The sequence below is a fragment of the Zea mays genome, chromosome 10, assembly GCF_902167145.1.
Source record: "Zea mays cultivar B73 chromosome 10, Zm-B73-REFERENCE-NAM-5.0, whole genome shotgun sequence".
Taxonomy (NCBI): Eukaryota; Viridiplantae; Streptophyta; class Magnoliopsida; order Poales; family Poaceae; genus Zea; species Zea mays.
This window is the reverse complement of record NC_050105.1, coordinates 140,751,826-140,823,336: the sequence shown is the minus strand read 5'-3', so window position 1 is coordinate 140,823,336 and position 71,511 is coordinate 140,751,826. Positions and strand designations below refer to the sequence as shown.

The 71,511-nt window shown below is 46.5% G+C and overlaps 3 protein-coding genes across 3 annotated transcripts; 1 reads left to right on the top strand and 2 right to left on the bottom strand.

The window, feature by feature from the left end:
* The first annotated feature begins 23,601 nt into the window (after positions 1-23,601).
* Positions 23,602-27,692, top strand: LOC103641987 (mechanosensitive ion channel protein 5). Its single transcript, XM_008665291.4, has 5 exons — positions 23,602-26,060; positions 26,178-26,301; positions 26,422-26,715; positions 26,825-27,027; positions 27,105-27,692. The coding sequence occupies exons 1-5, from the start codon at positions 24,142-24,144 to the stop codon at positions 27,388-27,390; spliced, it is 2,826 nt and encodes a 941-aa protein (XP_008663513.1). The 5' UTR covers positions 23,602-24,141; the 3' UTR covers positions 27,391-27,692.
* Positions 27,693-29,909: 2,217 nt separating this feature from the next.
* On the bottom strand, positions 29,910-31,766 carry LOC103641986 (GDSL esterase/lipase At4g16230). Its single transcript, XM_008665290.1, has 5 exons — positions 31,499-31,766; positions 31,264-31,409; positions 30,890-31,150; positions 30,527-30,800; positions 29,910-30,368 (listed from the first exon to the last, which is right to left on the bottom strand). Exons 1-5 carry the CDS (start codon positions 31,764-31,766, stop codon positions 30,142-30,144), a joined length of 1,176 nt encoding a protein of 391 aa, XP_008663512.1. The 3' UTR covers positions 29,910-30,141.
* A 15,411-nt stretch (positions 31,767-47,177) lies between these two features.
* On the bottom strand, positions 47,178-50,753 carry LOC103642893 (GDSL esterase/lipase At5g55050). Its single transcript, XM_020545519.1, has 6 exons — positions 50,492-50,753; positions 50,310-50,411; positions 48,471-48,511; positions 48,061-48,291; positions 47,660-47,942; positions 47,178-47,544 (listed from the first exon to the last, which is right to left on the bottom strand). The coding sequence occupies exons 1-6, from the start codon at positions 50,751-50,753 to the stop codon at positions 47,294-47,296; spliced, it is 1,170 nt and encodes a 389-aa protein (XP_020401108.1). The 3' UTR covers positions 47,178-47,293.
* Between the last annotated feature and the right edge of the window lie 20,758 nt (positions 50,754-71,511).

Below are 71,511 nucleotides of genomic sequence, written 5' to 3'. Positions count from 1 at the left end.
GAGCCCAAGCAACATTCCAAGTCATCTAGTTGACATACTCAAGCCCTCCCAACCACATATATTCATTGATCCATCCTATACACAAGAGTAAGACCACTACAACCAACACAAGTGCCACAAAAGAGAGAGCAAGCAAAAGAGAGCTACTCATTTGAGTTTAGCACTAGTGCCTTGTGAGATTCATTGAGAGATAGTGTGTGCTACATCTTTGTGTTCATTTGAGCATGGAGTTTTGACTCCCATTGAACTCCCTCCAAAGTTTTGGAGGCTTGTAAAAGCTAGCAAGAGACACCAAAGAGTGTGGTGGTCCTTGTGGGATCGAGAGTGATCTTTGATAAGAAGAAGAGCTCGCCGATCCTTGGGTGATCGGTGGAGAGAGGGAAAGGGTTGAAAAAGACCCGTCCTTAAGTGGACTCCTCAACGGGGACTAGGCCTTCGAGGGCCGAACCTCGGTAAAACAAATCACCTGTGTCCATTGTTTTCATTGCTTGTGATTTGTTTGTATTCTCTTGCTTTAAGTTTTCTTGCACCATTCTTTGTTTATATCATTTGGTGTTGCTTTAAGTTAAATTCTCATTTAGTGAAGCAACTCTTCGCAAGAAAGAACTTGACTTAGTGCTCTTCTCATCTAAGGCTACTTGCTTTGTTATTCTATAACTTATTAGTAGTATTGATTTATCAATCCCGCATTATTTGAAAACAATACTCTTTAAGCAAAGACTTAGTTTTTATACTCTGATATTTGTATATCTTGTTCTAACCACTAATCAAGGGATCTAGTTGGGGGATAAAGTTTTAATTTTCAGGTTTCGCCTATTCACCCCCCCCTCTAGGCGACTTTCAGTAGTATCCGCCACCACAAAAGAGATAGAGACCAAAGGCCGTTGAGGAAAAACCATCAGCCACAAAAATAGAAAATAAAACAACACTTGGGCAGCACCCTGCAGGTATGGCAGACAGCCTGGCTAACAAAGTCGGACCATCTGCATAAGGTGCGGACCGTCTGACCCCTGAGTTCAGACTATCCGCACCACACCAGGACGCCTCCGACGACATACCAACATCAATGGAGGAGGACGACCTACTAGGAGAGGACCTGGTCGACTACGAAGCTTCTCCAGAACGCCCAGTTATGGATGTAAATGTTATTACATTTTCTGCCAATTGTACTATTGTCAGCGACAATGAACCTGTTGTTGTCCAGTTTGATTTTGGTCCTAAAGAAGCCGCCTTTACTAAACCAAAAGAATCGGTAAATCATTTAAAGCCGCTCTTCGTGCGCGGTCACATTGATAGGATACCGATTGCTAAAATATTGGTAGATGGAGGGGTGGCTGTAAATCTAATGCCTTATTCATTGTACAGAAAATTAGGTAAACAAGATGATGAACTTGTCAAAACCAACATAAACCTCAGTGGTGTTGGAACTAATAGTATCAAAGCCAGGGGAGTCACGTCCGTTGAATTAACCATCGGGACTAAGACCCTTGCTGCTGCATTCTTCGTCGCTGATGTAGAAGAAAATTACAGTCTAATCCTAGGCAGAGATTGGATTCATGCCAACCAATGTATACCTTCTACATTACATCAAATGTTAATACAATGGGTAGGCGATGACGTAGAACAAGTACATGCTGATGTATCGGCCTGTATCGCTGTGGCCGATGCCCCTGTACTCTGGACTTATGAGATTGCTACATGTCTTACAGGAGTAGATTTTTCTGATTACCAGTTCATAAGTATAGATAAGAAGGGTTTCATTCCTATAATGCTAGAGCCGATGGAGAATCGGCTAAATCCTAAATAAAGTTTAAATGATGAGTACACACAAAATTCATGTGTCCTTGGTCACGGACAGTTCGGCTTCTAAGGCCGGATGGTCTGGTCTTTCACAAAACAGTTCGGACTTTAAGACCGAACATCTACCACAACATAAAGACAGTATTACAGTTGATCCAGCCTCCAAGACCGGAGAGTCCACCATCACACATAGATCATCTGATTCCTCTGTAGGAGGCATGATAGAGGAATTCAGAGATCTCGATAAACTAGGGCAGGGGTTTACATCGGCCGATCCTTTGGAGGAGATCGACATAGGAGACGGTAAAACTCTGAGGCCGACTTTTGTAAACAAGACCCTAGAGACCGATCCTAGAAATGAAATGATCTGTCTATTGAAGGAATATTCAGATTGCTTTGCTTGGAATTACACCGAGATGCCGGGATTAAGCCGAGAGATCGTAGAGCATCGGCTACCCATTAAGTCCGGTTTCAGACCTTTCAAGCAGAAAGCTAGAACGTTTCGTTCCGATCTTCTCCCACGAATCAAGGACGAAATCCACCGGCTGCTAGAAGCTAATTTTATTAGACCTTGCAGATATGCAGAGTGGGTCTCCAGTATTGTGCCGGTGGAGAAGGAGTCAAGTAAGCTTAGAGTATGCATTGATTTTCGCAATTTAAATAGAGCAACTCCTAAAGTTGAGTATCCCATGCCCATAGCCGACACATTAATCAATAATGCATCAGGAAATAGAATTATTAGCTTTCTTGATGGTAATGCGGGATACAATCAGATTTTCATGGCCGAAGAAGATGCGTCTAAAATGGCTTTTATATGTCCAGGCTTCATTGGTTTATTTGAGTGGGTTGTCATGACATTTGGTCTAAAAAATGCCAGTGTTACTTATCAAAGGGCTATGAATTTGATCTTTCACGAGCTATTGGGAAACATTGTGGAAGTCTATATTGATGATATTGTAGTAAAATCGGCTGAGTTTAGTTCTCATTTAGCTGATTTACGCAAAGCCTTTGATAAGATGCATCGATATGGTTTGAAAATGAACCCACGAAAATGTGCTTTTGGAGTGTCAGCTGGTAAGTTTTTAGGATTTGTCATCCATGAACATGATATAGAGATAGACCCTGACCAAATCAAGTCTATTCGGAATGTGGGACCTCTGACCTGTAAGGTCGAAGTGCAGAAGTTTCTCGGCAAGGTGAATTATTTACGAAGGTTTATTTCTAACCTAGCCAAGAAGATTGATGCCTTCACCCCTATCCTTCGGCTTAAGAATGATGCCGAATTCACTTGGGGGGCAGAGCAGCAGGAAGCATTTGATCTCATTAGAAAATACTTGTTTTCGGCTCCCGTATTAAAAGCACCACGAGCAGGAGTACCATTCCGATTATACATTACAGCTGAAGATAAGGTCATTGGGGCTATTCTGACACAAGAAACCGAAGGAAAGGAGCATGTGGTGGCATATCTAAGTAGGAGGTTGGTGAATGCTGAAACAAGCTACACTTTTATTGAGAAATTATGCTTATGCTTGTTTTATGCATGCACCAAGTGTAGATGTTATTTACTGTCTAGTCATTGCACTGTTTCTGGTCAAGCCGATGTGATCAAATACATGTTGCATAACCAATTATGAATGGTAGAGTTGGTAAGTGGGCTTATGCACTCATAGAATATGACTTGGCCTATGAACCATTGAATTCTATGAGAGGCCAGGTCGTAGCGGATTTTATTGTAGAACATCAGATTAATGATACTCATAAACTAGACATGTCATACCTCACTATTACTCCTTGGACTTTATATTTTGATGGATCGGTTTGCAATGAAGGGCAAGGAATTGACATCGTACTTGTTTCACCAAGTAATGTCTCCTTCGACTTCTCTAGCCGATTGAAAACTTATTGCACTAATAATCAAGCCGAATATGAGGCCCTTTTATTCGGCTTGGAACTTTTAAATTGTATGAGAGTAAAACATGTGAAGGCATTTGGTGATTCTCAGCTGGTCGTCCAATAGGTGTTAGAAGAATATCAATGTTTTGATGGTACTCTAAATAGTTACCTTGAAAAATGTTGGAGCATAATCCATTCTTTTGACGGATTCAGTATTCGGCATATCTCTAGAGTTGAGAATCATAGAGCTAACAATTTGGCACAAGATGCATCAGGTTATCGGATAAAGTGAAGGAGATTTCACAACACTGAAAATCTGATAACCGGTGCAGGGCCAATTCCCTAGGTCGCGGACCGTCCGCGTGAAGACGCCGGACCGTCCGGGGTTACCAGGAAAGTTCTCCTAATTGATTCGGCTGATAATGAAGCCGATGCAAGTGATTGGAGGACGCCCATAACTAATTATTTACCAAATCCCAATATTAGGACAGATAAAAACATTTGGCGTACAACTTTCAAGTATGTTTTGATAAGTGATGAACTCTACTGCCGAACAATCAATGACGTCCTGCTTAAGTGCTTGGGCCCAGATGATGCTATATTAGCCATGGTCGAAGTACATGAAGGAATTTGTGGTACCCATCAATCGGCTCCAAGGATGAAGTGGTTGTTGCGAAGGTCTGGTTTTTATTGGCCTAACATGATAGCTGATTGTTTCAAGTACTACAAAGGATACCAAGTGTGTCGAGAATTCGGCGACCTACAGTTGGTCCCTGCAGCCAAAGTACATCCCATCATCAAGCCTTGGCCTTTCAGAGGATGGAGATTAGACTTTATTGGAGAAATTCATCCTTCACCATCAAAGGGGCATCAGTTGGTGATAGTTGCCACTGACTACTTTACCAAATGTACTGAAGCCGTTGCTTTGAAGAACATGACACACAAGGAGGTAATTGAGTTCATAACTGAGCATATTATTCATAGATTCGGCATTCCCCAGACCTTGACTACAGATCAAGGAACTTCTTTTATGCCAAAGGAGGTACGTGAATTTGCTGAATTATATAGAATTAAGTTGCTTAATTCATCTCCATATTATGCTCAGGCCAATGGGCATGCCAAGTCTAGTAATAGGACATTGATTAACTTGATAAAAAAGAAGATATCTGATAATCCTAAGCATTGGCATAAGATTTTGTCCGAAGCTTTATAGGCTCACAGAATATCTAAACATAGTTCTACTAAAGTATCTCCTTTTAAGATTGTCTATGGGCAGGAAGTAGTGTTGCCTGTGGAAATAAGTTTGAATGCTGTCAGGTTCGCTAGACAAAATAATCTAACCATCACTGATTATTATAATTCGATGATGGATAATATTGATGAGGTGACTGACAAGAGAGTGATAGCTTTGGGAGCAATAGAAAAGGACAAGATCATGGTAGCCAGGGCTTACAACAAGAAGGTCAAAGCAAAATCATTTCAAGTAGGGGACCTAGTGTGGAAGACCATCTTGCCTCTAAGGAATAAAGACCGGAAGTTTGGGAAATGGTCGTCAAGCTGGGAGGGTCCTTATAAAGTAAAACAGGTAATGTCTGGTAACGCCTATTTACTACAAACATTACAAGGGAAGGATTTTGATAGTCGCCTAGAGGGGGGGTGAATAGGGCGAAACTGAAATTTACAAATATAAACACAACTACAAGCCGGGGTTAGCGTTAGTAATAAGGAACGAGTCTGCAAGAGAGGGCGCAAAACAAATCCCAAGCGAATAAGCAAGTGAGACACGGAGATTTGTTTTACCGAGGTTCGGTTCTTGCAAACCTACTCCCCGTTGAGGAGGCCACAAAGGCCGGGTCTCTTTCAACCCTTCCCTCTCTCAAACGATCCACGGATCGAGTGAGCTTCTCTTCTCAAATCAAAGCCGGGAACAAAACTTCCCCGCAAGGGCCACCACACAATTGGTGCCTCTTGCCTTGATTACAATGGAGTTTTGATCTCAAGAACAAGTGAGGAAGAAAAGAAGCAATCCAAGCGCAAGAGCTCAAATGAACACGGCAAATCACTCTCACTAGTCACTAGGGTTTTGTGTGGAATTGGAGAGGATTTGATCTCTTTGAATGTGTCTAGAATTGAATGCTAGAGCTCTTGTAGTAGTTGAGAAGTGGAAAACTTGGATGCAATGAATGGTGGGGTGGTTGGGGTATTTATAGCCCCAACCACCAAATGTGGCCGTTGGGAACCTGTCTGTTCGATGGCGCACCGGACAGTCCGGTGCACACCGGACAGTCCGGTGCCCGTGCCACGTCATCACTGCCGTTGGATTCTAGCCGTTGGAGCTTCTGACTTGTGGGCCCGCCTGGGTGTCCGGTGCACACCGGACAGGTACTGTTTGATGTCCGGTGCACCGGTATGGGCGTGCCTGACGTCTGCGCGCGCTGCGCGCGCATTAAATGCACCGCAGGGAGCCGTTGGCGCCGCAGGGAGCCGTTGCTCCGCTGGCACACCGGACAGTCCGGTGCACACCGGACAGTCCGGTGAATTTTAGCGGAGCGGCTGCCGCGCGAACCCGAGGCTGGCGAGTTCTGGAGACCGCGCTTCCTTGGAGCACCGGACATGTCCGGTGCACACCGGACAGTCCGGTGAATTATAGCGCGCCGGCTTCCGAGAATTCCCGAGGGCGAAGAGTTTGAGTTGGTGTCCTCTGGGCGCACCGGACACTGTCCGGTGCACACCGGACAGTCCGGTGCCTCCAGCCAGAGGTGCCCTCGGTTGCCTCATTGCTCCTTTGTTGAATCCAACACTTGGTCTTTTTATTGACTGAATGTGAACCTTTAACACCTGTATAATCTATACACTTGGGCAAACTAGTTAGTCCAAAGATTTGCGTTGGGCAATTCAACCACCAAAATTATTTGGGAACTAGGTGAAAGCCTAATTCCCTTTCAATCTCCCCCTTTTTGGTGATTGATGCCAACACAAACCAAAGCAAATATAGAAGTGCATAATTGAACTAGTTTGCATAATGTAAGTGTAAAGGTTGCTTGGAATTGAGCCAATAAAACTACTTACAAGATATGCATGGAATGTTTCTTTCTTATTTAGCATTTTGGACCACGTTTGCACCACATGTTTTGTTTTAGCAAATCCTTTTGTAAATCCATTTCAAAGATCTTTTGCAAATAGTCAAAGGTAAATGAATAAGAGTTTGCAAAAGCATTTTCAAGATTTGAAATTTTCTCCCCCTTGTTTTAAATGCTTTTCCTTTGACTTAACAAAACTCCCCCTAAATGAGATACTCCTCTTAGCGTTCAAGAGGGTTTTGATATACCATTTTGAAATACTACTTGCTCCCCCTTTTGAACACAATAGGATACCAATTGATAAATACTTCTTTGAAAACACTAAGTTTTTTTTTTGAAATTGGTGGTGGTGCGGTCCTTTTGCTTTGGGCTCATTTCTCCCCCTTTTTGGCATGAATCGCCAAAAATGGAATCATTAGAGCCTTCGAAGTAATTTCTTCCCTTTTGGTCATAAGTAAATGAGTTGAGATTATACCAAAGACGAAGTCCTTTTCTTTGATGCTCATTTCTCCCCCAAAGAATAGAGAGATGGTTGGAGTGATAACGAAGGATGAGTTACGGAGTGGAAGCCTTTGTCTTTGCCGAAAACTCCAATTCCCTTTCAATATACCTATGACTTGGTTTGAAATAGACTTGAAAACACATTAGTCATAGCATATAAAAGAGATATGATCAAAGGTATTCAAATGAGCTATGTGTGCAAGCTAGCAAAAGAAATTTCTAGAATCAAGAATATTGAGCTCATGCCTAAGTCTGGTAAAAGATTGTTCATCAAGTGGCTTGGTAAAGATATCGGGTAATTGATCTTTAGTATTAATGTAAGAAATCTCGATATCCCCCTTTTGTTGGTGATCCCTAAGAAAATGATACCGAATGGCTATGTGCTTAGTGCGGCTATGCTCGACGGGATTGTCGGCCATTTTGATTGCACTCTCATTATCACATAGCAAAGGGACTTTGGTTAATTTGTAACCATAGTCCCGCAGGGTTTGCCTCATCCAGAGCAATTGCGCGCAACAATGTCCTGCGGCAATGTACTCGGCTTCGGCGGTGGAAAGAGCGACCGAATTTTGCTTCTTTGAAGCCCAAGACACCAAGGATCTTCCCAAGAACTGGCAAGTCCCCGATGTGCTCTTCCTATTAATTTTGCACCCCGCCCAATCGGCATCCGAATAACCAATTAAATCAAACGTGGATCCCCGAGGGTACCAAAGCCCAAACTTAGGTGTGTAAGCCAAATATCTCAAGATTCGTTTTACGGCCGTAAGGTGGGATTCCTTAGGGTCGGATTGGAATCTTGCACACATGCATACGGAAAGCATAATGTCCGGTCGAGATGCACATAAATAAAGCAATGAACCAATCATCGACCGGTATACCTTTTGATCCACGGACTTACCTCCCGTGTCGAGGTCGAGATGCCCATTTGTTCCCATGGGTGTTTTGATGGGCTTGGCATCCTTCATTCCAAACTTGCTTAGGATGTCTTGAGTGTACTTTGTTTGGCTGATGAAGGTGCCCTCTTGGAGTTGCTTCACTTGAAATCCTAGAAAATACTTCAACTCCCCCATCATAGACATCTCGAATTTCTGTGTCATGATCCTACTAAACTCTTCACATGTAGACTCGTTAGTAGACCCAAATATAATATCATCAACATAAATTTGGCATACAAACAAGTCATTTTCAAGAGTTTTAGTAAAGAGTGTAGGATCGGCCTTGCCGACTTTGAAGCCATTAGCAATAAGGAAATCTCTTAGGCATTCATACCATGCTCTTGGGGCTTGCTTGAGCCCATAAAGCGCCTTAGAGAGCCTATAAACATGGTTAAGATACTCACTGTCTTCAAAGCCGGGAGGTTGCTCAACATAGACCTCTTCCTTGATTGGTCCGTTGAGGAAGGCACTTTTCACGTCCATTTGATAAAGCTTAAAGCCATGGTAAGTAGCATAGGCTAATAATATGCGAATTGACTCAAGCCTAGCTACGGGTGCATAGGTTTCACCGAAATCCAAACCTTCGACTTGGGAGTATCCCTTGGCCACAAGTCGTGCTTTGTTCCTTGTCACCACACCATGCTCATCTTGTTTGTTGCGGAAGACCCATTTGGTTCCTACAATATTTTGGTTAGGACGTGGAACCAAGTGCCATACCTCATTTCTAATGAAGTTGTTGAGCTCCTCTTGCATTGCCACCACCCAATTCGAATCTTGGAGAGCTTCCTCTACCCTGTTTGGCTCAATAGAGGAAACAAAAGAGTAATGCTCACAAAAATGTGCAACCCGAGATCGAGTAGTTACCCCCTTATGAATGTCGCCGAGGATGGTGTCGACGGGGTGATCTCGTTGGATTGCTTGGTGGACTCTTGGGTGTGGCGGCCTTTGCTCCTCATCCTCCTTGTCTTCCTCATTTGCATCTCCCCCTTGATCAATGCCATCATCTTGAGGTGGCTCATTTGCTTGTTCTTCTACTTCATCAACTTGAGCTTCATCCTCAATTTGAGTCGGTGGAGATGCTTGCATGGAGGAGGATGGTTGATCTTGTGCCTGTGGAGGCTCTTCGGATTCCTTAGGACACACATCCCCAATGGACATGTTCCTTAGCGCTATGCATGGAGCCTGTTCTTCACCTATCTCATCAAGATCAACTTGCTCTACTTGAGAGCCGTTAGTTTCATCAAACACAACGTCACATGAAACTTCAACTAGTCCAGTGGACTTGTTAAAGACTCTATATGCCCTTGTGTTTGAGTCATATCCTAGTAAAAAGCCTTCTACAGTTTTAGGTGCAAATTTAGATTTTCTACCTCTTTTAACAAGAATAAAGCATTTGCTACCAAAAACTCTAAAGTATGAAATGTTGGGCTTTTTACCGGTTAGGAGTTCATATGATGTCTTCTTGAGGATTCGGTGAAGATATAACCGGTTGATGGCGTAGCAGGCGGTGTTGACCGCTTCGGCCCAAAACCGGTCCGGTGTCTTGTACTCGTCAAGCATGGTTCTTGCCATGTCCAATAGAGTTCGATTCTTCCTCTCCACTACACCATTTTGTTGAGGTGTGTAGGGAGAAGAGAACTCATGCTTGATGCCCTCCTCCTCAAGGAAGCCTTCAATTTGAGAGTTCTTGAACTCCGTCCCGTTGTCGCTTCTTATTTTCTTGATCCTTAATCCGAACTCATTTTGAGCCCGTCTCAAGAATCCCTTTAAGGTCTCTTGGGTTTGAGATTTTTCCTGTAAAAAGAATACCCAAGTGAAGCGAGAATAATCATCCACTATTACAAGACAATACTTACTCCCGCCGATGCTTATGTAAGCAATCGGGCCGAATAGATCCATGTGGAGCAGCTCAAGCGGCCTGTCGGTCGTCATGATGTTCTTGTGTGGATGATGGACTCCAACTTGCTTCCCTGCCTGGCATGCGCTACAAATCCTGTCTTTCTCAAAATGAACATTTGTTAATCCTAAAATGTGCTCTCCTTTTAGAAGCTTGTGAAGATTCTTCATCCCAACATGGGCTAGTCGGCGGTGCCAGAGCCAACCCATGTTAGTCTTAGCAATTAAGCAAGTGTCGAGTTCAGCTCTATCAAAATCTACCAGGTATAGCTGACCCTCTAACACTCCCTTAAATGCTATTGAATCATCACTTCTTCTAAAGACAGTGACACCTACATCAGTAAAAAGACAGTTGTAGCCCATTTGACATAATTGAGAAACAGAAAGCAAGTTGTAATCTAAAGAATCTACAAGAAAAACATTGGAAATAGAATGGTCAGGAGATATAGCAATTTTACCCAATCCTTTGACCAAACCTTGATTTCCATCCCCGAATGTGATAGCTCGTTGGGGATCTTGGTTTTTCTCATATGAGGAGAACATTCTTTTCTCCCCTGTCATGTGGTTTGTGCACCCGCTGTCGAGTATCCAACTTGAGCCCCCGGATGCATAAACCTACAAAACAATTTTAGTTCTTGACTTTAGGTACCCAAACTGTTTTGGGTCCTTTGGCATTAGAAACAAGAACTTTGGGTACCCAAACACAAGTCTTGGAGCCCTTGTGTTTGCCCCCAACAAATTTGGCAACTACCTTGCCGGATTTGCTAGTAAGCACATAAGATGCATCAAAAGTTTTGAATGAAATGGCATGATCATTTGATGCATTAGGAATTTTCTTCTTAGGCAACTTAGCATGGGTTGGTTGCCTAGAACTAGATGTCTCACCCTTATACATAAAAGCATGATTAGGGCCAGAGTGAGACTTCCTAGAATGAATCTTCCTAATTTTGCTCTCAGGATAGCCGGCAGGGTATAAAATGTAACCCTCGTTATCCTGAGGCATGGGAGCTTTGCCCTTAACAAAGTTGGACAATCTCTTAGGAGGGGCACTAATTTTGACATTGTCTCCCCTTTGGAAGCCAATGCCATCCTTAATGCCCGGGCGTCTCCCATTATAAAGCATGCTACGAGCAAATTTAAATTTCTCATTTTCTAAGTTGTGCTCGGCAATTTTAGCATCTAGTTTTGCTATATGATCATTTTGTTGTTTAATTAAAGTCATATGATCATGAATAGCATTAATATCAACATCTCTACATCTAGTACAAATGGTGACATGCTCAATGGTAGATGTAGATGGTTTGCAAGAATTAAGTTCCACAATCTTAGCACGAAGTATATCATTCTTATCTCTAAGATCGGCAATTGTAACTTTGCAAACATCAAAATCTTTAGCCTTAGCAATCAAATTTTCATTCTCTAACCTAAGGCTAGCAAGAGAAATGTTCAATTCTTCAATCCTAGCAAGCAAATCATCATTATTATCTCTAGGAGTGGGAATTGAAACATTACAAACATGAGAATCAACCTTAGCATTTAAAATAGCATTTTCATTCCTAAGGTTGTCAATCATCTCACGGCAAGTGCTTAGCTCACTAGATAATTTTTCACATTTTTCTACTTCTAGAGCATAAGCCTTTTTAACCTTAACATGTTTTTTGTTTTCTTTAATTAGACAATCCTCTTGGGAATCCAAAAGGTCATCTTTTTCATGAATAGCACTAACCAATTCATTTAATTTTTCTTTTTGAGCTATGTTAAGGTTGGCAAAAAGGGAACGCAAGTTATCTTCCTCATCACTAGCATTGTCATCACTAGAGGATTCATATTTAGTGGAGGATTTAGATTTAACCTTCTTTTTGTCGTCCTTTGCCATGAGGCACTTGTGGCCAACGTTGGGGAAGAGGAGTCCCTTGGTGACGGCGATGTTGGCGGCGTCCTCGTCGTCGGAGGAGTCGCTTGAGCTCTCGTCGGAGTCCCACTCGCGACAAACATGGGCATCGCCGCCCTTCTTCTTGTAGTACTTCTTTTTCTCCTTTCGCCTCCCCTTCTTGTCGTCACCTCGGTCACTGTCACTAGATATAGGACATTTAGCAATAAAATGACCGGGCTTACCACACTTGTAGCAAACCTTCTTGGAGCGGGACTTGTAATCCTTCCCCCTCCTTTGCTTGAGGATTTGGCGGAAGCTCTTAATGACGAGCGCCATCTCCTCATTGTCAAGCTTGGAGGCGTCTATTGGCTGTCGACTTGGTGTAGACTCCTCCTTCTTCTCCTCCGTTGCCTTGAATGCAACGGGTTGGGCTTCGGATGAGTCGCCAAGCTCGTTGATTTTCCTCGAGCCTTCTATCATGCACTCAAAACTTACAAAATGCCCGATAACTTCCTCGGGGGTCATTTTAGTATATCTAGGATTACCATGAATCAATTGAACTTGAGTGGGATTAAGAAAAATGAGAGATCTTAAAATAACATTTACCACTTCGTGATCGTCCCACTTCTTGCTCCCGAGGTTGCGCACTTGGTTCACCAAAGTCTTGAGCCGGTTGTACATGTGTTGTGGCTCCTCTCCTTTGTGAAGCCGGAACCGACCGAGCTCCCCCTCGATCGTTTCCCGCTTGGTGATCTTGGTGAGCTCGTCTCCCTCGTGCGCGGTTTTGAGTACATCCCAAATCTCCTTGGCGCTCTTCAACCCTTGTACTTTGTTATACTCCTCTTTACTTAGAGAGGCGAGGAGTATTGTTGTTGCTTGAGAGTTGAAGTGCTCGATTTGGGCCACCTCATCCTCATCATAGTCCTCATCCCCTACGGATGGTACCTGCGCGCCAAACTCAACAACATCCCATATGCTTTTGTGGAGCGAGGTTAGATGAAATCGCATTAAATCGCTCCACCTAGCGTAATCTTCACCATCAAAAGTTGGTGGTTTGCCTAATGGGACGGAAAGTAAAGGTGTATGTTTGGAAATGCGAGGGTAGCGTAGGGGGATCTTACTATACTTCTTGCGCTCTTGGCGCTTAGAAGTGACGGAGGGCGCATCGGAGTCGGAGGTCGATGTTGATGAAGTGTCGGTCTCGTAGTAGACCACCTTCCTCATCCTCTTGTGCTTGTCGCCTTTCCGATGCGGCTTGTGGGAAGAAGATTTTTCCTTCTTCTCTTTGTGGTGAGAAGAAGATTTCTTCTCCTTCCCTTTGGAGGAGCTCTTCTTCTTCTCCCTCCTTTTGGTGTGGGACTCTTCCGATGAAGTGCTCCCGTGGCTTGTAGTGGGCTTTTCGCCGGTCTCCATCTCCTTCTTGGCGTGATCTCCCGACATCACTTCGAGCGGTTAGGCTCTAATGAAGCACCGGGCTTTGATACCAATTGATAGTCGCCTAGAGGGGGGGTGAATAGGGCGAAACTGAAATTTACAAATATAAACACAACTACAAGCCGGGGTTAGCGTTAGTAATAAGGAACGAGTCTGCAAGAGAGGGCGCAAAACAAATCCCAAGCGAATAAGCAAGTGAGACACGGAGATTTGTTTTACCGAGGTTCGGTTCTTGCAAACCTACTCCCCGTTGAGGAGGCCACAAAGGCCGGGTCTCTTTCAACCCTTCCCTCTCTCAAACGATCCACGGATCGAGTGAGCTTCTCTTCTCAAATCAAAGCCGGGAACAAAACTTCCCCGCAAGGGCCACCACACAATTGGTGCCTCTTGCCTTGATTACAATGGAGTTTTGATCTCAAGAACAAGTGAGGAAGAAAAGAAGCAATCCAAGCGCAAGAGCTCAAATGAACACGGCAAATCACTCTCACTAGTCACTAGGGTTTTGTGTGGAATTGGAGAGGATTTGATCTCTTTGAATGTGTCTAGAATTGAATGCTAGAGCTCTTGTAGTAGTTGAGAAGTGGAAAACTTGGATGCAATGAATGGTGGGGTGGTTGTAATGCCCAATTTGTAATTTGTTAGAAATAATACAAATAGAGAAAAAAAATTCTCCTTATGTGAGTTTGACCTTTATGCATCATCACATGTGAACACCATATTCAAAAGCAAATAATTAATGAACAGATATACTATTCAATTGTGCATCATGCTGGATTTTATTTTGTGTGCATTTTATGACAAAATAAAAAATCATGTTACAAGAATTGGAATAAAGTCCAAAGTAGAATTGGACAATCTAAAAGAAACCCTAGGAAAGGAAAGAAAGAAAATTTTATGTGAGTAAAAATAATATAAATAAATAAAATATTATTTCTATACTAGAGATTTAATGTGACACCTGACTCAAAGGTGGAGCTCATAAGCAGATTCAAATTCAAATTGGAATTCAAAATATTTATGAATAATAAGAACAGAAAATAAAAATTAAAAGAAAAGAGAAAGCTGTCGCAGTTGGGCCAACTACACGCCATTCGGCCCACTAGGTCTTTCCAGCGCGCGGCCCAACCCCCCCAATTCCCCACGCGCACGCTTGACGCCCACTGCCATACGGGCCCCTGGGGTCAGCCCCTCTCACGCGCTCATCTGTATGACTGATCGGTGGGCCCGGCCGTTCAGGGTTTGCCATCCACGGATGTCTCTCTGCCGGGCTGGCCTACGCGTCAGTCAGCTCCAAACCCTTCCAGTCGTCGTCTCCGCAGGATTTGCGGACCACGCCGAACACCTCGGCGCTGCCGTTGGGTCACCTTATTTCCCCGCGGCACGACTCCGTCTCACGCTGGCTACAAAGGCGGACGACTTCCCCACATCTCCGTAAGCCATTGCCTCGTTGATTTCTTCACGCTGCCACTGTCGTCTCCAGATTTTCCACCCGCCATTGTTGCCGTAAGAGGAACCTCGCTGGAATCGGTGTGCCGCCCGAATTGAGTAGGTCGGGGAGCTCCACTATGCCTCGGCGGGAGTGTCTGCAACCTCAGTATCGGGTTGGGTGCTCCGACGTCCTTCTAATCCCTCGCCGAAGACTGGTGGGTGCACAGATCCATCCTTCGCCGTGGTCGCTGAACCTTCGTCGTGTTCCTTGGTGAGTATGCCCTATCGACTTCGCGATGTCCTCCTCTTCCTGTACCCTAAGTCGTATTGGAGAATAGCTGGGGGATTGCCGGGATCGTGCACGCTGGCCATGGCGCCGTCGCTTGGCCTTGGGGCGCCGCCGCGCGCTGTTGCGTATCGGTGATGTGGGTGATGGGCGCTGGCCGTCGGATCTCCAGAGGGACGCGCTAGATTCAATTCTGCACTTTAAGATCTTGGTCGTTGATTTTTGATCGGTCGGCAGAATACAGTGCTGATCCCATTAAATCCTGTGCGCCGATCCCGGATCCAACGGTGTCGCATGCGTACCGGTTCGCTGGGGACCCAATCTAATCCTAGCCCTTGATCTTAGTTCGTGCGGCCAGAAAACATCCATACCCCTTCGCGGATACATTTTGTTAAAGAGCCCCTGTCCTTTACCTATATCAACCCGTCGTCCAGCGCACGATAGATCTGAGTCTGTGGAGTTTTTGCAGGTTTAACCCCTGGACTTTCTGAAAAATGAGGCCCAGTCCTGAGATGATTGAAAACAGAGAATTAATTATAGAAATTCGTTTTTAATACAAAAACAAATATAGAAACTTGTAAAATGCATAGAAAATCCATTTTTAGTCCAAATCACTCCATTCCAGTTCTTAAAATTTTGTAATTTTATTCTCCATCGTCTAGAGTCTCTTTTTCTACATGAAAACAGTAGGAAAATTAATTTGTCACTTAACTCTATTTTAATCACATTAAACCTTAGGAAATTCATAACTTAAATTCTATAACTCCAAATTTAGTGATTCCAGTTCCTATGATCTCATTTTAATGTGTAGAAATTTACTGTATATTTTATTTACATGTTTGGTGTGATGTTGATTTTGGCTATACTATGTATGTATTGTGTTGATGCGAATAGACGAGGCCACTGTGGAATCTGAGGTTCAGCAAGTAGGAGTAGCTGAGCAGGAGCTCATTGAAGGCAAGTTGTGCCCTTGATCACTTACTTTTCCCAGCCATGTTCTTATTAATTTTAATGATCTGCATAGGTTAATTTTGATGGGACCCAATAGGTTACCCCAGTTTTGATTACCTCTATACCTTGTTCACCCCTGAAATATTTTTGGGTAGTACTTGCTATTGCTTTATGTGGATTGGGTATGGAGATACAATATTCATGATTATTCTTTTATTATCTTGTTATTATTACTATTCATGTTAAGATCATTAAATTAATGGGAACATGGAGCGACCACCCGGGAAAACAGTGCTACCACAAGGGTATAATGGGACGCCCTTGGCTGATTAACTAGGAAAGCTAGTGGAGGTCTTCCTTACCCGAAAGGGGCAAGGGCAGTAGGGGAGTGGTCAGTGTAGGGAGGTCCTTGGGTTGATTTTGCTGCGATGGCGGTCAGGCAAGAACCCTGCACTGGAGCTTCCTATAAACTGTAGCGGGATTTCTGAAGCTAGTGGAACTTTGTAAAGGCCTCGTAGTGTTACCCTGCCTCGCCTCCTCGGTAGAGGTGTATGGGATTGGCCGTCTCTTGGCAGATGGGTAACATGACTTGTAGGTAAAGATGTGCAACCTCTGCAGAGTGTAAAACTGGTATACTAGCCGTGCTCACGGTCATGAGCGGCTCGGACCCTCACATGATTAATTATGGAACTTAAATTTAATTTGACATTTGCATTGCATTTGGGATTATTTTACTATTACTTTTCTTTATTATTATTAAGGTTTGGTATTTACTTACACCTAGTAATTGCTAATAAAATTTTGACCAACTTATAAAAGCAATGCTCAGCCTCAGCCTTTACTTCATTGATCAGCCTTACACTTCATGAACTCCCACCTTTGGTGAGTTCATGCCACATTATTCCCCACAACTTGTTGAGCTATGAACGTATGTGAGCTCACTCTTGCTGTCTCACACCCCCCCACAGGAGAAGAACAGGTGGTTCAGGTGGAGCCAAGTATCGAGGAGTTTGATCTGATCTAGGTGGCGTTTCTCAGTCGACATTGGCGCCAACGATCCTTAGTTCGTTTTATGTTTATTCTTTTTGTCTTCCGCTATGTAATAAATACTCTGATGTTTTATGACATTTATCTCTATACACTCTGTTATTATATATGTTGTCTTCTTGGCGCATGTATGAGATGCACCCGGCTTTGTTCCTTAAAACCGGGTGTTACAGTGGTTGGGGTATTTATAGCCCCAACCACCAAATGTGGCCGTTGGGAACCTGTCTGTTCGATGGCGCACCGGACAGTCCGGTGCACACCGGACAGTCCGGTGCCTGTGCCACGTCATCACTGCCGTTGGATTCTAGCCGTTGGAGCTTCTGACTTGTGGGCCCGCCTGGGTGTCCGGTGCACACCGGACAGGTACTGTTTGATGTCCGGTGCACCGGTATGGGCGTGCCTGACGTCTGCGCGCGCTGCGCGCGCATTAAATGCACCGCAGGGAGCCGTTGGCGCCGCAGGGAGCCGTTGCTCCGCTGGCACACCGGACAGTCCGGTGAATTTTAGCGGAGCGGCTGCCGCGCGAACCCGAGGCTGGCGAGTTCTGGAGACCGCGCTTCCTTGGAGCACCGGACATGTCCGGTGCACACCGGACAGTCCGGTGAATTATAGCGCGCCGGCTTCCGAGAATTCCCGAGGGCGAAGAGTTTGAGTTGGTGTCCTCTGGGCGCACCGGACACTGTCCGGTGCACACCGGACAGTCCGGTGCCTCCAGCCAGAGGTGCCCTCGGTTGCCTCATTGCTCCTTTGTTGAATCCAACAATTGGTCTTTTTATTGACTGAATGTGAACCTTTAACACCTGTATAATCTATACACTTGGGCAAACTAGTTAGTCCAAAGATTTGCGTTGGGCAATTCAACCACCAAAATTATTTGGGAACTAGGTGAAAGCCTAATTCCCTTTCAGATTTACCCAAGGCTTTGAATGGGCGTTTCCTGAAACAGTACCATCCTAGTATATGGCAAGATGCCTAAGAAAACCGATGCGATCACATGAGTTAGTTGCTTTTGGTTCGCTCAGCTCCACCAAAAGGCAGGGGCATATGTTGAGCTCCAAATTGAGCTGCGCACGGTCCGGCCCTGAGGCCGGACGGTCCGCGCCTGTGGGTCGGATGGTCCGCACGTGCGCAGAACAGAATAGGGTTCCAAGTTTTGTGCTACAGTTGTTAGCTAGATTCGCGGAATTAACTCGGAATTTAGTTTGTAAAGGGTCCAGCCCCCCTCCTCTATAAATAGAGAGGTATAGGGCCGATTTGAATGAATCAATCGAACCTTCAATCAATATAATTTATATTTTATCCTAGGAGTAGTTCTAGTCTAGTTTAGGTTTAGTCTTCCAATCCCCAAATCCTCCGCTTCTCTTCGGCTCTACGTCGATTAGAGGAGTCTAGGTCGGTCTACCCGAGCCTAGACACCACCTAGGATCTCTCCTCCCCAATGGGGTCCCTCCCGGGAGCGAGATCCAGGCGCCGCCGGTGATCTTCCGCCGCCCCTGCGCACGCGCGGACCGTTCGGCCCTAGGGCGCGGACCGTCCGGCCGTCAGGCAGGAACCCTAGCTCCTGTGCCAGGTCGCGGACCGTCCGGGCCTTGGTCGCGGACCGTCCACGCCTGACCAGAGAGCATCGCCGTCGGTTCTTATTGAGTGTTTGGCGCTCCAAAAAGGTGTCAACACAACCAAAACGATTTGCCGAGATTTCTCGGCGGTAAACTAGTATTTTTTTTCTTGTTTGCATTGTTTTTATACGGTTTTAATTGTTTGTAACCAAAAATATTGATTAATTTTTAAAAATAAAATAAATATAAATATGAGATACACCAGAATAAGATTTAGTCTTTTATCATATTTTTATTTTAATAATGAAATATTTTGTGTATTTGAACCGAAATTTAAAAAATCGGTGGGAAACCTTTCCGGGCACTACAAGAAACTAGGCAAAGAGTGTGGGACAAAAACCCATATTTTTACTGAAATAAGCCGACACTCTGAAATAGATGCTTTTACTCGTATTAAGAGTGTGAGGGCCGACACTCTTAAAGTGACTGACACTCCTTCAACGTTTTCGTGTAGTAGGGCCGACGGTTTCGAAAAAACGATAAACTTCTGGTTCCAGACAGTTTTTGTTTCCCTGGGTGAGATTCTAGTTATGCGGCGGTTGTGTTTCACCACGAGTCTGTTCACACCGAGTGTGTTGGAAATAAAGGTTTATGAGAAGCTCTATGAGAGTGGACCCAACATTTGTAGGGCTCGTTTGGTAGGGTTCTGGTTTACCTAAAAACAGTTTTAGCTCTGATTTTTTTCTAGAAAACAGTTTTTCTGGTAGAGCTGTAGCTATTTTACAAATCATTTGGAAGAAATGACTTATTATAGAGTCACAACCATTTCCCTGTATTAAAGCGCTAGAGCTAGAGCCAAAGCTGGTGAAGCTACTATTTGTAGTTTCTTCTGGATAGTATAAAAATGGCTCTGGATCTAGGTGCTTTTCGCATGGTCCTGCCTTTTTCTCATAGAAAAGCCAGAGCCAAAGCCCTGTGAAACTGGCTCTTAATGTCGAAGCTCTAGGAGCACACTTCCCATGCATTAGAGTTAGGACGTGTAAGTTGGGTCGCTGCACTTATCTTGGTTATCTGTTATTTACGTAATATTGATTTGTGAACCTGTATGCTACGTTGGTTTAGCGGTCCAGCCTAATGTAGACCTTGTAAGAAGTTCAGCATAAATGTGTTGGTTGCATAAAACTATTCTATCATGGTTCGAATAATACGTAAATCTTTTGTATATCCAAGAAAAAAAAGAAAGCTAATAAGCAGGAGGCAAGAGAGGTTGCTATCATATTTTTTTTAAAGGCAGGAGGTCTGCCAAGATATATTGATAAGAAGAATAACAAGAGGTTTAAGTCAAAACAGTGACCGAAGCACTAGGCAAAGGTCCAACCTTATCAGAAAATAAAAACAGGCCCCACTAAATAGTTGTTAAAGGGGTAGCTAGGTGCTTGGCCCCTGCCAAATTCCAGGCTGCCGCCTCACTCTTGATTTTGGCAATGATTTGTTGGCAGCTCGAGAATCTGCGATCAAAGATTCTCGTTTTTCTCGCCAAATCTCTCAGTTTACAAGGATCAATAATGAACTGATGCCTTTCCTATTGCATCTCGACAAAAAAAGTCAATTTCTCCCACCAATGCCACATTGAGGGGGAGTCGCTCCCAGCTAGACAGTTTCAGGCCCTCAACAGCTACCCAAACAGCAACTTCCTCCCAAATTCTTTTGGTGAAACGACATTCCACAAAAAGGTGAAGCCCCGATTCCAAGGCAACACGATACAAGACGCAAGTCGGTTCATGGGGCCAATTCCTGGTGGCTAAACGATCTGCTATCCAAATGCGATTTTGAATTGCTAACCAGCTGAAAAACTTGCATTTTGGAGGCACCCAATTCTTCCAGATGATGAGGTCATAGTTTGTGCAAACAGAGCCCAAAAGTTAGGCCTGATATGCCGATTTGACTGTGTAGCGGCGATCCGTAGTGAAATTCCAAGTGATGGCATCATCACGTTCTGGGTGAAACTGGATCTTTTGGACTTCAGACCAAAGAATGCAGAACTCATGAACGTGGTGGGAAATAATCGGTCTGTCGAACAGCGCAAGATCCATGATCCAGGCATTGTTTGTGACCGCCTTCGCCAAAGATTTCTTCTTATTTCTTGATATAGAAAAGAGACGGGGCGCCAAGTCCTTTGGCCTTTGCCCCCTCACCCAAGCGCTGCCCTAGAAGGAGATTTTAGAACCATCACCAATCTCAATATTCGTTGATGCCACAAAAAACAGTCTATCAGCATCAGAGCAAGGAATCTCTAAATTGTCCCATATATTCCGTGATGAGGTGCAATTATGCCAGAGCCATCGCGCGCGCAAGGCACGCGCAAAAGCGCCCAAATCAAGAACTCCCAAGCCCCCAAGGGCTTTTGGCCTCGCCACCCGTTTCCAATTGACTTTGCACTTTCCGCCCGCCAGTCGTTCAGAACCAGCCCAAAGGAATTGTCTTCTTTTGGAGTCTAGTAGACTAATCGTTGCCTTGGGAGCATTAAGGGCGGTTAATAACTAAATTGGTTGTGAGGTAAGCACTATTTTCACCAGAGTTAAGCGTCCTGCCACTGAGAAGTTTCTCCCACTCCAGCTACTCAGCTTGTTCAATACTTTGTCCACCAAAAATTGGAAGTGCCCCTTCCTGAGTCTAGTTGGGGTGAGAGGGAGGCCCAGGTACCGGATCGGGAAGGTTGCTCTTCTGGCTAGAAAGCAACTAAGAATGTCATCAAGGGGTAGCCCCTGGCAACGGATTGGGAGGATCATGGACTTATAAAAATTGGTCATCAGACCAGATGCCTCGCCAAATAAGGTGAGCAACCTGACAATTGTCTCAATATCCTCTTTTTCGGCTTAACAAACAAAGTTGCATCATCAGCATATAGCAAGAGCCTAATGCTGGGCGAACTATTCCCCAACTTGTTCAATGCTCCATTGTCCGCAGCGATCTTTAGAATTTTTTGCAATGGGTCGATCGCCAAGACGAACAGAAGAGGGGAGAGAGGATCGCCTTGCCTGAGACCTCTCTCATGATGAATAGGAGGGTTAGGGACCCCGTTAACGAGCACTTCTGATGTTGAGGTGGAGAGGATAGAAGCGATCCAGTCAGTCCACCTCACAGGGAATCCCAAATTGCGAAGTAAGGCAATCAAGTAATCCCAACAGACGGAGTCAAATGCTTTTTAAATGTCTAGCTTCAGGAATAGCGTGGGCGAATTGATACGCTAGAAGCGTCTAACAGTGCTTCTAACTGCAAGGAAGTTTTCATGAATGCTCCTTTTTTGAATGAAGGCACTTTGGCAAGGTGAAACTAACTCATTCATTCTCGGTGCCAGACGAAGAGCCAGGGTTTTGGTGATAATCTTAATGAAAGAATGGATGAGGCTTATAGGTCTGAAGTCCCCAGCTGCCTCCGCACCTTCTTTTTTGGGGATTAGAATGATGTTGGCTGAATTGATTAGTTGGAGGTTGAGGCATCGATTATTATAGAAAGCATTCACTGCAGCCATGAGATCATGCCTTATAATGGTCCAACAAGATTTAAGGAAGACACCAGTGAAGCCGTCCGGTCCCGGAGCCTTATCTCCTGGTAAAAGATCAATACTTCTCTTAATTTCCTCCTCGGAGAACGGCGCGTCAAGGCTTGATAGATCAAATTGCTGGTCAGAGATATTGTCCTAGTTAAGGTCGACAAATCTAGGGGTTGGCCAGTTTAAAGCATTATGGAAGAAATTTTGTAGCTCTTGTGCTTTTTCATTGTGAGAGAAGACCCACCCATTACCGGTCCGCAACCGTTGAATGAAATTTTTTCGCCTCCTAGAGCCAGCTTTCTGGTGGAAAAATTTAGTGTTGGCATCTCCGAATTTAAGCCAAAGCACGCGTGAGTTTTGCCTGTTCCGTGCCCTTTCAATCTATCATATGACACCCTTTAGAGGCAACTAGGGATGGCAATTTAATACGTGGATTCGGATATCCGTCGGATATCTAACCTGATGGATCCAGATATGGATATGTTTTTCGACTCGCGGGTAGCCCCGTATCCGGCCTGAGGTAAAGTGGGCATGGATTTGGATATTAAACCTCACCCGCGGGTTACCCGTTGGATATCCGAAATTAACCAATACTTCAATTTTTTTGCCCAGACAAGTAGACAGCCCAGCTGGGAGCCGGCCCAGCCCACACATGTACACACCGGCATCACTGCATCAGCAAACCCTAATCCATAACACTGGAAATTTATCTATTTTGTTGTTTGCCATGATGAATATGGTTCTACTATCATTGACTAAAAAATTCAACCTCAGCTACTATAGTGGTGGTTCCTGGTATGTTTTCCATATATAATTTCTTTATGATAAAACATTATAACTAGAAAACAAAAATGTTCTTTGATTTGCATGTCTCCTACTCTCCTGCTATTATGCACTAGAATATTGTCTTAGTCACATGTACAAGGTTTAGACGCTCAGCTAGTATAGTAGTATTCTTGTATTCCTGTACAAGGCTGTATCTTAACTGATAATTGGGAAGAAATTTGATTAATTATGTTATTGAATTGTTGAAAATAGTTCTTTGTCACATCTAATGGATATCCGACAGATATCCGAAACCCGATGAGCATGGGCATGGATATGAATTTCTACCCGCAGGTATAGTCACGAACGGATATTATCTGTGACCGTGGATATGACTGTGGGCGGATATTTACAGTATCCGATCCGAATCCGATCCGTTGCCATCCCTAGAGGCAACGGGTATCTCGAGGATTGCCGGAGCAAAGGCGACTAGGCGAGACCAGATGCAAACCCACGGTTGAATCAAACTTCAAACACACGTGAGGGACAAAGACGAGCATAAAAGCAGGCCAAAAATAACCACTGCTAGACGATAGCCCACCCGAGCTGAGCAGCGGGATCGCACAGCCCCAACTAAACTCCGCCGCCGGTGGTTTCGGAGGCCACCGCGTTCGCATGCTTGCCAACCACGGCCCCGGTGCATGCCCGCCGTTCCCCAGTATATAAGTACTCACGCGAGGCTCCCCCGCGCTCCCGTAAACGCGTGTCGCGCCCGTCGCCAAACAAACACCGGCTGGCACCACGACGCGCGCGCCGAGCTCACCGGCGAGCCAACAGCCACTGCCTTCTGCTCGCCCCCGATCGCGGACGGGACAGCGCGCTCGCCGCAGGTGCATGCGTGCGTCTGCGCCTTTGCGTCCTGCCCGGCTGCCCCCTGAGGCCTGGCCTGCAGCTAGCTCCAAAGCAGCAGGCGCGCTCCCGCCCGGTCCGCGACCCGGCGCGGCGAGCATGCATGAGCGTGCACACATGCCTGCCTGCCGCCCCGCGTTCCGAACCGACTCCCCCCTCTAACATCCAGCGAGCCGGCCTCGGTCTGTTCCCAAGCGGCTGATTCGTCTGGGTTGCCCACTGCTGCCCGCGGCCATGGATCAGCAGCGGAAGAGCAGCCTCAGGTCGTACGGGTCCAACGCCTCGTCCCAGTCAGGGTCCTTCGACTTCAACCACGACCAGGACACGGAACGCGCCGGCCAGCCCGGCGGCGACGACCGCCGGGAGGTCGTCGTCAAGATCGACGCCGAGCCGCACTCGCCGGTCTCCCTCCACGCGGCCGGCGGCGTGTCCGGGCACAGCTCCGCGGCCAGCACGCCGCGGGCCGGTGGCGCGGCGGTGCGCATTCTCGCGCCGTCTGCGTCCGGGTCGAGCGCGTCGACTTCCAGCGTCGGAGGCGACGCGTCCGGCTCCGGCGAATCGTTCAGCTTCAGGAAACGCCCGCCGCAGTCTCCGGCCGGCGGGGACTCCGGCGAGGATCCGCCGAGCCGCCTCATCGGCAGCTTCCTCCGGAAGCAGGCGGCGGCCGGCGGCGAGCTGTCCCTCGACCCCGACTTCGAGGTGGAGGAGATGAGAAGGCCGCCACGCGCGCCGACGTCTGTCAACGCCTCCAGGGAGCTGCGCGTCTCGTTCCAGGACCCCCGGAAACGGATGTCCCCGTCCACGTCGTCCGCGTCGTCCTCCTCCTACGGCGCCGGCGGCGACAGCCGGAACCAGAGCACCATCGACGTGGACGCTGCCGAGGTGCTGCGCTGCACGTCGACGTCCACCGGTTCCTCCCTGCTGGCGCGCAGCAGGACGCGATCTCGGCTGATGGATCCCCCGCCACCGTCGACGTCGTCGAGTGCCCCCGCCAACGAGGGGGATCCCCGAAAGTCATTTGTCTCGAAGGGGCTGCCGCCCAAGTCCGGTCAGCTCCGGTCGGGTCTTATCGGCAAGTCGGGGCTCATCGGCAAGTCGGGGCCCATCGGCAAGACAGGTGCGTTCGACGATGAGGACGACGACCCGTTCATGGACGAGGGCATGACCTCGGACTTCAAGCGCGACACGATGGATTGCCTTCTCATCATGGAGTGGGTCAGCCTGGTGGTCATCGTGGGCGCGCTCATCTGCAGCGTCACCATACCCAGCCTGTCGGTAAAGAAGCTCTCGGGGCTCCACCTCTGGAAGTGGGAGCTCCTCGTGTTCGTGCTCATCTGCGGCCGCCTCGTCTCTGGCTGGGTGATCCGCATCGCAGTCTTCTTCGTCGAGCGCAACTTCCTTCTGCGGAAGAAGGTGCTCTACTTCGTGTACGGCGTGCGCCGCGCCGTGCGCAACGTGCTCTGGCTGGGTGTGGCGCTCGTGTCCTGGCACCTCCTGTTCGACAAGGCCGCCAAGCGGGAGACGCACACGCTGGTGCTGCCCTACGTCACCAAGGTGCTGTGCTGCCTCCTCGTGGCCACCGTGATCCGCCTCGTGAAGACGCTGCTGCTAAAGGTGCTCGCCTCGTCCTTCCACGTCTCCTCCTACTTCGACAGGATCCAGGAAGCGCTCTTCAACCAGTACGTCATCGAGACCCTCTCCGGCCCGCCGCTAGTAGACGAGAGCCGGATGATGGCTGAGGTGCAGAGGCTCCAGAGCGCGGGAGCATCCATCCCCAGTGAGCTCGAAGCGACAGCGATGCCGGGCAAGTCCCGGCCACTGCCCAAGAGTGGGCGCCTCACGACGGTCGCGTCCAAGCGAGGAGGAGGAGGAGCAGCAGCAGCCAGCAAGCAGCTGCATAGGCAGAAAACCGAGCGCCATTTGGATGACGGCATCTCGATTGACCAGCTTCACAAGCTCAGCCAGAAGAACATCTCCGCGTGGAGCATGAAGAGGCTGATGAAGATCGTCAGGTACGGGGCGCTGACAACCATGGACGAGCAGCTCAAGCATGCAACAGGCGAGGACGAGCTGGCGACAGAGATACACAGCGAGTACGAGGCCAAGGTTGCGGCCAAGAGGATCTTCCAGAACGTCGCCAAGCCTGGATCCAAGTGAGAAAAGAATTTGACTACGTACCAGCATATCTCTTCCAAATTTAAACTCTCAGCGCACATTTGTGTATATATATATAAATCCAATAACCGTGCTGAATTCTGAACCTGTTGCAGGCACATATACCTGTCAGATTTGATGCGTTTCATGAGGCAGGAAGAAGCTCTGAAGGCGATGGATCTCTTCGAAGGAGCGCAGGAGCACAACAGGGTCAGCAAGAGGTCGCTCAAGAACTGGGTGGTAAATATCTCAGACGCGACTCCTCATCCAATCCATCGATCGGCGGAAAAAAAAAACAGAGAGGAACATCTTCGTGGCGCTTGCTCAAGATTTCCAACCGCTGCCGTCTGGATTCCGTAGGTAAACGCGTTCAGAGAGCGCAAGGCTCTTGCGCTGACGCTCAACGACACCAAGACCGCGGTGAACAAGCTGCACCAGATGGCCAACGTCGTGGTCGCGCTGATCGTGCTCGCGCTCTGGCTTCTCATCCTGGGCATCGCGACGTCCAAGTTCTTCGTCCTGCTCAGCTCGCAGCTCCTCGTGGCGGTGTTCATGTTCGGGAACACGCTCAGGACCATCTTCGAGGCGATCGTGTTCCTGTTCGTGATGCACCCTTTCGACGTCGGCGACCGGTGCGAGGTCGACGGGATGCAGGTTGTCAGTAATTCCCCGTTAACGCGCTGTCTTATCAACACTCAGGAATCGTCAACTGAGATTTCTGGCTGTAACACACTTCCCGATCCCGATCTGCATCGTCATGCAGGTGGTCGTGGAGGAGATGAACATCATGACGACGATCTTCCTCCGATACGACAACCTCAAGGTGTACTACCCGAACAGCCAGTTAGCCCAGCTACCGATCATGAATTACTACAGGAGCCCTGACATGGGAGATTCGGTGGACTTCTCCGTCCATGTCGCAACACCGGTGGAGAAACTGTCCCTCATGAAGGAGAGGCTATTGCAGTAAGTACAGATTACCCTCTAACCTTGTGTGGATTTGCAGAAATAATCATATATACCATCTACTTGCAAATTTGCAGTTACCTTGACAACAAGAAGGAGCACTGGTACCCTGGCTCCATGGTCGTCCTGCGCGACGTGGACGACACGAACAAGCTGAAGGTCTCCATCTGGTGCCGCCAGACGATCAACTTCCACGACATGGGGATGAGGTTCGAGCGGAGGGAGCTGCTGCTCCAGGAGATGATCAAGGTCTTGAGAGACCTCGAGATCGAGTACCGGATGCTGCCGCTCGACGTCAACGTCCGGAGCGCGCCGACCATCCAGTCCTCGAGGATGCCGGCGACATGGACGTTTAACTACTGAGATCTTGGCTGGATAGTGGATACCATCAGGCTTGTTGTGAGATTGTGCTGCTAGAGGTAGTAGTAGTAGTAGTTCCTGAGTGAGTGTTGAGCTGTGACAGCGTGCTGATGAGATGCAACAGGTTTTTGCTGTCGCTGCAGCCATCACTTGCTCTTCCCGCCCTGTAGTTGTTGTGTTGTTGGTCCATACTCCGTAGTTTGGTGCTTGTAATTAGGGAACTTCTTCTGCTACAGAATAACTTTGTTGGATTATCTAGCTTACTTCAAAGATTAAACTTCTGAAGTTATTACATCAAAATATGCCATGTCCGTTTCGAAACAAAAGAATTGTTTTCTTGTGAGCCGAATAAAAACTGACCTGACGACGGGACACAATGTTCAAGATCAACACAGCTAAAAAAACAGTCAAACACCAACCGTCAGATATATCGCGCCTTTTTTGTCACCTATTATTCCTCTCTTTTCCTCTAAATCCTTTCTCTTTTCTAGAGCGTCTCTCTTTTCACTAATTTTTTATGCTATAAACTATGAATTAAATACAGAATTATGTACCATTTTAGCCTATGCTAAATACATACGTTAAAAAAATCTAATTTAAAATATATTAGAAATATGCCCTTTTTATGTAAAGCGGATAACTGGAGAGGGATCGGCAGGTTGCCCTCTGCCACCCTCGAGAAGAAAGGGGAGGGGGCCCGGGCACCGTTGGAGGCAGCCTTAGACTTTACTCTCTCAGTCCAAAATTAGTATTCATTTTGACACTTAGTTTTTATGTCTATGTATGATGATGAATTTAGACACATATCAACATATGCAAAACACATACATCAACTATTGTATGAATCTATTAAAAATCTAAAACAAATTTTAATTTAGATCTGAGGGAGTATTTTTTTATGCATCACCTTGATATCAATTAAACAAATCAAACATCTGGAATATTTTTCAACCAATCTCGATATGCTGAAAAACAACCATATACCAAAAATGGATATACAGAGATGTTCTTTAGAAAATGGCAAGCTAGTCGGAACACTAACCTGTGTGCATAGATGCAGCAAGTAGTAGTTTGAGCTGCCTGTGACTTTATCAATCCTGACGGGAAAAATACTTATCAGATGATACCATGATGCAATATTTTGAAGAATGGACTATATATATAAAGCTGGGGTTCGAAGTACTCTTATTGGGGTCTTCTGTACAATCTCCTACAATGCAGGCATGGCGATGCTATAACATGACACAAGCTTTGTCGAACAAAGCAATTTCAAAACAACATCAGCCAACACCGTCGATTACATCACAGGTTTGTCATACCATATAAGGGCAGTATATTGTTTCTGCGCATGAAAGTAATATATATAAGCCTTAGTACTTAGCAATGAAATAGATTCAGCGATTCAGTTAAGAATACAGCATTAGAGGGGGAAAAGATCGAACGGAAGGTAGCAATAGATCTAACAGTGTCACAGGGAAAAAAATGATACCCTCAATTACATCAAGTACATGCATGTTTCTCTGCTTCTCCTTCACGCATCAAGGTCAATATTTCATTACCTACCAACTCAAGCAAATCATATGCAATGAAAGTGGTAATCCGAATTATTAAAACAAATTTAATATTTTAAAATAGCTATGTATAAAATTTAATGTTGATCTTTTATTATGTTAAGCATATTATTATAAATAAGAATAAAATTTTGTATAAATTGTTTTATGCAATATTTGATCGCTAAAAAATAGAAAATTTACCGAATTTGTATCTGAATCCATACCGGATTTTATATTCATCATCTGAAAAAAAAATATAATTACCTTTTATGAACCTTTATGAGTCCAATGCTAAAAACAAGAATATAAATATACATAATGGATTCTATACCCTAATTATTCGCAATCAAGGGAACTGACAAAAAAAAATTAGTTTCCGAATAATTGCTGTTTTCATCCCTATACAATTCAGATATTCAGTTGTGTTTAAGTTCGTGCGTACTCTACAATTTTGATTCAGTCAGCGTTCAGTCCTTACACATTTCTTTTCAGAGTCGTTAATTTTCTCTTCAGTCTGTTGAACTTCAATTTTCCAATTTCAGCTGAGGATCCTTTTTTTCCCGTCCCAATCCCAAGATATATAGAACTACCGTCCTGCGCGGATTCGATGGCAGTGGCACCCAACCGTTCTCAATGTCCTGTCATATCCAGTCCAGCCCAGCACACCGTGCCTTTGGCCTTAACTGTTACTGTTAGGGTCAATTTTGAACCACAAAGTCCGAATCTTGCCTGAGCGAGAATCCGTCAAAAGTTTGTGGACCGTATTCATTCACTCTTCGGTTTTTGCTACCTGACGAAAAGGACCAGTGCGGCGCGCAGAGTTTTTAAAACAGAAAGAACCAGCACAATATAATGCAGTCACTATCACTGGTTCGAGATGTGTGTGTGTATATACAGCGTTTTGTTGGGGAAGAACATGACAGGTATCAATGCATATAGGAATCGTCGTCGGTCACGAACACGCTGCCCTGAGAACCTTCTGCTGGACGCCCACAAGCTAGAATGCATCTATGTAGTGTAGTAGCCCTAATAAACCAATCTCCTAATAATTGTCACACACACCCACACTGACGCTTACTGTTATTATTGGTATTACAGCAGCAGTGATATCATATCGTACGACCATGCATATCATCGTCGGTGCACGAGCATTCACAAATCACAAGCAATGCAAATTAAAATTAGTGTTGGTCCGGTACGGTCATGGCCGCGACGACGCCACCAGCTGCTGCACGTTGATCGGGTGGACGAAGGTCCCGTTGTCGCAGAAGAGCTGTATCGAGGTGAGCGCGGACACCGCCTCGGTGGGATGGAACCTGTCCCAGAAGAAGAAGCTGCTCCGGTTCTGGCACAGCTCAACGTTGCTGCTGCACCCGGTCTCGCCGAAATCCCCTGACCCGCAGCACGGCCGGCCGATCGAACTGAATTCTGTGCGTATATATAGACATATATATAGTGCACGCACAGTCACACACAGAGAGAGAAAGAGAGAGACCATGAGCATCAGACGAAAGCATGTAGGAGTATGCAGCAGGAGAGACGACCGTCGTCCCTGTGCAGATGCAGAGATCATGTAGGAGTATTACTGTTGGGAGGCCTGCGAGCGTGGGCGAATATCCATCTTGCCATGCCGATGGCGTCTCCGAGGGAATACTTCATGCCGGGCAGCTCCTGGCTGAGGTTCCGCAGCATGGAGCCGATCATGAGGTATAGCTGGCCGGAGAGGTTGTTAGCCGCGCGGAGGCAGCCCAGCTCGTCCAGGTCGTGCGAGTCCCGCGCTACCTTCCTCTGCGACGGGCAGCACCCGACCAGCGACGGGCTCACGACGCTGAACTTGGTTGCCCCGGCGGCGTACAGGTCCTGAAGCGAGTACGTGATCCCAATAAGTTATAAGCTTCCATCTCGTTGCAGATCGATGGAGAGTATATATGCACCGTACCGTACCGTACCTTCACGTAGGCCGCGTAAAAAGCGACGAGTCCCTGCAGAAACGCGGCGTCGTTGCGGCTGGCGTTCCGGTTCCTAGGATCCGCGAAGAAGTCGCTGTACTCGAACAGGTCGTTGCTGCCGACGCTGATGAAGACGAGGGACCTGGAGACGAGGCGGGCCGCCTCTGCTGCCTGCCGTCTCCGCTTCTGCCTTTCCCACGTCCGGACGAGACGCGTGAAGTTGCCGACCTGCTCGGCCATGGAAACCACCTCGCCGCCGCACTGCACATGCGTCGTCAAACAGAACAACCACAGAAAGCCACGGTCGTCCATCGTCATCGACCAGTAATGTGCAATGCGATGCAACAAGCGATCGAAGCGCGTTGCATGCGTACCACAGAAGCGCCGCCGGTTGTAGGGAGGAGCCCCGACCCTCCCGACGCGAAGTTGATGCCGCACGTGCTCTTCAGCCGACCGAGCCTCGCCGCGTTCGTCAGGGAGAGCAAAGGTGGCGGGCTCTCCGCGAAGCCCAGCAGCTGAGCTGTTGGGCCGTCGTTTCCCGGGAACAAATCCATGGTCAGTGTCACTAGGCACTAGCTAATAGCGTACGTACGTGCATGCATAGCGTACCTAGCTGGTCCGCCATGTTGTAGCCGTTGCTGAAGCGGCCCGTCGGCGAGTGGCTGGGGTAGTCGACGCCGTAGGGCCGGTGGTTGGCTTTGCAGCTGTCGTTGCACTTGCGCAGGTGGTTGTTGTTGCCGACATCCACCAGGGAGTCCCCGAACACGAACATCGCCGGCACGAGGGGCTTCATCGTGGCGCCCGCCGCCTGCGGCGCGAGGAGCACGGGCAGCGAGCACAGGACGAGGAGCACGAACGCACCGCCGCGGCTGGCCATCCTCTGCGCGCGCGCGTCGGCGTCTCCGGCCGGGACCCGCTCGCTCACTGCGACGACGGCACGTACGACGATAGCTGGCTGGCCTTCGTGTGCATATATAGACGAAGACGACGGACGATGCATCTCGAGGAAGAAGACAGGGGGTTTGGCTACTGCTGCATGACAGAATGGATCGATCGATCGATCCGTATCTTGGGATCCCTCGTCCCGGTAAATAATCCAAAGGACATGCCCGTTTTGTCCTGTACTGCCGTAAAACATAGTGTTAATTAACCTCGCGGCCTCGTGTTCGTCGATCAGATTCAGCGCCGACGATTAAAAACGGGGCGTAGTAGAAATTCGATTTCGCAAGGGCAATTGAAAGCTCAGGATTGGGTTTTCAGACGGTTCAGCGGCTGCAAGCTGCCACCGGTGGGGAGAACCGCGACGCGACGTCGCACCAAGCTGGCAATCTGGCATTACGTACCAAGCATAGCATGGAATGCATCAGCACACAGGTCACAGCGCGGGGACCAGAAAGGATTGGCCCGGATCCTGTGGCGTTGGCTACAATCGCCGTCCACTTCCAACGGTGAGTTCGTTCCTTGGGCAAAATATGATATGTTCTGCGCATTGCCTGGAATCCTTTTCGCACGCTGCTGCTTTCAGGAGGAATTTTGGACGACAACTTTAAGAGGCTTAAACAGTAAGCGAGTGAATCTTTGGGCGTGTACAGTTAACGCTAAAGCTCAAGGAAAACGAGTATTTAGGCTATTTTCAATGCATTGTTTCATCGCGCTGTTTTTCAAGATGTTATATCAATATTTGTCTAGAAAATAGTGTATACTGAGTTTCATCCACATGAAACTCTTCATATCTCTCTTCATTAAATTGCATATTATGTCATCCTACTTACCTATGGGACATGTTATATGAGAATGAAACTCTTGAGAATGATCTTAGGCTGTCTCCAACAACTACCATATCTCATCCCTTATCTTAACCCTAATTTTAAACTTCGCTTTACAAGCAATGTCATCTATAATGCAATCTCCTATTTTACACGATCTGCTGCGGACAACATTAGGTCATTCTCAGTAGGAATTTCGTACGAGTTTCATTCTCATTAAATGGCATGCCACGTAAGCAAACAAGGTGACATGATATGTAATTTAATGAAGAGAGATATAGGAGAGTTTCATAGGAGATGAGAGAGTTTCATGAGGATGAAACTCTGCTTACATTGTTTTCTAGATAAATGTTAACATGACAATATTGAAAAAAGTACGATGAAACCATCCATTGAGAATGGCCTTAAAGCGTCTTGTACTGTTGTACAAGAGTATTTGAGCAACCCTATGCAGGGAACTATGTATTCATATCATGGCAACAAGGGGCCTTTGCATGCTTCTAGACGATCAGAAGCCTGAGAAATTGGGAGCCCAAGGACCAGATCATATAAACTTACCCGCCGAGAATCATTAAGAACTGCCAAACACCCCTGAAGATGTTGGACGTCAGTGTTAGCCACCTCCAAAGCCATGCCCAGATCCCTCTGTAGGTCATCCACCGAGCGCCCCATAGAGGGTGGCGAAGTGGGCGGTTGGAGCATAGAACCAAAACTCCTTTTGTGCTTTAGATGGGCAAACCGCCACCCTAAAAGAGAACCGGGAAATGATTGGGGAAGGTAAGAGGAGTAACGGAAACCCGAGGAAAGGACGGAACCATCATACCATATACCCGAACTACCTCCCCAAGGAGTTTCACCTTGATCCATGGGCGAACAACGGATAGAGGAAGGCGTTGGCTAATAGGGAAACCCACGAGGTGTGAAGGGAAGACGTGGTTGCCGAAGCTCCTTTCCTCCCTTCTTCAAAGGGGTGACACTCGATAAGGTTTACGAAAGAAGGACCCTAGATATTGTGACACGAACACAAAAAAGGGGGACAAAAAGAAATAATTATTTATTATTCCCTCTGGGAGGCAGTGTCGAGCCACGTTACACTACGGTCAACGAGCGCTGCGCACAACGTCGTCCGCAGAGAACCTCTACACAACACGACTACCCGCCTCCTTAAAACCCTCTAGCACGTCCTCTAGCCCTTCGTCTGAGAGGGATGAGGGGGATCGACGTCATCGTGAAGGCCACAGCCGGATAGGAGCTCCCCAATGAGCAGCGCCACCACGGCTCCCCGGTGAACACCAAAATCAACAATGTCTTGGATACGACACATGACATTGTCTAAGTGTTCCACCAAAGAGGAATCGTGTGCCCCGACGTAGTCCAGAACCTGACCCAAGCGGTGGCACAACCTCTCCAGCTCAGCCTGCAAGGCTTCTAGAAAAGACAGACAGGGTAAAAAAGGCCAATAAATCTAGAGGGCAACTGCCTTACAAATGATGCGACCATCGACCTCAACTTCGGTAGCCTCCTGCGCCGCGTGGAAGACATCGCAACTCTCTCAGGACTCCCAAGGAAGAGGGAGACGGGATAGAGGGTCCAGCCACAACGATCCAACAAAGGGTGGCGTAACCTCTTGGTCGATGGGGGCCGCCCTGCGGCAAAAGAAATGAGGGGAGGAAGTATCAGACTCATCCTAGGGAAAAGGATAAAGAACCTTACACAGACAGACTTATCTTGGCTCCCGACCAACACGGTGCGACATCCCACCGACCCGCTATCTACCGACCAACCCAACTGAAAAGACCATTCGAGAAAGGAACCAGAGAGAAATGGGCTCGAGAGTGACCAACAAGCGGACACCCACCCGAACTTATAAAGGGACAAATGTGCCTGACTCTGCTCGAGAGACAACGAGTCGCGTCAGTGGTTCGAGTCTCGAAAGCATAAGTACCATAGTCTCTCAAGGGGTGGAAGGGCAAACGTTATCCGACCCTTCATCAACCCCAAGTGGAGACACTCTCCCCTCGGGGGCTTAGGGGCTATTGTCAGGGAAAAGGTCCCGGTCCCTAGGGCCCACGGGTAAGCAAGGCCGCTGGGAAGAGGCCTCTGGCAACCAGGGCCCATCGGTCAGTAGGATGAGGAAGGAAACATCTGCCATGGAAGAGCCTGCCCTCGGACGAACCCCGAGGCACCGAGCCCGGGGTAGGGCGTGGCGGAGCAAGACGGGGGGGGCCAGGCGAACCGAAGGGAAATCACTCGAGTGGATCTGTCGCCTGGCCTGAGACTGACCCACCATAACTGACCGACCACGTTAACTATGCCTGGCGCCGAGCCACGGTAGAGGCACTAGTACAATTTGGCTCTATACAAGCGGTAGGATTTTTACATCACAGGCGGTTCGGTTAGAAAACCGCCTGTGATGTCCCAGGCGGTTTAGTACGCCTGTGATGTAATAGTATCACAAGCGGTTTTTGTTTAGGACCGCCTGTGATGCTCTATCCTTTTCACAAGCGGACCCTAAGACAAAACCGCCTGTGATTGTAAAATTATGAAAATACAATTTAAATATGAAAATAATTTTAATTTTTAACAGAAATATGCAAATACAATTTAAATGAATTAATATTTAATTTTTAACAATAATATGCAAATACAATTTAAATGAATTATAATAGCACACATAGATAACTAGAGAGATTTTAAATTAATTGGCAACCACAATTCATAGTCGATCATACATGATAACAAATACAATTTGATTCATACAATTTTTCATGAACTACCATTTTTCCGCATGTATGGCTTTAAGTTCTTATCAATTTTCTTTTCCACACGCTTGATTCTCTCTGGACCGTTAAAGACGAACATCTCTTCATACTTATTGTATTCCTCATCTTGGTCTCCCACATTCTCAACTCCAACAATTTTTTGCTTTCCAGAAATAACTACATGCATCTTCTCATCTGCTGGATCGAGTACATAGAACACTTGTGCAACACATTCGGCGAGAACCCACGGGTCATCTTTATATCCTACTTTCTTTAAGTCTACCAGTGTGAGTCCGTAGTTATCCACTATCACCCCCACGGGATGTTGTACCCATTGGCACTTAAACAAGGGTATTTTCATGCTTGGGCCATAATCAAGTTCCCATATTTCCTCTATGAATCCAAAATATGTGGTCTTCTGTCCATGTAGGTCAAAAGCATCGATACGAACACCGCTATTTTGTGCAACACTTTTCATGTCTTTTGATTTAGTGTAGAATGTGTACCCATTGATGTCATATGCTTGCCATGATGTCACAAAACACGATGGCCCAGAAGCCAAATTCTTCATTGTTTTCTCATCCGAAGAGTCTCCGAATGGGATGTTTTTGTCCATTAACCATTCGCTGAAACGATGTTTGTGCTCCCTCATGATCCAGTCCTCTGTGCGGTTCTGATTTTCTTTACGAAGCTCATTCAGGTGTTCCTCTATGTAAGGCTCGGCTATCGTGAGATGTTGTAGTACACTACCATGAGCACAATGTACTAGCTTGTAATCCTCAACGCGAAAAGTTTTCTTGCCCATTCTCCCTCTCCCACATAGTTTACCCTCATGTTTAGGTACAGGCACACCTATCATTGTTCCGTCACTGATGTAGTCTATACAGCTCTCAATCACTTCTTCTGTAGTGTATCCCTCCATGATTGAACCCTCTGGGTGAGCGTGATTTCGCACATAACCTTTTAATACTCCCAGGTATCGCTCCAACTGAAACATATGATGTAAATATAGTGGCCCTAATATTTTTATCTGATCCACGAGATGTATGATTAGGTGTACTTGCATATCAAAAAATGATGGAGGAAAACACATTTCAAGCTTGCACATAGTCTCGATGATGTATGCCTTTAGATAGTCCAAGTCTTCTAAAGCTATTACTTTTTGTGAAACCGCATTGAAAAAGTAACACAAGCGTGTGATGACAACTTTGACATGTTCTGTTTTGAGGGCTCTTACCGCAATTGGGAGGAACACCGTCATCATCACATGACAGTCATGAGAGTTGTAGCCAAATAGAGACAAGTCCTTCATCCTGACTAGTCTGCTGATATTGGATGAGAAACCTGTGGGCACTTTGACCCCACGCAAACATTTGCAAATCTTTGTTCTCTCCTCAACTGACAAGTTGTAGCTAGCTGGGGGGAGGTAAGGCTTCCCTTTGCCACTATCCACTGGATGAAGTTCCGGTCTGATTTGAAGATCTACTAGATCATTGCGTGATTTAAGTCCGTCTTTTGTCTTACTCGGCATGCCCAACAAGGTTCCAATGATGCTGTCAAAAACATTTTTTGTTACATGCATCAAATCAATGCTGTGGCAAATTTCCATATCCTTCCAGTATGGGAGGTACTTGAAAAATATTGATTGCTTCTTGAAAGTTGTGTAAGTTGAAGGGTCAGTTCTCTTTCTCTTTTCTCCTTTGTTTTTTCCCTTTCCGAATACAACATGAATGTTCTTTACAATTTCAAAAACAAGTTTCCCACTATAAGGCTTTGGTGCACCTTCACTTTCCAGTTGATTGTTAAATTCCTCTTTCATCTTTCGGTACTTATGCTGCTTCATCAAGAACCGTCTGTGTCCCATGAACACCAACTTCTTGGATGATTTAAGGTACATGGAAGCAGTTCCATCGACGCACACTACACAACCATTCTTTCCTTTAGTCTTTTGCCCTGATAGTGTGGCGCCACCGGGAGAATCATGGATGGTAACAAATATAATTGCTCTTAAGTTGAAATACTCACGGCAATACTCATCCCATATTCTAACTCCTTCATTCCAGAGCTTTGTCATATCTTCCATAAGAGGTTCTAGGAACACATCAATATCAACACCAGCTGATTTCGGACCTTGAATAAGAATAGTCAACATAATATACTTTCTTTTGTGACACAGCCATGATGGAAGGTTGTACATCGTTAAAGTCACGGGCCAGGTGCTATGTACACTTCTTTTTTCACCAAATGGATTCATTCCGTCTGTACCCAAAGCAAATCTTACATTTCTGGTTTCTTTGGCAAACTCAGGATACATAAGATCGAAATTTTTCCATTGTGATGCATCAGCAGGGTGTCGAATCTGTTTGTTATTCTGCTTGCGATTTTCAGCATGCCAACGCATAAGCTCAGCCTCCCTAGGGTTTGAGAACAAACGTTTTAAGCGATCAATTACTGGAAGATACCACATCACCAAAGCTGGGTTCTTTGACTTCTTTTTCCCATCCATGTCATCAAAAGTGTCATCGTCACTTTCAGGTCCAATAGTGGATTTCTTGTTTTTATTTTTCTTCGGGAATTTTTTTACACAGTCTTGATTGTAGCTCTTCTTGTATCGACTGACATTGCAAACTGGGCATCTTGATGCGTTCTCAAAATCGCCACGATACAGAATACAATGGTTCGGACATGCATGAATTTTTTGCACACCCAGAGCTATGGGAGATATAAGCTTCTTCGCTTTATAAGTGCTTGTTGGTAGTTTGTTGGGTTTTGGTAGTAATTGAGACAGAAAATTCAAAAGATCTGTGAAGCTAGTATCAGACCATCCGGCGCTAGCCTTCAACTTCAGAAGTTCTAGAACTGTACGCAGTGTAGTAAACTCTTTGTCACAACCATTTGATTCATCATATAAAGGTTCTTTTGAGGCACTTTCCAGTCCCTCCATTTTAGATAGCCCTTTCTGCGATCCCACAGAACTTAACATTTCTGGTTCCATATGGCGCAACATCTCTTCACAATCAAATTCTTCAAATTCTTGATTAGCATCCACATTATCCACTTCACCATCAACTTTAAGATCTAAAATTCCGACAACTCTCTCGTCATTACCAGGCACTTCACACGGATCCAACTCACCATGTTCTGACCATATCGTGTAATTGTTTTTAAACCCTCTTTTTAGCAGATGTGATTGGATTACTCCTATATCTCTCCAAGCTATCTTATTATCACAATCGATGCACGGACATAATATCTCCTTGCTCTTTCGCAAATTCGCGTGCTTGTTGGCCGCTTCAATAAAGCTTCTCAAATTTCGAATGTACGACGGATGTGGTCTTGGCACATTGTACATCCAACCTCGGTCCGCCATTACCTATCCCTATATTGATTAACGTCAATATCGAGATGTAACATGAAAAAATAAATGTTCATGAAAGTGAAACAAGATCATATCGAGATGTACCTAGTATATGAGACAAAAATTTTTAAAATATCCCTAATTAATTGAATTTAATCCCTAAATCATGAACGAATTAATGTGCATGAAAATGAAACAAGATTGCAGCAATATAGGTACCTTGAGGTGAGACAACTCTTCAAAAAAATCTTTAAATCAGATCAACTACAAGTCTAAATCTTGGAATTCCTGAGTTTTTCTTCAATTCCGGTCTATATTACAAAATTGAGGCAAAAAATCGTATCAAAATGAGAAATAAAACAAACGGAGATCATATATATGCATAAACTCTTGAAATCAAGCCCGAAAATCAAAAACAAAACCTTTTCCCCGTAGATCAAAAAAATCCGCCGCCGCTACAGTACTGTGCAGCCTAGCGGCGTCGGGCTCCGGAAGTTAGGGTTCCTGCGCTGGAACCGAGCCTTTTATACTACATACACATCACAGGCGGATTTTAAGAAAAACCGCTTGTGATGTATAACATCACAAGCGGTTTTCTATGTCGACCGCCTGTGATGTTTACATATCACAGGCGGTCGACATAGAAAACCGCTTGCGATGTTATACATCACAAGCGGTTGTTCTTAAAATCCGCCTGTGATGTGTTTACTATATAAAAGCGTCGGTACGGTGGCTTAGGGTTTAGTGTTTTCGCCAGGAGCTGATACTTCGCCGCCGTTCCCGTCCCCGTCTCCGAGCCGTGAGCGCCCTCCACGCCGTCGCCGAGCCCGAGCCCAACCACCACCGTCTCCGAGCTGGGCGCCCGTCCCCGTCCCCGAGCGCCACCGTCATCCGAGGCGCCCTCCACCCCGTCCCCGAGCCCGAGCGCCGCCGAGCCCATCTCCGAGTGCGCCACCGTCCCCTTCCCCGTCCCCGAGCCCGAGCGCCGCCGAGCCCATCTCCGAGTGCGCCACCGTCCCCTTCCCCGTACCCGAGCCCGAGCGCGCCGCCGTGCCCATCTCCGAGTGCGCCACCGTCCCCTTCCCCGTCCCCGAGCCCAAGTGCCACCGTCTCCGAGGCCAAGCGCCGCCGTCCCCATCCTCGAGCCCGAGCGCCGCCGAGCCCGAGCGCCGAGTGCGCCGCCGTGCCCATCTCCGAGCCCTCGGTGCACTCCTTGATCATGCCTTAATTACTTGTTAAAAATTCATGCCTTCATTACTTGTTTTTGCTAGTCCTGCCTTAATTATTGTTAATCTTATATTGTTAATGTTGGTCATTATAATTATATTGTTGGTGTTTTCACTTACATATTTTGTTAAGGTCATCATTTTTGCTTTAGTAGCTTGTATCCCTTGTGATTAAATGTTGGTAATTATGCTTATGAAGAATTTTGTCATGGATAGTTGATGCAACTACTAGGACCCCTTCTTGGTAGAAAATCTCCATAGTGATTGGGGAAACAAGTCTATTTTTAGTGTTTATGGCCACATACATCATGGAAGTACATAGCCATGGCAATGTTATTATCTCCCTATGTTATAAGACTTGTTCTTATCTCCCTTCTTAGTTTTTTGACTACCTATCTTTGCTTCCCAACCCTATGTTATAAGACTTGTTCTTATCTCCCATCTTTGACTTGTTCATAGCCATGACAATGTTATTTGGACCCCTCTTTTTGCCCTATAAGCCACATCCTTGTTTTCCCTCTGATCCCTGCCTTTGTTGCGATCTCAATGTTGATTGTGAGGCTTGGCCATTTTCAGTTTTAGAGATGGAAAAAGAGCCACTTGACATGGTTGAGAGCTCAGTTCGAGTCATCGAGACACATGTTGACATCATTCGCAGTCTAGTGACTGATGGGGTTGTGGATACTAGTGAACCGGAATCGGTGTACACACTTAAGACCACTTTGTTTCAAATTGGAGATGTATGCGACATGCTTGAGAAGTGTGCTCTGTCCATCAAAAAGTATGCTGACTCCAAGAGGGCTAAAATTATTCAAGATGAAGCCCTGCAATATGCTGAAGATGATGATGAAGCTGCAGATGATTTGGAGGAACTCCCATGCCCAGATCTCCTTACTCAAGCCGACATATTGGAAAAATATTTTGGAATTGAGTATGATAGCGACCAGTCAAGGGGTTGTTGATGTTTAGTCCTAAACAACACGATATGAGTATCGTAGGTTTCACTCTTAGAGATAATGTATTTTGTATGAACCTCTTAGAGAGTGTCAAGTCAATGAACTATCTTCGAGTACTATTGGGAAGTGTATCTCTTTGATGTATTTTTTTTCTAGTGATATCGATGGTGCCGAGTAGCACCAAATTTGGACTTGTGTCCATATCTATAGATGCTAGTAGTTGAGCACTAGCTCCTACAATCTTAAGTGTGTAGACCCCAAGAAGAGATTAAGTCCTGTAGTCTACCACCTCCCGTTATTTGTGGGCTTCACCGATGGCTGGAAACATTTGGTGATAGCAAACGACCTTCGGGTTGAAGACGTCTGCGAGCTTGTTAAGGGGCCAGACGATGGTGAGCCGGTGTACTATGACCGGATGTGTGGTCACAAAATTAAAAGCTGCCCCGGCTGCATGTGTGTGCTTCTCTTCTCTTAGGTGGGTCGCTAAGTGATCTTAGTAGCCGACATAAGAGAAGAGAAGCGCACAGATGAAGCCGGGGCGGCTTTAAATTTTGTGACCACACATCCGGACAGAGTACACCGGCTCACCATCGTCTGGCCCCTTAACAATCTCGCAGACGTCCCCAGCCTGAAGGTCGTTTGATGTCACCAAATGTTTCCCGCCCTCGGTGAAGCCCACAAATAACGGGAGGTGGTAGTCCACAGGGCTTAATATCTTCTTGGGGTCCTACAGGGCTTAATCTCTTCTTGGGGTCCTTCAGCATGGCTGTGATGTTATAATGCTGAAGTACCCCAAGAAGAGATTAAGCCCTGTAGTCTACCACCTCCCGTTATTTGTGGGCTTCACCGATGGCTGGAAACATTTGGTGATAGCAAACGACCTTCGGGTTGAAGACGTCTGCGAGCTTGTTAAGGGGCCAGACGATGGTGAGCCGGTGTACTATGACCGGATGTGTGGTCACAAAATTAAAAGCTGCCCCGGCTGCATGTGTGTGCTTCTCTTCTCTTAGGTGGGTCGCTAAGTGATCTTAGTAGCCGACATAAGAGAAGAGAAGCGCACAGATGAAGCCGGGGCGGCTTTAAATTTTGTGACCACACATCCGGACAGAGTACACCGGCTCACCATCGTCTGGCCCCTTAACAATCTCGCAGACGTCCCCAGCCTGAAGGTCGTTTGATGTCACCAAATGTTTCCCGCCCTCGGTGAAGCCCACAAATAACGAGAGGTGGTAGACTATAGGGCATAATCTCTTCTTGGGGTCCTTCAGCATTATAACATCACAGCCATGCCTTCTCTGTCTAACTGCATTGGAAAGTGCCTTTTCTCCAAGTTCCCTTATTGATGGAACCAGTATATCACACTAACAGTATATCCCTTTATCGATGGAACCAGCTTGAATGGCAGACAACGAGCAGCCTAGTATGGATGTGGTCTGCACCGGTGCGTCTAACAAAGTTGATGAAGACGCGACCAAACTTGAATGGCAGACAACGAGCAGCTCCAGTGAAGGGAGCGGGGAGGATAGTACTAGTGACGACAATCCTTGTACTCCTATACCTCCAAGGAAGAAAAAAACATCAGATGAGCTTGATGCCGACTATATTCCCAACGATGAAGAGGTAAATAGAAATATGTGGACTATATTGTAAAATAATGTTCATATATGAAAGGCCATTAATTTTTTCACTATATAGATTTCAAATGAAGAGAAGAAAGAGGATGCATCTTCTACACGAAACACAGAGGATGCTCCGATGCCTGAATCATCCGTTTCACATAAGCGGAAACGAGGGCGACGAGGTCCAAATCAGATGAAAGAAGGTGCAGTTATGTATGTAACAAAACTAAATGCAGAGGGGTTTCCTGAAGAACCACTTGACGTGGTTACAAAGTTTCGAAATTCCTGCGGGGCTACTGTTAGAGATATAGTGCCAATCACACTTCAAAAATGGAAGGATTTAGATGAAGACACCCGCAACAAGCTATGGGCTAAGTTGTCTGAGTCATTCAAGTTCCCAAAAGGCACAGAGGATGCAGTAAGGAAGTCGATGCTCTCTGCTATGGCCAAGATGTTTCGTGGGTGGAAGGCCGAGATGAATAGGGACTTTGTTAAGAAGAATAAGGTTCCTCCGCCCAAGAAAATGGGGAAAATCACTCAAGCTCAGTGGGAGGAATTTGTTCGTCAGAAGACCGAACTGAAGGCCAAAGAACTGGGCGAAACTAATTCTCAGAGAGCGAAGATGAACAAACACCCCCATCGCCTGGGGTCAAGCGGATATCACCATAAAGTTGTGCAGTGGAACAAGATTATCGAGGAAGCTATAACTAACGGCACTTTGGACCCAATATTAAAAGATATCGATGAGAGAGCTATTCGTTGGATCTTAGGTCGAGCAGGTTTGAGTGAGGACGGCAAACTTGTGCATCCAGAATTGGTAGGCGAAGTTTCGTCAAAAATTCAAGAATATGCAGATAAGAGAAAAAAAGGAGAATTTAAGCCTCGGAGGGAGAATGACATACTAACTGCAGCCCTAGGCAATCCTGAACACACTGGACGGGCTCGGGGAATCTCTTCTAAGATTTCCTGGAGAGAGGCGTTTCCAGAGTATGCGTCGTCATATAGGAAACACGAGAAGTCGAAAAGGACCCTAGAAGAGACTATTGATGAAAGGGTACAAAAGGCTATTAATGACGTGATGAACAAAATGAAAAAAACAGAATGCATATCATTTGAACTCAAGCCAAGCCACATGAGTCCACCTATAGTCCCTAGCAGCGTTGGATCTGTGCAAGACTTGACCAAGTACCCTGTAGACGATATTGTTGAGGACAAGCCTTGCTTTCTTCATATTCCAATCAATCGATCTGGGACAAAAACAAAGCAAGCTGCTACTGGTTTGGTAAAACCAGGACTTGTTAACTACAAGGACAATCCTGTCCCGCCACACTATGCTGTGGTCGAAGTTCTAGAAATCACAGACAATGGTTGTGAAGATTGGGAGATAGATTTTCCAGTTGAGGGGATCATAACTTTGCATGAGGCAATTAACGAGTTGGTCCTTTGGCATCGACGCGACATCAAGTTTGGTGATGAGCCGAATTCAACACCAATGCAACAAAAAGCTAGTTCGATCATTCCACACCCCATGGTGCAGGAAGATATGACACCGACCTCCAAAAAAATCGTTGAAACAATCATATCGCCTCTTGCGAAGGAACTCGACGAGGGGGGCGTAGACAAAATTGTTCCTCAGAATGTCGACGTCAACATAAAAAAGGAACCAAAGGTTGGCACCAATGTTGAAGGGCCAACTATTTCAAAGAAGATTCATAAGCGAATCGCCACAGACGATGTCAAGAAACCGTCAGAATCAGTGGCACACTACCTGCATAAATTGCAGAGAGTTATGACTAATCAATCAAAAGCAGTATCAGCATCTCATGGAGTAGGCACACGGCCGGCCCAAATAGACAATTTCGAAGTATGGGAAGAAGATGGAATGATTCATACTCGAGAATCATTACGTCTTAAAACCAATATCTCGGTATACAAGAAGGAGGATGTTCCTCCTAAATTTGTGAATGGGAGGCCGTTCTTAACGACGGTGCAACTTTCTAAGTTGTCGACTCCGGAGATTAGAATGCATGAGTGGTACATGGTGGCTAGCAACAAATACAAACTCGAGGAATTCACATTTGTTGTGCCAGAAGATGCATTTTGGAGCAATGATCATATAAATCCTGTGCGGCATTTATTCTTTGACGATCTCTGGTCGTTGTACCACCGACAAAGGATGGAAACGAACTACTTAACCCTCTTCTGCTTGTAAGTACCTCTAAACTTTCATATTTGTTAGTTTTGTACACGCACACATAAACGAGAGTCTAACGATTAACACTATTACACGTAGGATGCAATACATGGATGATAAGAAGAAACAACTTAAGACAGGGTTTCTTGACCCGTTGATGATATCCCAAGCTCGCTACAAAGTAGTTGCTCGGAGGCAAGGAGAAGAATACAAAGACTTGGACGATGCTGAATTTGAGAAAGCCGTCAAACAGAATCAGAGAAAGAAAATGAAGGTAATGGCGGCATACATTGGACGAGCCATGTACAATCATGTACAACATGGCAAGGACTTAATAATAGCTCCGCACCACTTTAAGTAAGTTATCGACATGGTTTAATTTTGAACTATAAATTATGGCAATCGTGATATTAACATGTGTTTTCGTCTATGTCTATATAGTGACCACTACATTTGTATCATGATCTGGCCAAAGGATGGTAAAGTCGTGGTCTTCGACTCACTGAGAATGGAAAAGGCTACGTATAATGACTTCTTGAAGATTTTAGAGAAGTATGATTATTATTGCACACTTGTACTTATTACATCTTAACAAATGTATTCTTAATCTGACAATGCTATTCTTATATGCAGTGCATACCGTTTTTATTGGAAAGATCTTGGCGGCGAACATCCAGAGGACAAGCCTAATTTGTCAATATCATTATTTCCATATGGTGACAAACAACCTCCGGGTACTGTCCTGTGCGGTTATTATGTATGCGAATGGTGTCGTGTCACCTTCCATTACATGGTCAATCGTGAGGATGTAAGTTCGCTATCATTGTCTATATTGCAATTTTTATGTTATATTGTTGCTCATCACATTACTCTTAGCACCGATTGCTTTTTGCTTTCATTGTAGGTTCCTAAATCTAAGATCAATGCTGAATGGTTAGAAAGAGATATGGTTTCCACCGGCGTGGCTAAGGTTGTAAGAGACTTGCTTTACTTTATGCGCCGTGAAGTTCTTCATCAACAAGGGCTATTCTACAATGTAAATGGAAATTTGCAAAAATTCCCAGAACTAAGTTTGTACACAATATCACATAGTGTTTAGGTCTTTAGTTAGGAACTTTAGATGTTTAGTTGTCTATGGAACTTTGAGATGTTGAGTTGTTATGCAACTTGATGTGGATGAATCTGTGTATGTATATGGGGATGTTTGAATTTTTGTATGATGAATCTGTTTATGGAACCTGCTGAATCTGTGTTTGAATCTGTGTTTGAATCACAGGCTGTTATTAATTCTGTTTCTGTATCTGTGTTTGAATCTGTGTTTGAATCTGGAAAATATATATGAATCTGCTTCTGTATATGAATCTGGGAAATACAGGCGGCTTATAATTAAAACCGCCTGTGATTTGTGTCTATCACAGGCGGTTCTTTTAAACCGGACCGCCTGTGATGTGTGACTATCACAGGCGGTTTTTGATTGACCGCCTGTGATGTTGTTTTACATCACAGGCGGTGCACCACAAGCGGTTCCTGGAACCGCCTGTGTAGAGGCTAACCGGACCGCCTGTATAGAGGATACCTGTAGTAGTGAGGCATTGGTCCGCCTCCCACTCATAACCTACGAACCCCTCTGATTGTTGTGCATTTATGGTCCACACCCACCTCGCATGCGGCGCACTCATGCCCTATTAGGGCTAGGCCTGAGTGCGCAGGTTGGCTGCAGGGCGCAACGAGACAAGTCGTGTTGAGACCTAGGCTACAAAGGGCAGGGGTCGGCGTAGCTCGATTGATGGCGCTCAGGCCCACGCTGTCTACGTCATCCGCCATAAAGAGTATGAGACAACCAGGCGACCTAGATGCTCACATACGAACACTACTTCATCGGGGTAAGGCGCTCAGTTTTACCATCGCTCGGTGACTCCTCAAGGAAGCCACCAGCAACTGACTGCCCCTTTTTGGCCTATAAAAGGAGGAGGTCGGCCACCGGACAAACGAACTAACCAACGAAAAGGAGCGAGGATACATCGACGAAGACGCAGAGGCCGGAGCCCCGACGTCAAGCTAAAACTTAGTTATGACTCCATCCTTGTAACCCTTAACTCTACCTCCTCCGCACAAGAGACTTGGAAGCTTCTACTCTCTCTCATCCGCTTGTAACCTATACTACGAGCATTGATCAACAATAATGTTGGTAGTGTGAGCCATCAAAAATTGGATGTAGTGATGTTCTGGTCGAACCAGTATAAATGTCGCGCTCACCGCGCATACCGTTCGGAGCCAAGAACACGCATACAAATTTACTTGTCGGAGTTAGATTCGAAACACGGACAACAACAGATCGCCAGCTAGTATTTTTAATCACAAGGTTCATAACCTAAACAAAATAAACTTGCTATATAGCGGGCAATAATCTGGCAACCCCGCAATTCAAATAAATTCCAAACCTGTATCATTGCTGATCACACATACATGAATCATGGCGCATATGAATATAGTTTTTTTCCCTCCTGCGGCTACAAAGAAAATTCATATAGTATTATCTACGGTGGCGGCAGCTCCACCGCCGACCAGCTGGTGCACGTTGATGGGGTGTACGAAGAGCCCGGTGGGGTCGCTGAATATCATGCTCGCAGCGATCCGCGACGCGGCCTCGGTGGTGTGGTAATCGTCCCAGAAGAGGTGGTTGCTGCGGTTCGGGCACAGGGGAGCCGAGGAGTTGCACCCGTCTGCTCCAAACTGCCCCCCGCCGCAGCACGCGATGTCGAGGACCGTGAAGTCTGTCGCAGATGAAAGAGACGGAGAACTGACGTGAGAATGAATTCCAGGGCTTGGGAACTTCTTTTTAATTACGGGATCGGGATCGGAGGAGCTGAGCCTGATGTCGATTATTACTGTAGGTTGGCGTGGCGGGGCTCTCGAAGACCCACTCGGCCATCTTGATCGAGTTCACCAAGGAGTAGTTCATGCCGGGCAGTTCCTGGCTGAGGCCCTGCAGCATGGCGTCGAACATGGGGTAGAGCTGGCCGGAGAGGTTGTTCAGCGCGGCGAAGCACCCGTACTTGTCGATGCCCTTGGGGTTGCTGGGGTCGTGAGCTATGGCCAGCTGCGACGGGCAGCAGCCCACCAGCGACGTGCTGACGACGCTGAATCTCTTTGCCCCGGCGCTGTACAGGTCCTGCCGCCGCCGGCCGGCCGTATCTCACTCTTAGAGAACCAAACTAGTAGAAGAATAGCAAAAGAAAGACGAGGACTTTTTTTCTCCGGCTGGAAGAAGGATGGATGGAGTAGAGTACCTTCAGATAGGCTGCGTAGGAGGCGACGAGACCTTGCAACAGCTCGGTGTCGTTGTTCTGGGGGCCTATGTCCGCGTACTCGAACAGGTCGTTGCTGCCGGTGCTGATGAAGAAGAGAGATTGGGATAAGAGATCGGCGGCCGATGACCTGTTGTCGTTACCACTTGCCCACAGTCGAGCAAGGTTCGTGAAGTTCCTGACCTGCTCAGCCATGGACACAACTTGCGTACACTGCGGAAACAAGTTATTAGTCAACATAACCGTGATCACTGAAATGCGTGCATGGAATGTACGGTACGTACACCGTGCACGACGCCACGACAGACAGGTAAACATATATATAGAAGAGAGCTGCTAGCTCATCAGAACAGCGCCCGCATGCATATGCATATATATGTACGTGGACGTACCACTGGCCCATTGCCGGTTTCAGGACGGATGCCCGATCCCCCTGACGCGAAGCCACGGTTTACAAAACCGGTAAAAACCGGCGGTAAACCGGTCGGTTTACCGAAACCGCTGGGGTGCGGTTTCGGTTAACCACCGGTTTTTTTTCAAAATTCGTTCTAAATTTGAAAAATTTGAAAAAATTCATAAAAACCGGAAACCGCCGGTAAACCATTTTTTGGGACCGGTAAACCGTTATTTTAGATCGGTAAACCGCCAATTTTTGCCGGAAACCCGAATTTAATGCCACGATTGAGTATTTAGTGGTCAATTTAGGTATACTAGTCTTGTTTAATGTTATATGTTATATGTGGAGATGTTATATGCTATATGTGAAGATGAAACCCGTAGCTCAAGTCAAGTTTAGACATTTAGTGGTCAATTTCGGTTACATTTCCTGTCCAAGATGGAATCCGTGGATCAAGTAGCTTCAGTTCTTCTAATAAGTATCCGTCTGGACAATACTCAATCTAGCTAGAACTCTTAGCTCCAGTTCTTCTGTATGTGTTCCTAAGATTTGCTTGAAGATGAAACCCGTAGCTCAAGTCAAGTTCAGAAATTTAGTGGTCAATTTCGGTTACATTTCCTGTCCAAGATGAAATCCGTGGATCAAGTAGCTTCAGTTCTAATAAGTATCCGTCTGGACAATACTCAATCTAGCTAGAACTCTTAGCTCCAATTCTTCTGTATGTGTTCCTAAGATTTGCTTGAAGATGAAACCAGTAGCTCAAGTCAAGTTTAGACATTTAGTGGTCAATTTCGGTTACATTTCCTGTTCAAGATGGAATCCGTGGATCAAGTAGTTTCAGTTCTTCTAATAAGTATCCGTCTGGACAATACTCAATCTAGCTAGAACTCTTAGCTCCAATTCTTCTGTATGTGTTCCTAAGATTTGCTTGAAGATGAAACCGGTAGCTCAAGTCAAGTTTAGACATTTAGTGGTCAATTTCGGTTACATTTCCTGTCCAAGATGGAATCTGTGGATCAAGTAGCTTCAGTTCTTCTAATAAGTTTCCATCTAGACAATACTCAATCTAGCTAGAACTCTTAGCTCCAGTTCTTCTGTATGTGTTCCTAAGATTTGCTGATCAGAAGAAAAGTTCAACACTTGGTGAGGTGCACGTGCAATACACAAACACCAAACATACATACTGGTATGTTGTTTTGCTTTGTGGATAAGTATTTATTTGTCGTTCTTATTTTCTCGCTAATGTATCTCGTATCTTTTGTATAGACCTATCACTATCACTATGATGGATTGAAACAATATCACGACCCTTCAACATGCTTAAGTACTATCACTATGACTCGAGGTGAACATGTGAGTATTGTGAAATAAGTCGACCTATGTGTTGTTGCCTCGTTGGAGAGGTGTAAAAGAACTTGTATTTGAGTATGCGAAGTTCGCTGGTTGTTTATTACATGAGAACTGGAGTTTGTGGTTGCATATATATATATATATATATATATATATATATATATATATATATTATATGTTTTTTGGTGAATGCATGTTGTGTAGATCAATTAATATTTACTGTACAATGTGAATTGAGCAAACTATAAATAAATTCTGACAAAATTTTCAATTTTTCTGCAAAAAACAATAAAAACCAGTTTGTTTCGCGGTTAACCGGCGGTTTCTACCGGTTTTTCACCGGTTTTCCGCTGGTAAACCGGTTTGAATTCAAAATGATTTGGTTTGGCCAAACCGGTCGGTTTTTACCGGTTTCCACCGGTTTATCGACGGTAAACCGTTACCGGTGGGGGGCGGTTTTTACATCTAAAACGGTTTTGTAAACCGTGCGCGAAGCTGATGCCCGTGCTCATCCGCGAGATGAGGCTCGTCGCGTTCGACAGCGACAGGAGAGGCGGCGGGCTCTCGGCGAAGCCAAGCAGCTGCGCTGTTGAATTCACGGCAACGAACTGGTCAGACAGACATGTGCAGTAAAATCCTCTCCTGCTGATCATCGCGCGTACGTACCTAGCTGATCCGCCAGGTTGTAGCCATTGCTGAACCTGCCGGTGGGTGCCTGGTCGATGTAGTCCACGCCGAAGTGCGGGTAGTTGGCTTTGCAGCTGACGTTGCACCTCTCGAGGAAGTTGTTGTTGCCGACGTCCACCGTGGAGTCCCCGAACACGAACATCGCCGGCACGAGCGTCTCCGCCGCCGCACCCTGCAGCGCGAGCGCGAGCAACGACAGGCTTACAGCAGCGAGCCAGGATGCCCCGCCATGGATGGCCATGTCTTGACTCTTGACCCAGCTATAGCTCCCTCCCTCGATACCTGATGAATAATCAATCCGATGCAGCTGGTTAATTTTAAGATGTCAATGTACGAGTATATATAGAGTTATAGACCCACACGTATCGATGAAAAGGAAACAAAAACAAGATTACCTGATGGATGGACTGATCAATGAACGGTATGAGAGACCATATTCATACTACGGCATGCACTATGGCTGCAGCTTCGAACACCTCGCCCCGCCCAAAAACCAAATGGGATGCTCTTTTTGTTCTGTAGTTAGTACTCCGTAAGCAGTTAAACTGTAAGCCTTGTATTCCTCGACAGCGCGACGGTAGTAATGACAGAAGATGCACACATGTTCAATTTTGTAACCGCGCGACTTTACAACTAATTGAGATGTGGGTCAAACAGGATCAGAAATGTGAGTCACCTGATTTCCATTCACCTTGTACTAAAGGTTTAGTGCCCAAATACTTATTTATTAATTTTTTTTGCCAAGTCCTCTCTGATGTCAAAAGTTTATAGATGGCCATTTACTTAGTAAGGCTGTGTTCTTAATTTTCAAACCTTGGATCCCAAGGCCTCCTTGATCTTTGGGACGGCACGGGATATTCCATCTAACAAGGCCATATTTTCGTTTATTCTCGTACCCTTGCCAATAGAAACGAGAGCGAAAATAGTCTAGTTTCTGTTGGTCACTCGTTCTTAAATACTATGAATCAAGAACAAGGCAACACGATTGTTAAAGATTAAGGATCTCCGTCTTCCGAAGTATTATTTCCACATGGGGATAATACTCGTTAGACGAAAATCAGGAAAGACTTGCCTTCATTATTTAATATACGAATAAGAATACGAAGGAATAAAGATGAAGACTAGATCTTATTAATTCATTTATATTTATATTTCATAAAACATAAATGAATATTCAATAGTATTAATATTACATACCTTTGGCTTGTTTGAAGGAATGAATGTGGGAGAGTGATTACAATCCAGCGTGAACAGTACGGTGTTACTGTTCATCTATTTATAGGCACGCAGCCCGGGTAAAATATATTTATGTCCCTTACACTCATCTATTATTATAATACAGAATATTAGGGGCTAAGTAGTATTTGTCCCTTTCCGATCATCATCGTGCTCGGCCTTCATCATTACATCAAAGCTGAAGCTCCTTGGTTACACCTTCGTCGTTTATTCTTATTACCTTCGGGCTTCATCTTCACCTTGCTATATAAAAGAAACCTTCATCCCAAAGCCAAAGCCCCCTGTAACAATCTATGTCATACTGAAAACATATGTTCAGTTACGTTTTTGAGAACCTTCGGAGGAAGAAGGCCCCCAACAGTTTCTTAAGAGCACCTTTGGAAATCGCAAAGAAGGACATCATATACATTGGAAGCCTGCTGAGCACACTGAATTAATCAATGTCAATCTACCTTCAATTGAGATAAGCTTTATTTTTCATCTAGCAAGCCTCTTGTCCACTCGTTCTTCAATCTTCCTCCAGTCAGAGTTTTGAAGTCTCTTGTAGTGAATAGGTATACCTAAATAGTTTAAAGGTAGATCCCCAAGTTTGCAACAAAACAATACCAAATAAGTGTCTAAGGAATCTTGAGCATCCCCAAAGCAGAGCAACTCGCTTTTATGGAAATTTATTTTGAGCCCTGAAATTTGTTCGAACGCACAAAGTAATAGCTTCATGTTGCGAGCTTTTTATACGTCATTGTCCAAAAATATGATGGTGTCATATGCATACTGTATAATAGATAGACCTTCATCAATTAAGTGAGGCACTACACCACCGATTTGCCCTTGATCCTTGGCTCTGTAACTAATATCGAGATCATGTCAGCCATAATATTAAACAGGATAGATGCCAAAGGATCTCCTTGTCACAAACCTTTTCTAGTTTTAAAGAATTTCCCCACATCATCATTTATGTTGACTAAAACGATGCCACCCGAAATGAAGGATTTTACCCAATAAACCCACATGGGTGAAAATCCTTTCGTACAGAGTGCTTGGAACAAAAAAGGCCATTTTACTTTATGATAGGCTTCCTCGAAATCAATCTTTAGAATAACCCCACTCATTTTATTTCTATGCATCTCATGGATCGTTTCATATAGTATGACGACTCCTAGGATGTTTCGTCCCCGCAAAAAGGCAGTTTGTGTTGGACTCACTACTTTGTTAGCAACTAATCTCAGCCTATTTGTGACGACCTTGGTGAAGGTTTTAAAGTTAACATTTAGAAGGAATATAGGTCTATATTTTTGGATTACATTGACCTCTTGAACTTTAGGTATTAGGGTGATAACACCAAAATTGAGACTTAATAATGGTAGGTCTCCATAATGCAATTCTTGGAACATGAGTAAAAGATCTCCTTTAATGACGTCCCAAAATTTATGGTAAAATTCTGCAGGGAAACCATCAGGCCCAGGTGCCTTGTTGTGCTCCATCTGAGAAATGGCATCCTTAATTTCCTAATCAGTATTAAAAGTGCATTTTCCAACTCTGTAACTTTATTTATATCGGCAAGCCCTTCTTCATCTAAGGTGATAAGGCTCTCCTCAGGCTCACCAAATAGTTCTTTACAGAAGTTAGTTATATAACAGGTTAGCTTGGCCCTAAATCTTAGTGTCCTCATGGTCCAAGTAGAAGATTTTCTTTCTTTCTATGTTTGCGATTGGCAATCATCTAAAAGTATCTAGTGTTATTATCTCCTAGCGGGATGTTTTTCACCTTAGCTTGTTGAAAGTATTTGATCTCCTCTCTCAAGAGGTGAGCTAAATCATCTCGAGCTTGAGCATGGGTTTCCCTTTCATGTTCTATCAAATCTCCAACTTTCGAGGCTATATCTAGTTAATGTATTATTAACTGGAGGATCTTTTTTCTTTTGTTTGTATACCCCATTGGTGTGGCTTGCCCACCCTAGAAGAGCCCTGCGTAGTGCCCCCACCTTATGATTCCATCGTTGTATCGAATTGTTACCTTTCACTGGCCTGTCCCAAATTTATACAACTTTAGCATAAAAATCTTCTCAAGTAAACCAGTTAAGCTCAAATCTGAACGGTCTACATATCCCTAAGAAAGCGGGTGATCCTGTATCTAGAAATAGGGGTGTATGATCCGATACGCCTCTGTCCAAAGCATGTAAAGAGACAAGTGGGAATTTAAACTCCCACTCGATTGTCATGAGAACCCTATCTAGCTTCTCATAGGTTGGTGTAGTTAAAGAGTTTTCCCAACTATATTGTCGGCCAGTGAGATCAATTTCTCTTAAATCAAAGCTATCTATTGCAGCATTGAACAAGAAAGGCAATCTATCATTGAATCTATTATTATTCTTCTCCTTGTTGTTACGCATAATGTTGAAATCACCCCTAATTAGGGTTGGTAAATAGTTGTCTTGACAAGTCCTAACAAGTTCAGCCAAGAAAGATTATTTGAAGTCATCCTGGGCTGGGCCATAGACTGCCATAAGGATCCATTTGAAGTTATCTGACTTGTTACATAGATGACTTTTAATAAAAAATTCCCCTTCTACAATTAAGGACAAATCAAAAGGTGTAGTGTTAACCCCTAAAAGCATGCCCCTGATCTACCCCTATGGGGAGACAATGCCAGATAAAGTCTACACCTCCGGAAAGTCGTGTTAGATTTGAATGGGACATGTGGTGCTTTCCTGTTTCCATAATTGCTATGAAGTCCAAATTATTTTCCTTAACTGCATCAGAAATATATCGGTATTTAGCCAAGTCTGAAAGACCTCTGCTATTCCAAAAGAGTCCTTTCATAATTATCGATTTCTATTTCTGTTAGAAATATGTCGAATTTTATGTGACTTGCGAGATGAGGCCATTTGATCACAAATTCTTGTGTCTAGATCCTCAGTCTCAAGATCCATAGTCGACACATCCTTTATCAAGTGAGCCAGTAAGTCGTTGTCAGCATCAGTGGCTTCGTCACCACTTGTATCAAAGGGGTTTCTCTTCAAATGCTTAGTCATTTTTTCCTTGGAGGCCTCACTGTTTTTAGATTGATAAAGCCTTATTCTATCAATTTCAATTCTCTTAAGAGCCTTAACCGCTAAGTTGCTCCCTATGCTACTTTTTTTCATTTTTAGACCTAAGTTGTCTAGATTCACAGCACAGTCCTCATCTAACATTGTGACAAGAGAAATGGAATTTACTTGCTGAGACATACCAATCTGCAATGAAGGTGAGTGAAGCGTCTCTTGTGCGTCCAGATTCCATGCCGCAGTGTGACGCATCGTCTTGACTGTCATATCCACATATGTTACGTAAGAGCCATCATCTGCTTACATATTATTTCGTAAGCTATAGCATAAACCATTGACAGAGTGAAAATGGGTCGAACTAGTACCACAAGATATAACCGGAGATGGGGCAGGGCATCCAAGTGCAGAGACTCGCCTAATCGTCGTTGTTCCTTAGCAACCCATTGGATCACCTTCTAAGTGTTAGAATACCCGTTTAGGGTTTGGGGTTTTCCCCGTGTAATTACTATCTCACCCCTCTGTAATGGGCCTGGCCCAGTTTACTCAAGTCTATTAATACATCACCCAACCCCTGTTAGGGTTAGGGTTTTCACTGTTCAACTTGGTACCAGAGCCAGTGTCTTTTTTTAGGGTTCTCCCTGGCGACCAGCCGCCACTCCCTGCGCCGCCACCTTCGATCGCCGGCGCCGCCACCTCCGGCCGCCTGCCCTCCCCTCCTTCCAGGCATAGCCGCCGCCACCCTCCTCTACTCCCTCCCCTCTCAGCCGTCGCTTGGGCCGCGCCCCTGCGTCGCCGTCCACCTCCATCGCGCTCGGCCGCCTCCCCTGCGCCGCTGCTGCCCTATCCCCTGTAGCTGCCGCTTCCTCTGTCGGCGCGGTACCTCACCTCCGGCCCCGCATTTCCCGCGCTGCTCTGCCTCGACCGCTCCGCCCGCTCAGGCTTGGGCGCCCCCGCCAAGCTCCCGTACCCGGATGTCGCCTGGTCCAATGTCCTGCCGCTCGCGATCGCCGCGGGTAGCCCCTTCATGTCATTCCGGGTGGAGCGGTGGATTGTGGTCGCTGTCTCGTCCCCGCCTACCGTGGTGCGGGCCATGCTCGCCCGCGTCAAGGGTTGGCAGCTCCTCGCCGTAGGCGATTCCCACACGCCCGTAGGGTGGGAGCTTAAGAGTGACGTCTTCCTCTCCCTCAAGCTGTAGGCACAGCTCGGATACCGTCGCCATCCTCCTCCTCCTGCTCTTGCTCCCCTCTGCCCCGCCCCCAGCACCTGCAGAGCCCGCCGCCTCCGGCAAGAAGGTCGTCTGTTGTGCGTGTCGCTCTGCCCATCGCGCGTGCGATGACCATTTCCCCTCTACCTGTCAGCCGCCGCGGGCTCGCCTCACCCGGCTTCCTGCTCATCGGCACCGCTTGGGCCGGCCTTGCTGCGAACCAGTTTCGGCCTCCACTCATCCTCGCCCTATAGCAACGCCTTTCCCCAAAGCGTCGTGTCGACTGCTTGTCTCTGACCACTTCTCTGCTCTCTCATGGCTTCACCCCCTTTCGACGGGCTCACCGTGCGTGTCCTCCTCCACGATGGTCAGCTTGTCCAGGGCACCTTCGTGGCCTTCGATCGAGCCATGAGCCCTGTCCTTCGTGACTGTGTTGAAATCCACCCCAAGGCCGGCCGTCACGTGCCCGGACCACTTGTCTTCCCTCATATAGTGATCGCCTCCCTGGCAATCGAGCCCCTGTTGTCTCCCTCCCCTCCTAGTAACCACATCAGAGCTCCTCCTCTAGCTCTCTCCGCGCACCCTACGGCCTCCCCACTGTCTTCCTCTCCCGCTGATTGGGTGGTCGACTCCGGGGCCTCCTTCCACACTACTCCCACAACTAGTTCGTTATTCCACTTCCATCCACCACACCCCTCGCATCCTTCCTCCATCGTCGTAGGCAATGGTTCCACTCTCTCGGTCACCTCAGTAGGTGCATCAGTTCTTACAGGACCCTTCTGCCTTAACGACGTCCTTGTTGCTCCCGGTCTGACTCATCCCCTCCTCTCGGTTTGTCGCTTCACTAGTGACAACCATTGCTCTATGGAGTTCGACCCCTGGGGTCGCACCATACGCCACCTTCCCACACATGTGCTCGCTCGCTGTGACAGCTCTGGCCCCCTCTATTCTCTTCACTTGCCCTCCACTCCCCCACCAGAGTAGCCTCATCTCCTGCACTTACTACTACCACCACATCACATGCTCTTGCTACTACCACCACCTCCTCCACCATTTGGCACCATCGCCTCGGGCACCCTGGACCTGACGTCATGTCCCAGCTTTCCAGCCACTCAGACATATCCTATACTCGGGGCTCTTCTGAGCGCCTCTGTCATGCTTGTCAGCTCGGCTGTCACTCCCGTCTTCCTTTTTCCACTTCCACGTCCAGGGCTGTTCAGGCCTTTGACCTTGTCCACTATGATCTCTAGACGTCTCCTGTCCTTAGCCTCTCCGGCTACAAATACTACCTGGTCATTCTGGACGACTACTCCCATTTTCTTTGGACTTTCCCCCTTCGGCTGAACTCCGACACGTTTACCACCCTCACTCACTTCTTCGCTTGGGTATCCTCCTAGTTCCGACGCTCGGTCCGTGCACTGCAGTGCGACAACGGCCGCGAGTTCGACAACCATGCCTCTCGATCATTCTTCCTCACCAGTGGCATTCAGTTGTGTCTCTCGTGCCCCTACACCTCCGCCCAAAACGGTCGGGCAGAGTGCATGATTCGCACCACCACCAACATGATCCACTGCCTTCTCTTCCAGGTGTCTCTCCCTGCCAGCTACTGGTTAGAGGCCCTGCACACCACCACCCACCTCCTCAACCATCTTCCCTCCAAGGCAGTGAGCCACCCTACTCCCTACTTTGCCCTGTACGGCACAGCCCCCACCTACGACCACCTTCGCGTGTTCGGCGGTGCCTGCTACCCTAACACTTCCGCTACTGCCCCTCAGAAGCTTTCTTCTCGCTCCACCCGCTGCCTCTTCCTTGGCTACTCCTCTGACCACAAGGGGTATCGGTGTCTGGACCTTGCCTCCCACCGCATCATCATCTCTCGTCACATCGTCTTCGACGAGGATGTGTTTCCCCTTGCTGGCCCCTCCCCACCCATCGATCCCGACTCCCTCCTCGAGTCTGATCCGGTCTCCCCCTCCTCCCAGGTGCCCCGCCTTGCGCCGTTACCCGCACCCCGTGCGGCCTCGACGCCGCGGCTCGCGCCTAATCCCGCGCCATGCGCAGCCCTGTCGATCACGCCTGCGCCATGCGCGGCCTCGTCGACCACGCCTGCATCTCGCGCGGCCCCGTCGACCCCTCCCGCACCATGCGTGGCCCCGTCGATCACGCCTGTGCCACGCGCGGCCTCGTCGACCACGCCTGCGCCACGCACAGCCCCGTCGACCACGCCTGTGCCTCGCGCGGCCCCGCCAACCCCTCCCGCACCATGTGTGGCCCCGTCGACGCCCACGGCTCGCTTCGCCGACCCCGCGCTCGTCTACCACCGCCGTCGCCACGTTACTACCTCGGCACCTGCTGACCCGGGCCCGTCAACGAGCCCAGTGTGCTTCGCCGACCCTGCCGTCGTCTATCACCGCCGCGAGTCGGCCACGCCCACGGCCCCCGACATCCTGATAGACCGCCCCGAGCCACCGGTGTACCACCCGGTTGCCATCCACCGCGACCCCGGGCACGTCCACCCGATGGTGACCCGGCGCACCGCCGGCATTCTTCGACCTGTCGACCGGCTGATCTTGGCAACTGATATGACCACCACTCCACCGGACGCCTCCCCGGTCCCCTCCTCCGTTCGCACCGCTCTCGCCGGCCCACACTGGCGACGCACTATGGAGGAGGAGTATGCGGCCCTCCTGGCCAACCACACCTGGGACCTGGTGCCGTGTCCACCAGGCACCAACGTGGTCACCGGCAAGTGGCTATTTTGCCACAAGCTTACCTCGGACGGCTCCCTCGACCGCTATAAGGCTCGTTGGGTCCTTCGGGGCTTCACCCAACGCCCCGGAGTGGACTACGACGTGACCTTCAGCCCCGTCATCAAGTTCGCCACTGTTCGCACCATCCTCTCCCTCGCCCTCTCTCGGGACTGGGCGATCCATCAGCTCGACGTCAAGAATGCCTTCCTCCACGGCACATTGACGGAGACTGTCTACTGTAGCCAGCCGACCGGCTTTGTCGAAGCAGCTCGTCCGGATTTGGTCTGCCGGCTGAACCGCTCCCTATACGGCCTCAAGTAGGCGCCGCGGGCCTGGTATAGTCACTTCGCTTTCTACTTGGCCTCCATCGGCTTCGTCGAGGCCAAGTCGGACACATCCCTCTTCATCTACCGACGCGGCGACGACATCATCTTCCTTCTGCTCTACGTCGACGACATTGTGCTCACGACATCCACCGCCGAGCTTCTTCAGCACACGATCGTCGCCCTGCAGTGGGAGTTCACGATGAAGGACCTGGGGCCCCTCCACCACTTCCTCGGCATCACCACCGAGCGCCGGCCCCAGGGTCTCTTCCTTCATCAGCGCCAGTACGCCAACGACACACTGGAGCGGGCTGGCATGTCCGACTGTAAGCCCTGCTTCATGCCTGTCGACACTCAGGCAAAGCTCTCAGAGGACGATGGGCCCCTGATCGCTGATGCGACGTCCTACCGGAGCCTGACCGGCGCGCTCCAGTACCTCACCTTCTCTAGGCCTGACATCGCCTACGCCGTCCAGCAGGTGTGCCTGCATATGCACACCTTGCGGGAGCCTCATCTCATCGCTCTCAAGCGGATCCTGCGCTACCTTTGTGGCTCCCTCGACTATGGCCTCCTACTTCGACCATCCCGGACATTGGAACTTGTGGTCTACACCGACACTGACTCCCTCGACTATGGCCTCCTACTTCGACCATTACCGTCGAGTGTATTTTTGGAATTTCGCTCTAGTCTCAACATATGTACAGGATAGAGTTGTGACTGCGGGGGGTTAGAATACCCATTTAGGGTTTGGGGTTTTCCCCGTGTAATTACTATCTCACCCATCTGTAATGGGCCTGGCCTAGTTTACTCAAGTCTATTAATACATCACCCAACCCCTATTAGGGTTAGGGTTTTCACTGTTCAACTCTAAGGTTGGGCCATAAGATCGGACTGCTCCAAAGCTGGATGAGTGAAAGGGAAATGTGCCCTTGGGCCATTTCTAAGTATTTTGGTGATTGAGTGCCAACACAAGTGCTTAAATGTAAATCTATGCCCATGAATGGACAAAGTGCAAATCAAGAGCAAAGGTATGTTTCTAAGTCTTAGTACATTGGTTTTGTGTACTAATATACTTGTCTAAGTATCAGAAACAGAAAGAAGAAGAAAAGAGAAGAGTTGGCTGTGTACAGCCAAGAGGCTGTTTCGGTCTGGGGCACCGGACTGTCCGGTGGTGCACCGGACAGTGTCCGGTGCGCCAGGCTGGCTCGAGCGAAGTGGCCGCTCTAGGGAATTCGGCGACGGCGTACGACTAAAATTCACCGGACTGTCCGGTGTGCACCGGACTGTCCGGTGAGCCAACGGTCGGCCGGGCCAACGGTCGGCCGCGGAATCTGCGCGCGACACGTGGCCGGGCCAACGGTCGGAAGGGGGCACCGGACTGTCCGGTGTGCACCGGACATGTCCGGTGCGCCAACGGCTCCCAGATCTGCAACGGTCGGCTGCACCATTTTAGGAAGGAGATCGGGCACCGGACAGTGTCCGGTGTGCACCGGACTGTCCGGTGCGCCCGATGACAGAAGGCAAGATCAGCCTTCCAGAACTGCTCTCAACGGCTCCTAGCTGCCTTGGGGCTATAAAAGGGACCCCTAGGCGCATGGAGGAGTACACCAAGCAACCTTAGAGCATTCTTGATCATCCACACTCAGTCTTTGCGCATTCGTTTGTCATTCTCAGTGATTCGAGCTCCGTTCTAGTGAGAACTTTGAGATAGTCTTTTGAGCTCGTTTCTTGGCCATGTGTGTGCGCATTTTGCTGTGGATTTGTGTGTGTTGCTTCCCTCCCTTACTCCGTGCTTCTTTGTGAACTTTAAGTGTAAGGGCGAGAGACTCCAATTTGTGGAGATTCCTCGCAAGTGGGATAAAGATAAGCAAAGCAAAACACTGTGGTATTCAAGTTGATCATTGGATCACTTGAGAGGAGTTGAGTGCAACTCTCGTCCGTTGGGATGCCACAACGTGGAGTAGGCAAGTTTTGTACTTGGCCGAACCACGGGATAAATCACTGTGTCTTCTCTATGTTGAATTCTTTGTGATTATCGTATTGTGCAAGACCTTCTCTCTAGCCACTTGGTGATTATTGTGCTAACACCTAACAAGTTTTTGTGGCTATAAGTTTAAATTTCACAGGATCACCTATTCACCCCCCCTCTAGGTGCTCTCAATTGGTATCGGAGCCGTTCTCTTCAAGAAAGGGACTAACCGCCCGAAGAGATGGATCCTAAAGGCAAGGGGATGGTGATCAACGACAAGGAAAAGGAGTCCTTCGTCAACGAGCCAAGGGATGACAAGTCCAACGACTCGGGCTCGGGCCACAAAAGAAAAGATGGGAGGAAGAAGAAGACAAGGCGCATCAAGGAAATTGTCTACTACGACAGTGACGAATCTTCCTCCTCCCAAAAGGACGACGACGACTACGATAGACGAAAGACGGTTAACTCAAACTTTTCTTTCGATTATTCGCGCATCCCGCATAGTTCAAATGCTCAATTGCTTCCCATTCCACTTGGCAAGCCCCCTCACTTTGATGGAGAGGATTACGGATTTTGGAGCCACAAAATGCGTACTCACCTGTTTTCTCTCCATCCAAGCATTTGGGAGATTGTGGAAAGTGGAATGAAATTTGATAGCTCGGATAGCCCTATGTTTATTAATGAACAGATTCATAGAAATGCACAAGCTACTACTGTATTGCTAGCCTCTTTGTGCAGGGACGAGTATCACAAGGTGAGCGGCTTGGACAATGCCAAGCAGATCTGGGACACCCTCAAGATCTCTCATGAGGGAAACGATGTCACCTTGCTCACCAAAATGGAGTTGGTGGAAGGCGAACTTGGACGGTTCGTGATGATAAGGGGGGAGGAGCCGACGCAAACATACAACCGGCTCAAGACCCTTATCAACAAAATAAGGAGCTATGGGAGCACGCGATGGACGGACCACGACGTCGTCCGCCTAATGCTAAGGTCATTTACCGTTCTTGATCCTCATTTGGTGAACAATATACGTGAAAATCCCAGGTACACCAAGATGTCGCCCGAAGAAGTTCTTGGGAAATTCGTTAGTGGGCGAATGATGATCAAGGAGGCAAGGTACGTGGACGACGCCTTGAATGGTCCGATCAACGAGCCGCAACCCCTTGCTCTCAAAGCAACACAAAGCAAGGAGGCGCTACCTAGCAAGGTGGCACAGATTGAGGCGGCCGGACTTAATGATGAAGAGATGGCTCTCATCATCAAAAGATTCAAGACGGTGCTTAAAGGTCGCAAAGGACAGCCTAGCAAGACCAAAGCCAAGGGGAAGCGCTCATGCTTCAAATGCGGTAAGCTTGGTCATTTTATTGCTAACTGTCCCGACAATGATAGTGATCAGGATCAAGGGAACAAGAGGGAGAAAAAGAAGAACTATAAGAAGGCAAAGGGCGAGGCTCATCTTGGCAAGGAGTGGGATTCGGACTGCTCTTCGTCCGACTCCGACAATGAAGGACTCGCCGCCACTGCCTTCAACAAGTCATCCCTCTTCCCCAACGAGCGACACACTTGCCTCATGGCAAGGGAGAAGAAAGTAAGCACTCATAATACTAGTACTTATGCTTCTTCAAGTGAGGATGAGTCTAGTGATGATGATGAGATAGATTACTCATGCTTATTCAAGGGATTAGATAGAACCAAGGTAGACAAAATTAATGAATTGATTGATGCCTTGAATGATAGGAATATACTTTTAGAAAAGCAAGAGGATTTGTTATATGAAGAACATGATAAATTTGTAGAAGCTCAGAAATCTCTTGCACTAGAAATTAAGAGGAATGAAATGCTCTCTAGTGAATTATCTTCTTGTCATGAAACTATTGCCAAGTTAAGGAGTTTTAATGATGATTTAAATGCTAAACTAGAAATAGCGAGTAAATCTAATTCTTGTGTAGAAATTGTTGAAACTTGTAATAGGTGTAAAGATATTGACATTGATGCTTGTAGTGATCATTTAGTTTCAATTTCCAAATTAAATGATGAATTAGCTAGTCTTAATGACCAACTTAAGACTAGCAAGAATGAATTTGACAAGCTAAAATTTGCAAGGGATGCCTACACGATTGGTAGACACCCCTCAATTAAGGATGGACTTGGCTACAAAAGGGAAGCCAAGAACTTAACAAGCCATAAGGATCCCATTCCCGCCAAGGAGAAAGGGAAGGCCCCTATGGCTGGTAGTGCTAAAAAGAACCATGCTTTTATGTATCATGATAGGAGACATACTAGAAATGCAAATAGAAATTATAATGTTTTTGATTCATATGTTTATGATTCTCATGACATGTCTGCTTCTAGTTCTTTCTATGTGCATGAAAGGAATGTTGGTAGGAGAAATGTTGTTCATAATATGCCTAGGAGAAATGTTGTTAATGTTCCTAGGAAAGTCAATGAACCTTCTACAATATATCATGCTTTGAATGCTTCCTTTGCAATTTGTAGAAAGGATAGAAAGGTGATTGCTAGGAAGTTAGGGGCAAAATGCAAGGGTGATAAAACTTGCATTTGGATCCCTAAGGAAATTGTGACTAGCCTTGTAGGATCCAACAAGAGTTGGGTACCTAAGTCCCAAGCCTAAATTTGCCTTGCAGGTTTATGCATCCGGGGGTTCAAGCAGGATTATCGACAGCGGATGCACAAACCATATGACGGGGGAGAAGAAGATGTTCACCTCCTACGTCAAGAATAAGGATTCCCAAGATTCAATTATATTCGGTGATGGGAATCAAGGCAAGGTAAAAGGGTTAGGTAAAATTGCAATTTCTAATGAGCACTCTATCTCTAATGTGTTTTTAGTAGAGTCTCTTGGATATAATTTGTTATCTGTTAGTCAATTATGCAATATGGGATATAACTGTCTATTTACAAATGTAGATGTGTCTGTCTTTAGAAGAAGTGATGGTTCACTAGCTTTTAAGGGTGTATTAGACGGCAAGCTTTACTTAGTTGATTTTGCAAAAGAAGAGGCCGGTCTAGATGCATGCTTAATTGCTAAGACTAGCATGGGCTGGCTGTGGCATCGCCGCTTAGCACATGTGGGGATGAAGAACCTTCACAAGCTTCTAAAGGGAGAACACGTGATAGGTTTGACTAACGTACAATTCGAAAAAGATAGACCTTGTGCAGCTTGTCAAGCAGGTAAACAGGTGGGAGGAGCGCATCACAGCAAGAATGTGATGACCACTTCAAGACCCCTGGAGCTGCTGCATATGGACCTCTTCGGACCCGTCGCCTATCTGAGCATAGGGGGAAGTAAGTATGGTCTAGTTATCGTTGATGACTTTTCCCGCTTCACTTGGGTGTTCTTTTTGCAGGATAAGTCTGAAACCCAAGGGACCCTCAAGCGCTTCCTCAGGAGAGCTCAAAATGAGTTTGAGCTCAAGGTGAAGAAGATAAGGAGCGACAATGGGTCCGAGTTCAAGAACCTTCAAGTGGAGGAGTTCCTTGAGGAGGAAGGGATCAAGCACGAGTTCTCCGCTCCCTACACACCACAGCAAAATGGTGTGGTAGAGAGGAAGAACAGGACGCTAATCGATATGGCGAGGACGATGCTTGGAGAATTCAAGACCCCCGAGTGTTTCTGGTCGGAAGCCGTGAACACGGCTTGCCACGCCATCAACAGGGTCTACCTTCATCGTCTCCTCAAGAAGACTTCGTATGAGCTACTAACCGGTAACAAACCCAATGTATCTTACTTTCGTGTATTTGGGAGCAAGTGCTACATTCTAGTGAAGAAGGGTAGAAATTCTAAATTTGCTCCCAAAGCTGTAGAAGGGTTTTTGTTAGGTTATGACTCAAATACAAAGGCGTATAGAGTCTTCAACAAATCATCGGGTTTGGTTGAAGTCTCTAGCGACGTTGTATTTGATGAGACTAATGGCTCTCCAAGAGAGCAAGTTGTTGATTGTGATGATGTAGATGAAGAAGATGTTCCGACAGCCGCTATACGAACCATGGCGATTGGAGAAGTGCGGCCACAGGAACAAGATGAACGAGATCAACCTTCTTCCTCAACAACGGTGCATCCCCCACCTCAAGATGATGAACAGGTTCATCAAAAGGAGGCGTGTGATCAAGGGGGAGCACAAGATGTTCACGTGATGGAGGAAGAAGCGCAACCGGCACCTCCAACCCAAGTTCGAGCGATGATTCAAAGGGATCATCCCATCGACCAAATTCTGGGTGACATTAGCAAGGGAGTAACTACTCGATCTCGATTAGTTAATTTTTCTGAGCATTACTCCTTTGTCTCTTCTATTGAGCCTTTCAGCGTAGAGGAGGCCTTGTTAGATCCGGATTGGGTATTGGCCATGCAGGAGGAACTCAACAACTTCAAGCGCAATGAAGTTTGGACACTGGTGCCTCGTCCCAAGCAAAATGTTGTGGGAACCAAGTGGGTGTTCCGCAACAAACAGGACGAGCACGGGGTGGTGACGAGGAACAAGGCTCGACTTGTGGCAAAAGGTTATGCCCAAGTCGCAGGTTTGGACTTTGAGGAGACGTTTGCTCCTGTGGCTAGGCTAGAATCAATTCGTATCTTGCTAGCATATGCCGCTCACCATTCTTTCAGGCTGTTCCAAATGGATGTGAAGAGCGCTTTCCTCGACGGGCCAATCAAGGAGGAGGTGTACGTGGAGCAACCCCCTGGCTTCGAGGATGAACGGTACCCCGACCACGTGTGTAAGCTCTCTAAGGCGCTCTATGGACTTAAGCAAGCCCCAAGAGCATGGTATGAATGCCTTAGAGACTTTCTAATTGTTAATGCTTTCAAGGTTGGGAAAGCTGATCCAACTCTTTTTACTAAGACATGTGATGGTGATTTGTTTGTGTGCCAAATTTATGTCGATGACATAATATTTGGTTCTACTAACCAAAAGTCTTGTGAAGAGTTTAGCAGGGTAATGACTCAGAAATTCGAGATGTCGATGATGGGCGAGTTGAACTACTTCCTTGGGTTTCAAGTGAAGCAACTCAAGGACGGCACCTTCATCTCCCAAACGAAGTACACGCAAGATCTGCTAAAGCGGTTTGGGATGAAGGACGCCAAGCCCGCAAAGACTCCGATGGGGACCGACGGACACACCGACCTCAACAAAGGAGGTAAGTCCGTTGATCAAAAAGCATACCGGTCAATGATAGGGTCTTTACTTTATTTATGTGCTAGTAGACCGGACATTATGCTTAGCGTATGCATGTGTGCTAGATTTCAATCCGATCCTAAGGAGTGTCACTTAGTGGCGGTGAAGCGAATTCTTAGATATTTGGTTGCTACGCCTTGCTTCGGGCTCTGGTATCCAAAGGGGTCTACCTTTGACTTGGTTGGATACTCAGATTCCGACTATGCTGGATGTAAGGTCGATAGGAAGAGTACATCAGGGACGTGCCAATTCTTAGGAAGGTCCCTGGTGTCGTGGAACTCTAAGAAACAAACCTCCGTTGCCCTATCCACCGCTGAGGCCGAGTATGTTGCCGCAGGGCAGTGTTGCGCGCAACTACTTTGGATGAGGCAAACCCTCAGGGACTTTGGCTACAATCTGAGCAAAGTCCCACTCCTATGTGACAATGAGAGTGCTATCCGCATGGCGGAAAATCCTGTTGAACACAGCCGCACAAAGCACATTGACATCCGGCATCACTTTCTGAGAGACCGCCAGCAAAAGGGAGATATCGAAGTGTTTCATGTTAGCACCGAAAACCAGCTAGCCGATATCTTCACTAAGCCTCTAGATGAGAAGACCTTTTGCAAGTTGCGTAGTGAGCTAAATGTCTTAGATTCGCGGAACCTGGATTGATTTATAGCATACATGTGTTTATGCCTTTGATCATGTTCCTTTTTGCATTTTGTTGTTTATTATGGTGCTCAAGTTGTACAAACACTCCCTGGACCTCACAAGTCCGTTGCAAAGTGATGCACATGTTTAGGGGGAGATATGTTACAACTTGACCCTTTGAAGACTAACCATGTGCTTGAGTTTGATGATTTAGTCTCGACGATGGATTGAAAGGGAAAAAGGTGGACTTGGACCATGAAAGACTTCCACTGCACTCCGATGAGAGGGTAACTTATTCCAAGTTCATCTTTAGACTCTTATTGCCTATTTGCTCTTAATTGAAGATTTTGGTGAGGCAATAGGGTTAAAGGGCCAAGATTGATCCCGTTTTGGTGATTGATGCCAAAGGGGGAGAAAATAAAGGCCAAAGCAATAAATGGATCAGCTACCACTTGAGAAACTTTGAAAATAGTAGGATAGAGCTTTTGGTTTGTCAAAACTCTTGCATTGTCTCTTTTGTCAAAAGTTGGCCCCTTGTGGGGAGAAGTGTTGATTATGGGAAAAAGGGGGAGTTTTTGGAATCTTGAATCAATTTTTGTTGGAAAACCTCTCTTTATGTCTCTACAAGTGGATTTGACTTAGAGATAGGATTTTGTGTTTGATTTGCAAAAACAAACCAAGTGGTGGCAAAGGATGATCTATATATGCCAAATTGAATCAAAATAAACTTGAGTTTTTATTTGAAGTGATTTTGCACTTGTTCTAGTTGGTTTATGTTGTGTTGGCATAAATCACCAAAAAGGGGGAGATTGAAAGGGAAATGTGCCCTTGGGCCATTTCTAAGTATTTTGGTGATTGAGTGCCAACACAAGTGCTTAAATGTAAATCTATGCCCATGAATGGACAAAGTGCAAATCAAGAGCAAAGGTATGTTTCTAAGTCTTAGTACATTGGTTTTGTGTACTAATATACTTGTCTAAGTATCAGAAACAGAAAGAAGAAGAAAAGAGAAGAGTTGGCTGTGTACAGCCAAGAGGCTGTTTCGGTCTGGGGCACCGGACTGTCCGGTGCGCCAGGCTGGCTCGAGCGAAGTGGCCGCTCTCGGGAATTCGACGACGGCGTACGGCTAAAATTCACCGGACTGTCCGGTGTGCACCGGACTGTCCGGTGTGCACCGGACTGTCCGGTGAGCCAACGGTCGGCCGGGCCAACGGTCGGCCGCGGAATCTACGCGCGACACGTGGCCGGGCCAACGGTCGGAAGGGGGCACCGGACTGTCCGGTGTGCACCGGACATGTCCGGTGCGCCAACGGCTCCCAGATCTGCAACGGTCGGCTGCGCCATTTTAGGAAGGAGATCGGGCACCGGACAGTGTCCGGTGTGAACCGGACTGTCTGGTGCGCCCGATGACAGAAGGCAAGATCAGCCTTCCAGAACTGCTCTCAACGGCTCCTAGCTGCCTTGGGGCTATAAAAGGGACCCCTAGGCGCATGGAGGAGTACACCAAGCAACCTTAGAGCATTCTTGATCATTCACACTCAGTCTTTGCGCATTCGTTTGTCATTCTCGGTGATTCGAGCTCCGTTCTAGTGAGAACTTTGAGATAGTCTTTTGAGCTCGTTTCTTGGCCGTGTGTGTGCGCATTTTGCTGTGGATTTGTGTGTGTTGCTTCCCTCCCTTACTCCGTGCTTCTTTGTGAACTTTAAGTGTAAGGGCGAGAGACTCCAATTTATGGAGATTCCTCGCAAGTGGGATAAAGATAAGCAAAGCAAAACACTGTGGTATTCAAGTTGATCATTGGATCACTTGAGAGGAGTTGAGTGCAACTCTCGTCCGTTGGGACGCCACAACGTGGAGTAGGCAAGTTTTGTACTTGGCCGAACCACGGGATAAATCACTGTGTCTTCTCTGTGTTGAATTCTTTGTGATTATCGTATTGTGCAAGACCTTCTCTCTAGCCACTTGGCGATTATTGTGCTAACACCTAACAAGTTTTTGTGGCTATAAGTTTAAGTTTCACAGGATCACCTATTCACCCCCCCTCTAGGTGCTCTCAATGAGCCACATCATCGGCCTTCTCCAAAGCAGGTCGAGCACCGGCAGTCGAGAGTTGATCTGTAATGGTCATTTTCTCAAACTGAGGAGACAACTTAGCCTCAACAGCCGTAGAATTTTGACTTGTAGCCAAGGCTTGCCTGCCTGACACTGCATTCAAAGAAGACCCAGACTCATGCAATGTCCCCTATACATCAAGATTAAAATCATTAAGGTGTTGTACATGGAGGCATTCAACTGAAGATACATCACAAGATAAGTCAATTACAAGACTCCAAACCTGCTTATGTTGATCAAAATTTATCCCCACAGTAGAAAAAAGTGGCTTCTTCAAACCAATCTGCCCAGGTGGTTTGACAGCATTGAAAACCAACAAATTAGATGTTTTAAATTGTTTCTTCTCCATCGGTGTGGACAATGACCTCTGGACCTCAATGCCTTCTACCTGCATGGGAGCCGAGCCATGTCCTTCACTAGATAACTTGCAGGGCCGGCCCTAGGGGGTGTGGGCGGTGCCACCGCACTGGGCCCCCATAGCTAGTGGGCTCCCACCTCATCAAAAAACAGTAGCCCCCACATCTCTTTTTCATGGACTTGCAGGATAGCGATCGTGACTTCGTGAGGACTTAATGCCGCCAGCCGCCTGTTCGCCTGGCATATTGTTTGCTATGGAGATATTCGAGCATGCCAGATATTTAGATTGCTATCCTAATGTCTCAATCGCTTATCGAATATTATTTACTATGCTTGTGACGGTTGCATCAGCTCAGAGAAGCTTTTCAAAATTGAAATTATTGAAGAACTATTTGAGATCAACAATGACTCAAGGTAGATTAAATGGTTTGATAATTCTGTGCATTGAGAAGAAGTTGTTGGATAAGATTGATCTTTATGGTATAATCGACGACTTTGTAACATAAAACGTTAGAAGAAAATTTTAGCATGATATCATGTGACATGTGACAAGTAAGTGTCATGACTCTAATTTATATTTGTCATCTTATAAACTTTAAGGCATGGTATATAAGTTTTTTCTATTGAATGTTCAATAATTTGTGTTTATAATTATATATATAGTGTATATACATGGTCGATGGGGCCTCCATATAGGATTTCGCCCCAGACCCCAAAAAGTCATGAACGGCCCTAATAATCGCACTTTTTTGCTTCTTTCTCGACATACCAGATTCTCTCTCCCCCGAAGCCCCATCCTCCTTGTCCCCGTCCTCTTTTTCAAAAGTGCCCAGGACCAAGGTAGGCATTGATGGTTCAAAATCCGACGGCTCGGGAGTGAATGTAATCTCATACCCCACCTTATGAAAAACAATATCTGTCTTAGAGGCAGTTGTTCTCTGTCTAATATGCCAACCAGCATACAAATAATCCCGTTCTTCCTATATGTCAACATATCCACCTCAAGAGTAGTGCCAATCATATATAGATCCAAGTGCTCAAAATGCCAAGAAGTCTCGCCATTCATGCGGAACACGAGAAACATGCACCCAAATCTCATCCAAAAAATAGGCCGGATTAGCATCTCTAGGCCTAATCCACCGGCAGATATGAATAGTACAACTTTTGGATTACTGCATGTGTGATTGTGGGTACATTATATATTCTTTTAAAAAAATCATGTTTGGACTTTGAGTCGTCTAGTGCTGGGTTTGGTGATAAAGGAAATAGAGATATGTGGAAGGAATCCACTTGCTATTCAAAATTGAATATGAAGCGAATTTCTCCACATAGATCCTCTCCATTTTTCTGGTCACCAAACCAGCCTTAGGGTTGCAGTCATCAGTCTAGTGGCTCTTGGCGCAGAACAAGTTCACCTACGAGCTAGTAGAAGCAACGTTGCAACAAAGTTGGCATTGCTATTTGAATCATAAAACGAATATATAGAACGACAACAATTGTAACACCACATCCACTCCTTAACCGACAGTATTTGCTTCTGGCGGCCCTTTATGACCATAGACCACCCAACAAATCAGCACGAGTATTTTATCCGCACTTTGTCCTCACTCATACGCACTAAAAAAGACTTATCAGTGGGTCACTCATTCTAATATTGCTCTAGACCAATCATGCCTAACTCAGGGATTCTTTTTCGAGACAAGCTTCCGAAAAAAGATGCATGCACCTTATTGATGTAATTACTCTATTAATTATATTAAATCTTAGACTAGGATATCAACGTCTAGTGGGACCAGGATATCAAACAACAGTCATATTCTCGAGTAAGATCACAAATAATAGGGCTTTGCTATGCAAAGACTTACCGGAATCACGGTTGCTTTTGTTTAAAAAAGAAGAAACTAAGAGTATATTTGTTTGGTTTTAATCCATACCGACTTCTATTATTTTTATAGTGTTTTTGTTTTATAAACTGTAGCAGTCTAAACAGTCGGCTTTAATCCGAAGCGAAGGTAGCCGTCATCAAGAAGCCCAACGACCATATGTCGTGGAATTGAACCTTTTCTTTTACAACAGCAAGCCAGCAGGCATGTTGATATATCAGTCTATATGTGGACGGCGGCCGATCGATCTGGGATTGACACACTTCACGGTTGATGATAGTGACGGGCAACACG

Bases quoted from the DNA above. Each gene is read 5' to 3' on its own strand.
- LOC103641987 (XM_008665291.4), top strand. From the start codon at position 24,142: ATGGATCAGCAGCGGAAGAGCAGCCTCAGGTCGTACGGGTCCAACGCC. The intron at 26,061-26,177 runs GTGAGAAAAGAA...AACCTGTTGCAG, and splicing joins GTCGCCAAGCCTGGATCCAA to GCACATATACCTGTCAGATT. The intron at 26,716-26,824 runs GTTGTCAGTAAT...ATCGTCATGCAG, and splicing joins GCGAGGTCGACGGGATGCAG to GTGGTCGTGGAGGAGATGAA.
- LOC103641986 (XM_008665290.1), bottom strand. From the start codon at position 31,766: ATGGCCAGCCGCGGCGGTGCGTTCGTGCTCCTCGTCCTGTGCTCGCTG. The intron at 31,410-31,498 runs GTACGCTATGCA...ACGGCCCAACAG, and splicing joins CAACATGGCGGACCAGCTAG to CTCAGCTGCTGGGCTTCGCG. The intron at 31,151-31,263 runs GTACGCATGCAA...ACGCATGTGCAG, and splicing joins CAACCGGCGGCGCTTCTGTG to TGCGGCGGCGAGGTGGTTTC.
- LOC103642893 (XM_020545519.1), bottom strand. From the start codon at position 50,753: ATGGCCATCCATGGCGGGGCATCCTGGCTCGCTGCTGTAAGCCTGTCG. The intron at 50,412-50,491 runs GTACGTACGCGC...TGAATTCAACAG, and splicing joins CAACCTGGCGGATCAGCTAG to CGCAGCTGCTTGGCTTCGCC. The intron at 48,292-48,470 runs GTACGTCCACGT...TTGTTTCCGCAG, and splicing joins AAACCGGCAATGGGCCAGTG to TGTACGCAAGTTGTGTCCAT.